Genomic DNA, 72089 nt, shown 5'->3' on the forward strand with positions numbered 1-72089 from the left:
CAATAACATGCCTCCATCTGCCTCATTAAAATTAAATAACAGAATCTATGAAAATGTAAATTTAAACTCTAAAGTTTAAAGAAAGATTAAAGACTGCTTAATGCAAGATGTCTCATTTTCAATGTTTGTGCGCTGGAGGCTTGAAATTTCCACATCACACTTGCATAAGTTGGATATTGGACGGATATTGGCTTCCAAACTAGTTATGCTGTCACAAATCCTGCTCATAAGCCCATTCCTTAAAATGTGATTTTAACAGAGATATATATGTATGTGAAAACAGCCTTTTAGTGTCAAACTCTGCATGCACATCATTCAGCAGAGTGAAGCTCAAACATCCAACTGTAGGAACAAGAAGAAACACATATTTTTGAGTGGGAGGAGACACAGTATGTGTGAAGAGTTTCATCCCAAAAATGCAATTTAGCTCATATCTACTGGTCATTTGTTTTGTGCTGTTTCTAGTTTTAAAACAATGGTCTCCTCAATCCATCTACTGCAATATGCTCAAAGGTCTGCAGTAGGCCACACCTGGTGTAAATTAGGATCTATTTCCACCAATCATAGAGGTAATTTGGATGTGGCTTCAAAGCTTTTCATGAGCTTTAATCACATTACAAACAAAGTACATTATCCTCAGCAGGTAGCAGGGGGAAGTGGAAGCACTCAGTCTGAGCGCTCTGTGAAATCAGAAGCTCACTGTGCATCATCTCTTTTTCCCCTCACAGCCAGATAGAGTTAAACCTCATCAGAGAAGATTGGTTAGATTGGTTAGGAGCCACTGATGGAGAAAGAGCCCTCAGAGCTCCTCTTTTCCCCGTCAGCACCACTTTCTAATTAACTCATGAGGACTTGTGCGTGTGTGTGTGTGTGTGTGTGTAGCATAGGAATAGCATGGTGGTCTTTGGGCCTGATTTGAGTCTGGGTCTGATTATTTGGTCTAGACATTACTGAACAATCCTTAGGGGGATAGTAAGTTCAGAAAGTGAGGTTTTGTTTGTTTGTGATTGCATGCTCATGTCCAATCCAGGAAAGACCTGTACACTGTGTGTGTGCGTGCGTGCGTGCGTGCGTGTGTGTGTGTGTGTCTACCGTGCATGTTTTGGTTGCATCTTGTGTGTCTGACAATAATCCAGACAACAATGAGCTACTTCCAGATGGTAGAAACGCATTTGGGAAAGAACTGTGGGTGTGTTCATGTGCTGCTTTAAAGCCTTAGAACGCCACTCATCAGTCTGTCCTTCTGTGTAAATACTTAAGGCAGGCAGTGGCTGATCAATCCCTTTCATGGTTTAACTGTCTCATCATCATCTCAAATACACAGTCAAGAATACGATCTAATGCCCTCTATACAACTGTTGCATCAAAGACTTGCATTAAGTAAATTAGGGAGAAGTAGTAGCACTTTAGCTGGCCTTTCATATATATGTCCAGCTATGCCCACAGGAAATGAATTATGAATCTGTCGAAACACACATACACATTTCAGTTTTGCTATGAATGCCTCTTTTAAAATATAAATAGGAGTGTGTGTTTTGTGTGGTGTGTTGCATTTGGAGAACAAGTAATGATAGAGAGGGTTTTGTGTTCACATTTAATAGCCTAAAATGGATGAAAAAGCTTTCCATTTTGCATGACACATATGCAATTATAGTCATTTTTGAAGCAGTGGGATCTTGATTTCAGATAAAATGTAGACAAATGTCAGCTTTTCATCTCTAGACAGCGACTGTCAGTGTTGACAGCTGAAACTGTAACAAGGAGATTTGATCAGCTATAGCTAGACACTTCATACACATCAAATTATTGAGTGCTGAACACTATGTCACTGGCCAACAGCTTTTAGAACAAGTACTAGTATGCAACTGATGGCTAAATACATTATATAATGCCAAAAAAAATTCAGGCTTAACTTACATGTCCCAGGTGAAAAGTGCTCATGTACTTCCAGATGATGATCTATATTATTAATTCTTGATTTTCATTGGCACCTTCAGTGACAAACACTAATGACCTTGGTTGTCGAGCACTCTGTTCAATAACATTATGTTATTTGACTTTATTTATTCCACCATCAATGTAATGACTTGGCTCAATATCTACTGTTACAATAGCAATAGTTTGGAGAGTCTTGGAGAGCTAAAAAATTAAATTGCTTACTCGGCCCAATTTAACATTATAGGATACAGGGTTATCTAATATAAATGATCATATATATATATAATGAATTTACATGAAATGCCCTACCCCTCCTCCAATTCTCGAACATAACTTCTCAGTTTAGGGTCTGAAAGGGTCTGAAAGTCACTCTTGATACCCACTGCACCTCCTCTCCAGTTATTTCCACATAATCCAAAAACCTGCATACTGTATTAACAACTATCTCCATTCTCTCGGATTTCCTTTCTGCCTTAGCGGCACAGTTAATCACCAGAAATGTGAAGAAGCTAATCTTTTCCTTACAAAAACAATATTCATTGTGTTTCTACCTGACTTATTCTCCCTCATTTCTTGAATCATTTCATTCCTAGCTGCTTCCTCATGGTTTAGCATTCTCTTGGATGTGATTTCTTATGACTTCCATCTCTTTCTATCTCTTTGGACAGTCTGCTTGCCATGCTTCTTGACTCCCCCCATACTGATTACCCTTGGGTTGTTTTTCGTTTCTGCCACTGCACTTCTCATCTCCACATTTACCACATATCCCCAAATCATGTCTTCACACAAGGGAAGCTGTGTCCAAAATTCCAACAGCGTCTGCACTGAGTGGATTTGGGAACATAAGGTCTTACTGGGTAACTGATATGATCTAAGAATACTTTGTCAGGCAGGATTTCTGTCTCAAAATTCAACACAACAGATCTTGTTGTGCACCTCATGTTTGTCAGACAGACCATATCTATCCTCGCACCCAGACTGTTTTATTCCAACCAAGTGAATTACTCTTTCAGTCTCACTATCATCACTGTAACTTCTCTTTTCTTCTTTTCCCTCTCTGATGTCTTCCTGATGTTTCATTCAAAGCCTGTCACCTTCATCTTCCTCCTTTCTCAACCCCCCTCCGATACTTAACCACACATAATTACACATGAGGGAACATAAAGTTGCTTGGCCAAACTAAATAACACAAACAAAGGGTAAACAACATGGAGACCAATTACTACTAACTGCAAAGCAACTAAACTCAAATCCTCACTATGACATGGTTTTGCTGGAGCATTTAAGAGCCCTTCAGCCACACATTTTCTCCACCAGGAAGGGACCTCCCCTAACGACAACAACAACAACAACTGTAACTCAAAGACAAAGAAACAAATGATTGATATAACAGAACATTGCCTATGTAATCCTACAGTGTTAAAATGTGTGCAATTCATATGAAACAAGGTAATGTTAAATTCAAATAGAAATTCCAAGTCAAATAAACTGTGTGATGGTAATTGTATGAGTGTGGTTGACTGCTAATGAAATGAACCTGTGTAGGTAGCAAACTAATGAGGTGAGAGAGTGTGAACTGGGTTAATATTACAATGTGTGGCTGTGACCATCACACCTGCTAACAGGATGGAGTCCTCACATCTTCTTGTTTCCGTTGGTGTCGCTTGAGTTTTGGAAAATCTATTGAAATGTAAATATATGCAAAATAATGCCAAAAAAGAAAAGCACATTTTTATGAAGGAAAACACCTGATAAGAATGCACATATTTTCCATCCTCAGTTTAAGTTCCCAAATCCAGGCCAACAATGTCTCACTGGGAGGGACCAAGAAGCTCTTAAACTGCCACCAGAGGAGGAAATATCAACTTATTTTTAGCTGTTTGAGGTCAGGTGTCCTTGGAGCTACTGCCATTGAATCACAGGTAGTATTCCTCTTTTATGAGAAGAGTTACCTGGGAGGGATGTGGCCTTTATCATCAAAGCTCACAATGCCAAGATCAGATTTAAGAGCCATGGAGAGGCATCTTGATGCCTCAAGATGAATGACCCCCTCTCATGGAAAGCCTTTATATGTCAGACTGTGTGCTGCCATGTACAGAAGAAAAAAGAGAAGAAAGAAAAGAATGGCCAGATGTTATTATGAGCAACGTTACAGCAGCTAAAAAACAAATATCTGCTTACAATGTTAAGACAAAAATCCTGAGGAGAAAAAAAGCAAAAGCAGCAAGTAAAGTCATATGTTTCAATGCAATTCCTCACCCTCAGCCTATACTTAAATTGACTGACTTTGTCTGTTTGGGCTTTTATCATTGATCATTATGTAAATTAAATCTCAACTAAATGACAGAAGCAAAGTCCCAAGTCTTGTTATACAAATGCAGGGCTCCAGCAGACAGTAAGGACTGCAGGCGGCCTCCATCAGTGAACTCTGAGGCTCTTAGTCTGTACTTCTGATCCCCCCTGATCTGAATGTCAAATCCATAATAGGGTTTACTGTCCATCATCCTCTGTCATCTGTAGTCATCAAAGTCAGGGAGATAGCAGCCAGGTAGCTCTTATCTTACTGAGCCACAGCTGGGTCCAGATTGCTTCCTCCATGGGGAAACAGAGTCCCATCAATACACACATCAGCAGTTCTGTCACTAACCAGGATATATAATCTTGACTGTCAAAACATGGATTCAAAGTTTGGATACTTTCAGCTAAATCATGAATTATTACTTTCACTTATGTCAGGATTAGTTAATATCTTAAAACTCTCAGCAAAGGCTTAAATGTGTAGTCGTAGACGTTAATAGTAGAGGTATCATTCTTCCAATGTTCAGTTGCACAGTCAGAAACAAATCAATGTCTAAACTTTATTTTTGGAGAGTGGGAGTTAAGGCTAGGTATTGATCCAGATTTCCCAAATCAATTTGATTCCGATTCATAAGGTCCCAATTAAATTTGATACCTGGTTTGATTTGGGATATTTCAGGTAACAGTACCAATGTTGCTTGGATATGAAAGAGCTTCTCAGTAATTAATGCTGTCACAAATTGGAAGTGAAGCAGGTGGACCCAAATGCAGAGAACACAACAGGGCAGAGCAAAACTGAAGAAAAATGATCTTTAATAAACAGAACAAAAACAGGCAGAAATAAACCAGAACCAAAACATGTACGAATCAGACAGGATGAGAATTAAGAGACGTAAACCAACACAGATTTCAGAGACTAAACCAAAAACCACAACCTATACACACAAGGGGTGATTACAAACAGGACACGGGTGAAACACATGAGGAAATCACCTAAGGTGGGAAAACAAAGCAACTGAAAATCTAACCACACACACCAGCAGAAAATCTTTTAAAATAAGACGGGAACAAACACAACGGAAACTACAGACAGGATGTGACAAATGCTGTAAATAGTACAAGAAACCCTTTTATCTGGTGCATTATAAAAATACTGACTCCAGAGCAGTTACAATTATGTACTTTTTATTTAACATGAGCATACTACAGCTGTTATGAGTTATGAGTGGCCAAGTAAGTGTATAGTGTATGAACAACTTGACCTTTTAAATGGAATCACCACGCAGCCAGTGTAAATATACCTACTGTAATATGAAAATCACTATTAGGAAAACATACACTGGGATTGACTCACTGATCCACCCCAAAGATATTCTTGTTTTCCATCATACCATCCCTTTAATAGTATAGGAACAAGGGCCATCCTTATGCATGATGAGTACTTTTACTCGCAGTAGATGCATATTTTTGTGGTCATTCTATCTTTTGAATGCAAAGACTTTAACATGTAAGAAGGGGTTTGCATTGTTGAACACTTCACCTACATTACTTTGACTCAGTTGGTATACCCTCCTTTTTCTCTTTCAAGGATTTCCTTGTCCCGTCGTGTATTTTCTAGTGTTAGCCCCTTTGAGAGCGACCTACTCTGATCGTCTGATGTTCACCCTCATCATTCTCATCCTAGCTTCACCCAGACCCTTTGCAGTTGGCGACGTGCTCCTGAGACACTAGCGATAATTAATCAAGTCACACAGGAATGCAGTTATTGCTGATGGAAAGTTAGCTAACGGTGAAACTGTTTGGGTCTGCATTTTCAGGCAGTCTCAATCAATCTGTCATGTTCCAAAGATGTAAGAGAGTAATGAATATGAATTGGTGTACCAGAATGAATGAGTTTTCAACCTTTATATTGGCAGAATGCCCTCAGGAGGATGTCACCTGCAATGAGCCGTTTTATAGCCCTCCACACAAGCCCTCCTGCATACCAAGCAGGGCCAATTGGCTGTTAGAGCGTGATGGATGACTGTATACATTGTTGGAGGTTTTACACCATATTGACAGCGTGGTAATCAGTCCTAATTAAAGGTGATTAAATTAGCTCTTTTACACCAGCTGAGGCATCAAGTGTTAAAGCTCAAAGACTAAGTTAGTGTTAGCAACAATGTAAGCTAGGTAGTTGTGGCATACATGACTGACGGGTTGTTGTAATGACTTCTGTTTTTTCTAAATGTTTAGGTTGCTGCATTTAATCTTAAAGGGAACATGTTAGGCCCAAGGACACAACAGTTAGGTTTAAATCACTGCAACCTAATACTAAATGACTCCACTATGAGTCATAACAAACATGATGAGTGCCTGAAGCTCCGTCAAGCTCTGATGAACACATGAAATGGGTTTCATAGCCTGGCTCTAGGGTTTAGAGGGGTCTATACACAGATATACATAAAAACCTGCACACACACACACACACACATGTCCTCATACACATTCTTTTTAAATGCGCCACGTCCAAACGTACAAGTCGAAAATGCCAAATGTCAATGTGTCCCAAGTGGTTTATTAAAGCCCTGCTGATGAAATGCAACCAGTTCAAGTTGCTTTATATCATTCATAAATCTCTCTGCCTAAATACTCATCAAATGGTAACTTCTATTCCACAGACATTTTGTAGACATTTGGCAATCCTTTGAGGAATCTAACATGTGATCATCATTGTCAACAACATGATCAGACATTCTTTCCACAAAATGATTAACTATAGTAGTAATAAATAAAAAGTATATATTGGTCATTATATAGATATTTAGCCCTGAACAAGGCAACTGTAACAGATGGCTAAACTTTAATTCTGCAGCTGTGTTGTCTAGGCATTAAACTTTGGTGCAGACTGTCACATTAACTTCTTGTCAACATCGAAATATTTGCTGCGCAGTGTTTTTAATGATTCATATTCCACAAACTCTCCACACTTTTGCTTAATACGACGTTCTAAAAGGCACGTTGCACATCAATCTGTTGCTGCAGTCTTTTTATAATGAGCTGGAGATCAGTGATGATAGGGCTAACAAAACAAACAGCTGTGACCGAGCCGCACACACACGCTGACAGAAGGCTCTTATTGAAAACAAGTGAGCGATAAGAGCTTCATTATAAAGGCTCACAATAAATAACAGGTCAGTGTTGAGAGGCAGTTAATCTACCTGAATAGATAGTACTAAAGAGGCTTTCTATTTCTAAAGTATTTCAGATATGAAGACTGATGACTACTCAGCCTTTTGACAAGTTGGAGGATCCTGTAATACAATTGTTATCCATGAGGCAAAACCATGTGTGTACTAGTTGAGTGAGAATATCTCTCTGTCTCTTAGACTTGTGGTCTCACTAAGGTGTAACTCGTGTTAACCAACACTTCATAAATGAGAGAAATGTGTTATTGTTGAGCCTGTGGAGAAAAGTTATATTTGAATGAAGCTGAATGGTCTTAATGAGTGGCTGTAGATGTTTGCATGCTCAATGGGTGTTAGGAGAATGTAGATAGTTGTAACAGCCATATTCATCTGCATATTTTATACAGGATGTTTGGAGCAAAAAGGAGACAGTGAGCGTTAAAGATGAGGCTCTCAATTCACAAGTCTATCTGTATTACAGTTGTCACCTACTGTTTGGTCACAAAGCCTGTGACCACAAGGGTAATACGATGCACATAAGAGGTCAAAATGAGTTTGAATGAGGATATATCCAGAAGGAATTCAAAATAGAGCCACTCTTCCTTGGCTTGGAAATGAGCCAGTGATGTCGCAGCATCAGATTAGGATGTGTTCTTGGATACCTTGTTTTGACACAGCAGGTTGATCGGATTGGAAGCAGCCCGCAAGGAAAACCCAGAGCATTGCATTAAATTTTGGTAATAGCTTGGAAATGTCTCGGAACCCCAGGCTGGACAAGGTGGAAGAAATAGCAACTGGGCAGCATACATAAAACTGTATGCAATGCATCAAGATAAATGATCTTGATGCACATCAGAGTCAGAAATAGATGTATTGCCCAGTAGGTTCTCATATACAAGGAATTTGCTGTGGTCTGATGATGCATAATAATAAACAGTGCAAGGACAAAGCAGGCAAGTACTGCATGATACAAGACACATAAGCAACATTATAATAGAAGACAAGAAAAAAAGTCTAGATATTTGTTCATAGTGTATATTTCTATTAAACAAAGTCTACATGAAGGTCAAAATGATAAAGTGAAAAGAAAAAAGTCAATGACCCATTGAAAAGTTTAGCTAAAGTGGTACCCTGCAGTGGTTGTCCCACTGGGGAATGGATGTTTTTTTACAAATATGAGTTTGCTGTCTTTTTAAAATATTAGTGCGGCATTAAAATGAGCCAGTGGGCCTGTTGCTGGGTTCCACAGTGTTCCATTTCCATGCATTTTCTGCTGGGTCATTAAATATAGATTTTCACTCCAGAGAGTGTCACAACTGCAGGAACTTGTGGGAGAGAGGAAAACAGGAGGGAGGAAGAAAGAGAGCAAGGGCTGTGTGCAAGAAAACTGCAGCAAGGCACAAACATTTAACTATCTGTGTACTGGAAAATGTTGGATACAGACCTTTTGTGAATTTTATTTCCCATTATCACTAGCACAGATCCTTAAAAAGTGCACAAAATGTGTTTATGATTATTTTTACTACTATTGTTGACTGACTTAATATAAAAATAGCCTCATATCCAATAAAATAACACCACAGTTTTTTTTATTTTAGCTCTTCAGGCTTTGTTTTCATTCCCTTGTCTCCATTACTGGTAACACACTAACTGTGTGTCAAATATCCAGAACCTGCCCTAAAACTACTGAAACTTAAGCAATTAATACAGTCAGTATAGATCACAGATGGCATGTGACATCTGTAGCATTCAAGGCCAAATTATGTAGGTCATGCCCCTAATGTCGTCCTACATGGCTGTAACATCACTCACCTAACTGTTCAGCATGACCTCAATTTCTAGTGAGGTTGTGGGAAAGGCAGAAACAGTGACTGCTACAACTGTGACTCAGCCTTTTTACCAGCTATTTTGGGAAAATTATTCTTTTTAAAGAATTTATTTAAAAGGTAAAATAAGGTTTTTTGGAGTTCTTCTGTGGTGAGAGTGCACAGACTAAATCAGGTGTTCCAGTTTCAGAGGTCTCCACCATTTCAATGCAGAATTCATTCAAAAAAGTGGTCTAGCTTTGCACAAAGACATGATGCAATACCAGGTTTGGGTCTTGGTCTGTTTTGCCAGTTCTCAATCTCTACAAATAAAGCGTGAATCCAAGTTTCAGCAGGTGTCTAGTGCATGTTGTATGATTGTGTGTGTATGTTTCCATTTGCCAGTTACCTGCATAATTTGAAATCACCAAAAAGAGAAACTGTATGACAATATTCTTTGTCGACATATGAACATATAATTGACTGCTTTTGTGTTATATGTTCACATAACTGCAGCAGGTTTGTTTGTTTCATCTTCAGAGACACATGGAACAAAGAACTTCCCGATATGCCATGTATCTTTCCAGGTTCCACCAAAAAGACAACTACAAAGCACATCAAAAAGATATTGGAATGAGAAAAGCTATGTGTTATCTATGTACAGTAGGTGTGTGTGTGGTGGAGATATTGGCATGGCTGATGAGGAGTAGCAGGAGTTTGTGTGAGCATGCTGTACTTTCCTGTTGCTCCCATGTGAGTTTACTCAAACTACCACCTTGCCTCATCAAAGTCAAAACACACACGACAGTCATTTAATTCAGTCGACTTCATTTGATCCATTTCCAATGCAGAGACCTATCCCACAGAGTACTCCGAGGAGCAGCTGCTAATGAGTTGGAAAAACAAGGCTTTGTCTTTGAAGCAACACTATAATGTGAGCAAAAGTCTGTGGATGTATGATACATGCAATTTGGCAAGTTTTCTGTCTTGGGAATATAAAAATACACCAGAATACAAGTCATACTCGCAGTGCCTCCAGCAATGATCAATGAACTCTGCATGAAAAGACTAATGTGTTTATTTCTTTCTTCTTATTTCTCACATTGATTTGATCCTTGTCTCCATGTGTATCTGCGTGAGAGTTGATCTGAACTATGCAATTTAATGTTATTTTACTTGCATCACCCACTATAAAACGAATACACAGCTTCATTAATGAATGTTTCAACTGAGGGTTCTGTTGAGGGTACCATTATTTTAGGTCAATGTAATGGCCAGTGTCCAATGGCTAAAGTCCACATCATCTGCTATAAACCTCAAAAATCACCATGACTCATTTAAATGCCAGCGTAAACACTGTTTATCATCAGTAGCCAATCACTGCCTTTGTCCCTAATCCGTGATTGCAGGGCATCTAACACACTGGCTAAAAACAAACTCACACAATCAGGCTTCACTTAACCACAACACGCGAAGAGAGCCTAATAAAGTTTCCAGTCAACCTTTGATCTGTCAATCATCTCATCATACAACGTGCTGCAGCAGGCGTGAATGATGGCTACATCTGCTCTTAGCATCAGCCTCGCTTCACAACACTGGGGTCTAATCAACACAGAAACAAAACAGAGCCACAACAACATGGCTACTGTGCTAAAAACAGCATTTTACCAAAGTGCGTGTGAGCAGAATTATTCAGTATTTAGTATAATGCTGAGATAACAGACAGCATACACTGTGGACAATCACTGTGCCAGTCTTCAAGGGAAGCACATTTTAATAATAAGTTATCAGGTCCACCGTTGCTTTGTGTCTTATCAGGGAGAGTGAGAGGAATACATAAGGCTGGTCTTGCAAACTGTCAGGGAGAGACTGATGAATTGTGGAAAGCAAGCCATCAGCAGCAGAGCATCAGTCCTTAGACCTGATGGAAAACAACACACTGATGACCAGCAGTAATGAGGTCCCAGGCTTACCTGCCTCACAGAGCCAAATGATTCACCTGGGTGCCAGTCTGACTATTAGCCTACTACTTAAAGACTGACTCTGATTGGATAAGTAAACATATGTGGTTGTTTGTTACTCCTGTGTGCTTCAGTGTATGAATATGAGTTCACCGCTTTCTCAAAGCTACCACAAGGCACTTAATTATCAGGCTTGTCTTTTTGCAAGCAAGCCAGGGTTACCACACATACAGTACTGGTTGGTTTGGTGTAGTTAACAGGCAGTTGAGGTTGGGCTGCATCAGTGCATATAAAAAGACAGATACCACCAGTGTTTTGATGGGGATTATTGCATTGCATTGTCGACTTTTCCTCAGGAGTGTTGTTCATGAGCTTAAAACATATAGAGTCCTTCTTCAAAACTGTATTACCATCATGAGCTTCTGTAATATCTGATCTGTTTCCATCTATATAAATCCCAAAATCAAATACATACTACAGCTAGCTACATACGGGAAGCCAAGGAGTAAACATAATTGGATGACATATGAGACACTGCCATATTATGACTGAGCAGCTGGTAAAGAACTTGTTCATAGAACCCTTCAGCAGATGAAGCTGAGATATACTTTGATCAAATACTTCAACAGTTCCACAGGGCATTTAGTTTTATCTGACTGGGTAAAGTGTCTGTAAGCTACAGGAAAAATATTGTTATTTTTCAAAAAAAAGTAGATAGACATATTTCCACATCAGCTTTTGTGACATGCTGTAGGTGGAGGTGTAAGAGCCAGTTGGTTGTTACTGTTGAAGAATGATTTTGACAGCCTTGTAGACACACATAGAAACTTGACACTGAACAGCAGTCATGGTTAACTTTACAAATGACTGATAAAAGACACAGTTTTCCATCTGTTGCCTTGCTATTTGATGTTGGCATGAAGGTAAAACTGAAGTTGATTCTGAAGAAGATTCTGCTCATTGGTAAACCTACACATCCTTGAGGAATTTATGTGAGACAAAATCCAGCTATTATGAATATAGATTTCATAGGGATCTTCACTAAGCTAACAAAAGCTTCATAAACCAGATACAATACACAATTAGTATTGAAATGATTTCTAATTGAGGCAAATGAAAACCTTCTGTGTCAGTTACAGTTACAGTATGTATTGTAAGTACGTCACTAGCCTCTTCAGACCTTCTGCTTTTTGTTATGATTTGAGTCAGTGAAATGTTACTCCAGTTGAGGATGAGATAAAAAGTTGGATGTAGAATCTTATTTTGACAACTGAATTAAACCCCACAATTCAAACTCTGTGTATTTTGGGGTATTTCTGCAAAGGTAGGCGAGGGTTTACACTCTGTTCCTTATCAAAACTCATTGTTTACACTGGACAGAAAAGCTGTTTTATCTGCACCACAGTTCATGTATGAAAAGTCATATTTGCTTTCAGCGAACTGACAAGAAACATATGAAACTGTGAGAAAATATATGTTCACTTGGCTGCTGAAGATGAACCCACCATGAACTCTGTGCAAACAGACATGAGAAGAATAAATGCTAAGCCAAAATCAAACAAGTGTAAGGCAGGCGAGTGGGTGGGTGGATAAACGGAATATGGCTGGAATATTTATTAAATTTGGCTTCCTGTGAACTGAAGGAATAAGCAAAGCGGTAAATACAAGAACGCTAATCTTTAAGCAGCTGTCCGAGCTGAATAATAAACTGTAGGCACATAATTAAACAACATCTGACAGTTGTTCCAGTTGTTTTTACTGTACACCGAAGCTAATGAAGTCCAAGTCACTGGCTGCTTCTGTTACTTCTGTATTCGTGTGTTCATGTATGTGTGTGTAACTAAGAAAGTTCATGCTAGAATGAAAAAGGCAGTACTACCTAATTAAGCTTCACAAGGCTGTAGTGTCCTCTCCAAGATAATGACTCCTTCTTATGCGCATGCACGTACACACACACACACACACACACACACACACACACACACACACACACACACACACACGCACACACACATCCTCTCACTACATCAGAAAGGAGGAAGCAATTATTGTAACTGTGGACAATAGGCTATTAGCATTGATCTTAGCATTGCTCTTTTATCAGAAAAAAGTGACAAGGTATTTTCAGCGGCAATCAATTGTGAAGTGATAAAAGACCAAAAGATACACATCAGAGAGAAGCAAAATGAGGTAATTGAAGAGATTTCAGTGCATCTCAGATTCTGACCCTCTCACTGTGAGGCTGAGGAGAAGCGATGACCCAGTGAGAAAGCCGAGTCATCTGCTGCCTTTGTCAGAAATGATACGGCACATTATAGGAGGGTAATTACTCTGAGATCAAAGAACATCTTAGCAGTAATCTGCTTGACTGCATGATCAATTCTCTGTGTGGTGAAATATTGATCTCCATGTTCAAGACACGACACGTGTGGGGTTGTCAGGTGTGTATGCTTGCATGCGTAGCTGCCTGAATACGTACAGTAATATAATGTATCCATGTGTTCATGCATTATGCACATGCATTAAACTGGTTTATTTATGTGTTTGGTGGCACAAGGTGTGGGCAGTGAAAAGAGCAGTTGGGCAGGTTTCTACCCTGGTGCCTGCTCACTGCTAGGTGAGTGTCTGCCTGCCCTCTCTGCTGAATAATGTAACAAGTGGTGAGTGGTGTGGGTGGTAGAGAGGGATGGCCTCTTCTCGAAATAGACTCGAGTGGAAAAGCAGAAGACTTCACAGAAGAGATACACTAGCACATGCTTAGTTATGAAACTGTTCTGACGGCAGTGGCATTCTGCAGTAAAATATAGAGAATGAGCCAAACGCACTGCAGTGTGGGTAGTATCTGTATAGTTGTTATAACAAGATATCTATTAAGTAAGGGTTGAAAAACAGAAAATTGCAAACACAGCACTAGCAGAACTTCACAACATGGGACTACAGTAGTTTCATTTTCATTAGGGAGATACTGAACAGCTGGGAGAGGAAAGAGGAACCTAGGAGAAGGGTGTGTGTGTCTGTGTGTGTGTGTGTGTTTGAGGTTGTCCTGGTTCATATCTGGAGTGAGCAGAGCAGGTGAAGCATATAATAAGCGTGCAAACAGCACTTCTTCGCACTCTTGTGTGCAACCTGAGCACAGAGCGTCCTCGGTTTTCAACATAGAGTGGACCAACTCCAACTTTCTGTGTGGCAGAGGCGGCGTTCAGCACTTTGTGTGCACGGAGAGCGAATAAATGGAGCAAAGACTCTTGAATCCAGATGAGTTGCATTGCAGGGGGACATCCACGCTCACATGAAAAAATTGGGCGCGTGCATTCATCAGATTTCTGTGCATGTAGTCAGCGGCAAATGCAAGTATTTTCACTCTGTGAGGTAACAGCGGCAGCCGGACTATTTTTAGAAACAATGTTGCGGTAGAGGAATCAATCAAACTGAGGCTATAACAGTGAATCCATGACAAGCTGCTGCTCTAAGTGCAGCAATCTTCTGCGATTTCCATCTGCGATTGCCGGGTCATGGGATAGGACGTTGCTTTTTTAAATTACCTATTTTATCTCAGCTGATGATGCTCTCATCTCTCATGCTCTCTAGGAAAGCACACCAGTGGACTGCAAACTTTTGCACCATGGAATTTACACTTTATGGCTGCTACGCTTTAGGGACCTCATGTAGTTTTGTGTCTTTTTGCAGTCTTAGAATTTCAAAGGAACCTGGCAGTATGGGATGTGAATGAGAATTATTCAACGATAAAGAGCTACAGCAAGGAGCCTGGGAATCGGGAGGCGCATAGTGTTTTCTGTCAGGTGTAAGCACATTTTTGCCGGCTCTTATGGGAATTAAGCACTCGTCCCGCTGCATGCTCCTCAGGAGAAAGATGGCGGAATCTGAGAGCATGGAGGTAAGTGTATTGAACACCTTGGATTTTCTTCGCTAGAATGAGAGCGCTCAGTTTTTCGGACTCTGTCAGAGCCCTAAATGCGCCCTGCAGCATGTGTGCTACCTTTTAAAAGTTGCATCTCGGACAAATACTCGGATGTTGACTGTCCGGATAGTGAGACAGCAATCTGGAGTGATAGATTGGCGTTTTGTGCAGAACAGACGCCAGACAAGTCAGTAATTCTTTTTATAAGCATCGAGCACAGTTGGTCGTATTATATGGTCTCGTTTTTAACCGTTTAGCTCCCAAGGCTGGAGTGTTCTGCAGGGATATCAATATGAGGATCAGTGAGATTTCACTTTTGTTAGAAGACAAGACAGTGATGGGATATTGCAACAAGGCTCTCTGATCTATCCTTCCTTTACAGCATAAACAGTTGTCCAAAAAAACAAAAAACAAATCAAAAAAAGAAACAAACAAACAAACAAAAAAAAAAACATTCACAGGCAATGTCTTGTAAATTATGTATTAGATGGTCTTAAATCTGTTTTTAATAAGGTATATCTGGCACTATGAGGTTGAACGGGACACACCGTATTGCTGCTCTCCTTCTTGCGCTGTCCAAGGTACTGCAGCACCTTGCAGACTGAGACTGCAGAAAGTGGAGTGAGCATAGCACACGGTGTTGTAAGGCCCAGGGGTCCTTCAGGGGTGTCTGTAATAGAATAAAATAGGGGAAACCCAAAGATGCATGCAGTAGTCCCCCACGCCCCACCCCACCCCTCAACCCACCCTCCCAAGATATTCTTACAAAGCTATTTCCCCAAATGCACAGTATGAGTTAAGTAACCCTGCATGTTATCTTCATCCTGACACATTTCTTAGAAGAATTCATCTACCCTGGCTCCTTTTTTTGCAGCTCTAAATTCCAAAACGGAGCAGCACGAGCCCAATGTTTATCTGGAAGGAATGCTTAAAAGATTAAAACCGCCCTGTGAAGTTGAAGACAGCCTCATGTTGCTTCATTATACATTATTCATCACAAAAGTTCCCTCAAAGCAAGCTAATTCACAGGAGAAGCCCTCCTCAAACTCACAGCATATCAATATGCCTACCTCTTGAAGGCAGCGGGCACCTGATACATTAGAAGAGGATGCTGGGTAGATAGATCTTTTCCTTCTATTGCTCTCTGCTGTTTTGGAATATTTGTGTTATCAGTGGCGCCTAAGTGCAGTAATGGGAGAGGACTAAAGTGGTTGCATTTCCTGACTGGTTGAGGATTTTATTTTCCATGAAAGGATGAATGAAGACACTGATTACCTGTGACTTTATCTAAGTAAAGTTACAGTAGGCCATAAATAAGTATTATAAGCAGTAAAGACACACACTTTACCAACTAATTTACATACTGACATCAGGAGGAACAGTATACAAACAGGGGTCAACTTCAATAGCTAAACAAAGTGATTCTTCATACACATGAGTAGCAAGTGAATGCCCTTCTCAAATGTCAAGCCTCACCTCAATGTAGAAATGAGGATCCAGTCGGAAATAGAACCTCAGATGTGTTTATCTGTCTCAAGGGTGAGTGGCAAGGACGTGCACACCCTGTCTTTCCTGTGTCACAGCATCTCAGTTACACTCTCTGCAGCTGCTCTCCTCTGACCGTACTGCACCCCAAGTCTACTTCAATCTGTCTCTTAATGACGGCTCGGAGTGATTTTTGTTTTTCTGCATTGCTACTTCTTAGAAAGTGCTCATCTGATTCTGTATTAAACTTGGCATCATTAATCGCCTCTTCTGTGGCCCTGTCTTGTAATTATTGACTCTGTGAGTCTTGGCTCGGAGCCAGCTGTTGATCAAGTCTTGCTTTTTTTGTGCTTTCGCTGCAGTTTTTTTTCTTTAGTTTTTTCAGCCAAGAATTAACCTACAGCCTTCACACCTTAAACTGCACAGATCTGTTAGATGGCCCTAGTTTCAGATGTTTAAAATACAACATTTTTTTTAAGTACACTATTGAGTAATTGATGACCAAAATGATGAACGTGCTGTGAGAATGTGCTGTACTGTACTAAAGTGATCCCTCTTCAGATCAACATCACGGCTTAGAAAAATTCGACAGTTGGTCTTTGCTATTTAATTACAAGCCCCTGGCAATGCATGTGATCTTTTTTATATAACAAACAATCAAAACGCTCTGAACTTTATACCAAGCAGTGGTACTGATCTTCTCATTTCCCAGAGATTGGATGATGAAAGCGTAATGCTGCTCAGCATTTGTATTTCTTTTTCAAAGACTCCATTGGTAAAGTTGTTTGTGCAGCTCAACTTCAAACCGATTTAAACCAAGAGGAAGGCAGCACTCAAATGTGATCAGTAGTTAAGTGTTGTTCTAACAGTTGAATCTTTAGAATATTTGTATAGTTTTAGTATAAAATGTTACATGACGATGGTGGTATTTCTTTTTATTCATGTTTGGATGTTGCAGGTGCAGTTAAGGACCAGCACTAAAAATGGCATGTGCAGTAGCAGCAGGCTCACTGGGCTTCCATGAAATGATCTCTATCAGTGCACCTGATATTTAACTGACCCGGGTCAGCTTTGGTGTGAATGCGTCATGTTGTGAGCAGGCATTTTCACACATCATTTTCCTGGTCACTTTGTCCGTGTTCCATTTTAAACCCAGCAGGAAAAGAGAGGACAAAGATAAATATGATGGCCATTACATACAAGTAGGAGTGGAGGGAAAAAAAGAACAGAGGGAGGATAATCGACTTTCTCAAACAAGAAAATCAATGACACTGACACAAATCTGACTTTAAGTCCACAGGATCTATGTGTCACAAAGTGATGGCGCTGTAAGTTACAACAGTATGACTTCATCTGTTATTGAGGTTATCCGCCTTATTGACTTTGTCATATGTCAGTCCCATTGGATTAAATGATTTTCACATAGGGGACGTAGAGTAAGGCTGAAAGCGTAACACTGACATGTTTGACCTGACCAAGTTGATGTGGTAAGCAAATAATAATTTATACGTCCAGCAGGCACAGAACAACATTAGCATTTCTTTAGAGATGTTTTTTTGGGAGATCTGGTGACTGGCTATTAAATGCTACAATGTTTTCATGAGCTAGTCACTAACTGTCTGAAGTTAAGTTAAATCCAGAGAGTTGTCATTAAAAACAGCTGCCTGCTGCCGCTGCTGCTGGGGAGGGTGAACCAAAAGAGTAAAGTTGCAGGCTGTAAAAAAAAAGCAAAAAAAAAAAAAAGCTGACAGATGAGAAAATGCTTAATAGTGTGGAGGGCAATACAATTATTTGATCCTTTTTTAAAGCAGCTTTAAATCAATATAACTGTCTGAAATTGTAGCATTATCATTTATTAGGGCAAATATTTTTCTGCCAGATGCTTCAGATGTATTAAATGTAGAGCTAGACTTCCCTTAAGGCTGTTGTTAAAATCTTAACACTACAACTTAAAAAAGTCTCTGCTGTCCATCGCCTCAACAATAATGATACATCACCACCATTTGAAAAGCCAGATGGAGGAGGGGGTAGGGGTGGGTTATACATGATTTGTAGCTCTAAAAGATATAATAGCAACATCTAAACATGCTGAAGCAGGTTCCTCAATATGTTGCAAAATGAAGAGGCAATAAGAGTAGTGGGAATGTCTTTAGTCCTAAAATTATAGATACAATGCCTGAAAAATATCTATTCTTCTTCCTTTGTTTATTCTCCCAGATACAATATCAAATGCACTGTTTTAATAAAAATATGATAAATAAAATACCACTTATTTTTGTCCACACTGACAATTATTTATCATTTATTTTTAGAAGCCTGAGAGTTGGAATGAGATTAAACACCAGATTGGCTTACTGGTTCAGTGCTGAGCTGCATGGCTGTCTCACCATGGTTAGACCCTCTCAGCAGGCCTCAGAGGTGATAATTAGGGCATTATGGGTGTGCCCTGTGTGCAGAGCAGAGCTTTCCTGCTTTCTGCCTTCTGTTGACAGACATGCTGACCTCATGTCAGTGAGCCGAGTTTCCTCCAGAGTCAGTGGACTCTCTGGATTCTGTGAACTCACCACATAGCTTCATGGAATAGCAAGCTGACAGATGAGCTGAGAGGCAAGAGAGCAGATCAAAATGTTAAAGGGAATGGGTGATAAGTCGAAGCCAATCACTGTCCATGAAGGCAAACTGCTCCCTCTAATACTGTTGATGTATTTGGTTGAAAGGGAAGGTGTGCTGTCAATCCTGCAAGTTTTCAGGTGTATCAACTAAGATAAATCACTCTCTTACTCGAAAGCTACCAAAAGAAAGCACATTTCTTACTCCAAAGGTAGCTTGACTTAAAAAAAAAAAAAAAAAAAAAACTCCCAGTGACCTCAGAATTAATGAGGTGTTTTTCTTCCTTATCGCTCTCTTTCTAGCAACCTCAGCCACAGCCACAGCCTGTCCGTATAATTCAATCCCAGTCGGCACAGCCCACCTCATTGCCCAAGCCTGTGCCTTCCATCCAGCATGGAACGCGGCCTCCTATCCCGCCACACACGCCACATGCTGCCAGCCTCCCCAGCTGTCCTGGCCGGGGCAAGATGTCCAAGTTCCTTAACCCGGAGGAGATGACCTCACGAGACTACTACTTCGACTCTTATGCCCACTTTGGTATCCATGAGGTACGCCTGTATGTCCTGTGACAGTCAACGATACTGTATGTACTCTGTTTCTAATTTCTGTATTTATTAGTCAGGCATACTGATACTATATCTGAGTCATGCATGATAGCTGTTTTTTTACCAAATAGTCCCAAGAAAAGAAATAATTGTCCGTAATAACTCTGAACTAAAAATAAGGTATGCACGTGTAATATAGAAGCTTCCGGACTGTGCAGTGTGCAGTGTTTGCAGTACTCAGCGCACTAATTGTCTGATCAGATTCAGCCAACAAATAATTATTATCACAGCTCTACAAACTTCAGAAATGTATTAAAATCAATTGTATTTATTTTAATGCAATTTATTTCACTTTCAGTCAACTGGCGTGTGTGCACCTATTAATCATACATTGCTTTATTAAATTGGATGTAATTGGAGCAAGAGATTAAAAGATCTAGCTAATAAATACATAGATAGGTTGGGTGAAAACGTTATTCTTGTCACTTCTCCAAAGCTGGTGTAAATGATGTCATTACATTGTGAACGTCCTGCTTAATCACTCAGGTGGTTTCTACACTTCTAAAAGAGTAGCTGTGCCCTTAAATCTCAGCAATGGGATCTGTGGATACAATGTGATTATGGTCAAAAGAAAACCAACAAAAGTGACCCAAATGAACAAAATTATGCAAACACAGCACAGACATGCAGAATTTTCAATCTTGAAAAGGCCACACTAACAGTTACCTTGATTTTCAGCTGACATTGGCCTTTTTCCTTTTGCCTATTTTCCCTCTATTTACACCCCTATTGATGTGTGACCTTTTTTCTTTGAACTCAACCTTCCTGATAGCTCATCCTCCTGCTCTGGGCAGGCCCAACTACCTCTAACTAATAAATGCTTTATGTCAGAGACGGTTAGGGCCATGGTTGGGGTTATGGTCAGCCAATCCCATTAAAGGACATAAGAAATTTCAAGCAGATGACTTTGTGTAAGCTCTACTTGAAGGGAAACTGCAGCGGACAACTTTGATTAAGTTCAAAACCGATTCAACTTTTTCCAGTCTTAATAAAGAGTCAGACCTTATTCAGCATATTAAATAACATGTCTTTCCTTCTTTATGGATGTTGTATTTCTACTATTCAGAACTACATTTGAATATTTTGGCATGCTTAGCCGTTCCCCCAGAGATCAGCTCTATTCTGAAGAGAGGACATTTTAAAGGCTGCAAAAAAAAAAAAAAACCCAGCACGTTCTGAGTGTGACCTGTGAAATTAGTTTTTCATATTTTCAGAATGTAGGTCAGGTGTGGTTTTGTCAGTTCTGAATATTTTTTCCTCACTCACACATGCACACACACAATGAGGGAGACAGGGAAGAGATGCAGACAGGCTGATCCTGCAGGATCACGAGGTGTATTCAGAAACACCCAGCTATGGATTGAATGTAAAACCATATGCCCAAGAGGAAATAGAGTAAGATTAGGTGAGGGCTGTGTGCTATTTATCACTGGTCTGTTGCAGATATTGCAGCAAATCCAGACCCCCAATGGCCAGCTTTAAGTCCTAGGGGGAAAAAAAGTCACTTTCTGCAGGGGTAAGCTTTGTCAACATCTTCCTGATATTATTTGTCATATGCTTAAAACCAGGAGATGCTGAAGGACGAAGTGAGGACGCTCACCTACAGGAACTCCATGTACCACAATAAGCACGTGTTTAAGGACAAAATAGTGTTGGACGTCGGAAGCGGGACTGGGATCTTGTCCATGTTTGCGGCCAAAGCGGGGGCAAAGCACGTGTACGGGGTAAGATGTGTTTCCTTTCAGTGGTGCATTATCAGACAGAACCATCAGGATCTAATCACTACCTGACTCAGCCTGACATCCTGCTCACACTGTGTGCATGTACTCTATGTGTATGACTGCGTCTCTGTGTATCTGTACGTACATTTTAACTGTTTTCCCCAGACTCCCTTTAATCTTCAAGGAATATCTTGTCTGACAGGTGATAAAAGTGTGTGGCCTCTCAAGCAGATTGACAGGCTGAGCCGTTTTGATTTGAGAGCTCTCTCTTATCGTGTACTGGAGGAGAGGTAATTGCTAGTCAGGGCATGTCTGAGGATACATGCTGGATGCACACCACTAGCCTGGGATAACCACCTGGAACTTATTTTTGTGCGGTGGCTCCAGATAGCATATATTTGCTTCAGGGGAGGAATGATTAACTTGGAATTGCCAAGAGACTTAGAGTCCTAAGCTACTCGTTGACATTATTTGTTTGTGTGTGTGTGTGCCTGTGTGTGATTTCGCCTCACTTCTCGTATTTGTTTACCTTTAGTCCTCTGCTGTCTCATGCAGATCGTCTCTGTCACTGTCTTTGCCATCCTCACACTCCATACTTGAAGCTTGTGCTTTATCTCATTTTTGTATTAAGGTACTGCTTCCCATCTGGCACAGTTCTTTCTGTTCCCACATAAATGGGACTAAGACTTCAGGGATTTAGTTCACCTTTGACTCAGATGCTCTTAGAGTGAGCTCTGCACCAAAGCCCCATTCCTTTATCATACCTAAACCCAATAAAGCGCCATGTGAAAGATGGGCTTGTGAGGTGGAAGGAATGGGATGTGGGCCAGCAACAACATTACTCTAAAACATGGACGTCATTAAAGCGGGAAAAATGATCACCTTGATTCAGGATACCAATAAAATATGTCCATATGTGTCAGAGCCATGTAAAACTGATATATTAAGCCCACATTTAAAGCCCCATATTCATACATCATTAAATGATTAACATAAAACTTTAATTAGTGTTTATTATAATCTGGAGAGTAAGAACTGTTTAATAAAATGCAGCAGCTAATATTTACATAGAGCATGTTTTCATCAGAGTAAGAACAGGCAGTGGTTGTGTAGACATTTGAAATGTCTGTGCCCAGCTAATAGCTTTCTGATAGGATGGAAAGGTTCTGGCTGTTGCTTATGTCTAGCCAATTTCAGGGTGGAGGTCCAAACATAATTTCCATTCACACAATGCCAAATATTCAAGATTTGCGGTGCAAATAGCTTTTTTATGCTCTGCAGTTTTCATTTTTAGAGCGTATCTAGTTCGACCAGCATGCACCACACAGCAGGGACATTTCAATATATAGACTGCACTCACTGCAGTTGATTAAAGACTAGAATTTCCACCCCATGTGTGCATGGTTGTGTAAATTCCTTTACAATCAGTGGAATTAGAGCAGTGAGCACACTGACACAAAGGCAGAAAGGGTAGATGGGAGCAAAAAAGTGTGCAGAGATTTTAAGAAATATAAATGAATGAGATGGACTTTAATGTTACATGCTCATCAGAATGAAATCAGTGGGCATTTGGAAGAGATATCCTAGTTAGGGAAAGATCACATTTTAGAATGAATCAATGTATTTTGTTTGATTGTAAAAAAGAAAAAAAAAAGAAAAAAAGAAAAAAAAGGACATTTTTTAATCTCTCCTAAACTTTTTTCTTGTTTCTTTGTTACATAATAGTTACTATTATCAGACTTGTAAACATAGCTCACATTAACATCCAAGTTGTAATCACGACTAGGATCTATTGGCTTTTAATTATATGTAATACGGGAGGTTCACCTTGCCAAAGTCCATCAATCAAAGTTATATTGTTATCTGTATAGTTTCAGTCACAGTGTTTGTGTTTGGTAGGGATGTAAAATTTCTTGTAATGACGAAGAGATGTATGAAGAGATGACAATTATGTAACATGTTGAAATATTGAATTTATGACTGAGACTCAATAAAAAAAGTTTTACAGGTATCTCTCTCAGATATACATCTAAGCTTCTTCATGTATGTTTGCATTCAAATTTGCCATAAACCAACTCAAACTAAAGTAAAAGTGAAACCCTGACAGAGGATAGTTGTTTCAAACTTATGACTCAGGTGCCTTGATACCAGGGCGAAGTTTGAAACTTGCTGTCTCTAGAGAGAAGGACTAACAGGAGCCCATAGGGATGACTACAGTGACAGTGACTCTTCCTGACACCAGTGAGAGGTGAAAGAGGCACCGGGTAAGGGGGTGTTGACTCTCAATGTGCCTCGAGGCTTTGGTACTCCCTCTGAAGAGAGACTCAGATGGACACATGGCTAATGGCTGTCTCCTCTCATAGAGATTCACAAAGAGATGAGAGATCATTGCCAATTAGAGTCCTGGCATTGGCAGATGCTAACGGCACAACAATATACACATGCACGCCTATGCCTACAAGTGTAAATATACGCCTGATGCTGCATTACTGTAGGTGTTTGATTCAAGCTGGTTTTTAATGGGCAGACAGAAGGCTGTGGGCATCACCAGCAACCTCCTGACCGTTCCTCTACTAATAGGCAGCAGAGAATGGGGTTGCTCGAGGGGGGCAGTGCTAATGTTAAGTCCATGTGGACCCGAGCTAGAAATCACAAGCCAGAGTTTTATTTCAGTATGCGTGTTATACTGGGTTGCAATAATAAAAGAGAAATATCCAAGATGATATCTGTCAATTGAGCAATGTCACAGTTGATGTGCTGCTTATAGAGCATGTCAAACCAGTTTCTGCCCCTAAAATAAAAGCCAAATAGACCTCATTGTTCCACGAGAGTCCAACGCACACCTGAGTGCTTCTATTTTCCAGCCCACTCTCTCTCCATAAGGGTCCCAGCCTGGCTTTGCCTTTTTTACGATCTAGATCACCTACAGTTCATCCATTCAAGAGTCGTCTGCTTGATGGCGACCAGATGGATCTCATGCTGCACGAATAAGTCTGCACACCTCCGACAGATCCGGTCCCTGGAATGGTGGAACACAGTGTACACACTGAGCTGAAAATCTATACTCCCAGACTCCCTGATGTAAGAGTCTGGTATTGACAAATGACTCCTGCTGAATTATGTCCTTATTTTGTTTGAGAGCTGCTTACTAGAAGTGTCCAGAGTTTCTTTTGATGAATGAAGAAGCTTTATTACTGCATGTTGTAACTCTGTTATTGCTGGCACACCCATAAATCAGCCAGAAGACCTGCATTGGTAGGTATAGGAAGGAATAGCAAAATATGTCAAGCAAGGGAGCTCAGAAGAAGAGAGGGTACGGAGGATTCATGGAAGCTGCTTAGAGAAATGATTGCAGGTTTTGGAGGAGAGGCTGAGGAAAGCAGGGAGATAAAGAGAAAAGTGTGGTGAGGAAAATTTAAAAGAATTTGAAATTACAAAAGAGTAATGAAAGTAGAAGTTCAAGGTCCAGTTGGGCTAAATGGCTGGTTGCAGTTGATCAATGACTAATCTCCACCATAATTACTTAAAGTAAGATGCTCCGGCAGTGTGTAAGTGGAAGATCTTTTGTGTAAAGAAATAATGTGGCAACAGCAAGTCAACAGCTAATACTCTGAGTTCTCTAACCAGGGGCAAACCTACAGTATTTCAATCAGGACTGGAATGAAAGCCACCCATAGAGTGAAAAGAAACAATAAAAATGACCTTGTTTTCTATCACAAACAGCAGCCTAGGAGTGGCTGCAGTATTGGACAGAAATGGTTTTACAGAAGCAGTAATTGAAAATTAAAATTTAGACTATCTTTTGCAACCACAGCTAGTCATTATAAATGTTTAATACACAAACTAACAAAAACCTAATCAATCATCAAATGTCAATGTAAGATAGTATATTATGTTTTGCAGCTGGACTCCTGTGTGATATTTATTACACAAGTACTAGTAATAAAAACTATCTGAGATGTATTCCTTCATATCAATCATCAGTGCAACAATACAATTTAAATTGTTCTCAGACTACATTATAGGCAAACTGAGGACATGTCATTATAAGTGCAGGAGACATCCCATTAAAGTATAATAGTAATTGATGTATGGTCAGCTGGTCTTTTTTTTCTTCTCTGCCAGATTGAATGTTCCAGTATATCAGAGTACTCAGAGAGGATCATCAAGTCCAACCACCTCCACAGTGGTAAGAGCTGAAAGTTTTTCCTTTTCCATTCTGATGACAATGCACTTTATTCTGAGTGGAAGACAGTGGAAACTTGGTAATGATATAGTAATTTCATATAGTAAATGAAGAGGAAGGAAGAAAGGATTGCGGATATTAACATGAGGAAATGAAGAAGACGGGTGCTCATCTGTATGCCACTGTTTGGATTTGAAATGATTGTTGGTTGAATTTTGAATCTGTATTTATAGTTTAATACTGTGCTGGATGGGCTCATTTGTATTCACTTGTACATACATATTTCCATATGATATAACTTCAAAGCATGTTTTTTATTACCATAATACCCCTGCAACTTTCAAAATGGATTTACTGATTTTGCATCTGCCAAATAATCGCTCCATAAACCACCCTGTCAGCAAATGTACCATATACCCTCATGAATATCAAGTATGTAACAGTAATTGGAAGAAGAGTTAACACTGTATTCATTTTTGGCGCAAGAAGGACAGTGAATAAGCAGAAAGCAATCACCAGTTGGAGTAAGAAGGTTCACATGTCATTCAGACAGACACTTTGTATTCACCAGGGAAACTCTTCAATAACTACTCGCCAAGGCAGAACAAACAAAGCTGAAGTCAGCTAATCTCAAGCAGGGCAAAGATCCAGTTCTACTCTGTAAACCCCAGCTGGGCTGCTGATTTCCATATGAACAATACGGCTGCCATACTAGCACATACTGTACCAACTTTTCTTTCTTTCTATCATTCCTGTTTAGGAGTTTCTAAAGACTGAAAAGATATGTCATGTGTTTCAGTGATCACCATCTTCAGAGGTAAGGTGGAGGAGGTGGAACTTCCTGTAGAGAAGGTTGATATCATCATATCGGAGTGGATGGGCTACTGCCTCTTCTATGAATCCATGCTCAACACTGTCATCTTTGCCAGGGACAAGTGGCTGGTATGCTGTGTGAGATCTATGTGTGTGTGTGTGTGTGTGTGTGTGTGTGTGTGCTACAGACACAATATTGTATGTGAGCATGTCCTGCAATAACACTAGTTACTAAGCTACCTGGGATAAACTAAGCCACAAATGCCAGGATGTATTGCATTAACAGAAACACAAACAATTTAAAAGTTGGAAAGCATTGTGGCATTAATAGATGTTTAATGTTTAATGAAACTATTGTATTATGTATTTTTATTATGTATTGTTTTATTTCGTCTTCCAGTTGTACATGATGAACAAAGTTCATGCTCCATCTGTCTGCACACAGAGGGAACAATAATACCTCAATAATTTAAAACTTGTACTTGGCTGAGAAATGAAATGTCAAAAATGCTGTAATGTAGGCCTTTTATAATGTGTTCAGAATTAACTGCTGAGTTATTCCCTCACCTCATTTATCAAACAGAAACCCGGTGGATTAATGTTTCCTGACCGTGCCTCTCTGTATGTGGTGGCCATAGAGGACAGGCAGTATAAAGACTTCAAAATACATTGTAAGTATATAAGCTGGGTGTTTGTATTACCTGAACCTGGATTTTGAAAGGCCCTGTTCCATAAAGCAGGATTACCAAATAAGCCAGGCTTCTTTTGTTAGTCTGGCTAATTTTCCAGTAGATTTGGTTCCATAAAGCAAGCTCAGTATAGTTCAAGCTCAGTTACCACGGCAACTTATGAATGAAAAGAGATGATTTAATACCATATTATATGGCCTCATTAATCACCATCATTTAAAAAGAAAATCAGTTCAGTATCTATCTATCTATCTATCTATCTATCTATCTATCTATCTATCTATCTACACACACACACACACACACACTTATACATATATATAGTCGACTTAATAATAAATATACATTCATACATATATATATATATTGAGTACATAGTCAACTTAACGTGTGTATGCAGGCTATGCAAAAATATTTGGACAAGAGATGTAATATTTAAATCCATATGCCTTTACCTGCTGTTTTCCTGGTATGAAGCGCTGTTTTAAAAAGGTATTGGTTATTGATTTGTACATTTTAAATAATTTATAAAAAGTAAACAAGACATGTTTAGTGGATGCATGTCTAGGCGTTTCCCTTTTTCTTGTAATTGATTAAGGTCCAGTCTATATAACGACCACAGCCCATGCACTGTTTGCCTGTTAGTCAAGTCGTGTCCCTTGATTGAGGAGCTTGTACATGACAGAGCTGCCATAGTACACAGGGCACTGCAATAGAGCGCACCTTCACAGACAGATCAGACTCATTCAATCGATCAGCAATTTCCTGCCAGCCTTTCTCTTGGATTTTATTTATTGTTTTTTGTGATCATATGTTTAAATTCTTCATATGTCTCCAGCTGAAGTGTGTGCTGGAGACTCTGCTGCTGCTCTGTGGCTCTTTTATGGTGGATTTTGTCATTGTGAATTAGTTTGATCTGTGTTCGACGTCACATATACACATAATTAGTCTAAATACTTGAGCGTGTCTTGAAGTAGTTTGATTGCGAGAATTTGGATCGGCCTTTATGGAACTGTTTTAGCCTGATCTAATTTGTTAGGCTCATTCAAGTCAGGTGTTCGATAAATAAGCGCCGCTTTTCTGAGCTTGCTTTATGGAACAGATCCCAGGTATACTCAAAGTAGCTGTATTTTGCCCCTTGGGCAGCTATAACAAGGATTATGTCTCTATACTGGAAACGAGCAGGGCATGCAAAACTGTCCACAACCCCACATTGCACTCATACAAATGTGGTTACATTCACATAGAACCTTTTCAATACTGGAAATGATTTTGAACTTTTCCTCAGGCATAACACCAGAGGCGATAATTGATATTACAAGTCAACAAGCCTCTCTGTCTCTGTATCATCCCAATCTAAGCCTGCAAGGAGGGCTGTGGGCAGTGTTAAGGCGGTGCAATACCCAGATGACAACAGGCACAGAACCAGAGCAATAACCCATAGGCCTCCTACTCACACTCCCCCATCTGGGAAATTATACAAGCACACCGCACAAGATAATATCTCCAGAAAGTCATATCACAGTACTTCCCTGCATTGTATAGCCTGGATACACTTTAGTCTGCCATTATTCTGTAACTGAACTGTACACATGGTGAGACTGAGGTGAGTGCTGAGACAAGTGGGCATACTATACTGACCACAGCCTTCTCTCTGCGGGGCTGAGTTAGAAGTGGCCTTCTGAAGCACTCCAGTATTCTAAGAGCATCCTGTGGTCATTAGTGCTACTCTGGCGTGCACACTGCCTTAGTTAAGTGAGTGGCAAGAAATGCAAATACAGTACGTTACAAAGTCCCCGGGGATGTGTGACCTGTTCATTATCACCAGTTCTCTGGCACACTCAAGTAGTTCTTTCCTTTTGGGTCATGATAGAGATGTTTGCTCACACTCACAGACATCTTAAGGAGCTTAATGAATAATGTATTGGATGATTTAACCTAAGTAGCAAGGATATCCAAGGAAAGACTTGGAGCCTGTGTTGAAGGAGGCTTATATTTACAAATCATCCTAGAACACAATGTGACTTTCATCTGTCAAAATGAGAACTGTTGTTCAAAATCACAAGAGGTCTGACTCTGGGGTAGTACATCAGATTATTCTGGGAAGATCTGTGATAAAACCCCCGTGTGTTGTGTTGTTGTTTAGCTGCAGACCAACTGTTTACATCTCCTTTATCTTTCACCACCCACAAAATTGAACAAAAGAAGAAATATATTTAATATGTTTGCAGTTTAGGGACCAACTGAATATGGTAAAGTAATGATACTGTATTCACAGGGTGGGAGAACGTGTATGGCTTTGACATGACCTGTATCCGCAATGTGGCCATGAAGGAACCACTGGTGGATGTTGTGGACTCCAAACAGGTGGTGACCAACTCCTGCCTGGTCAAGGTTCGTAAAATGCATAGAGTTTACAGTGGTGTATGCAATATTTTATCTTCATAATGTCACACAATACTGGCCTTCATCACCCTTGTAATAATTTGTAGGAAGCAGGTGTTTTCTATCAGTGGCATTGACCATCAGCTGATGCAGCAGCAACATCCTATCACGAGATTATCACAGCTATGGTTCAAAGTCCATTCTTGAGAACAGCAATTGACTAAAGAATCTCACCACAAGGTCCATTTAGTAACATTTGAATCTCGCTATCATATCACATGATCAGCAGATTGAGTTGGCTCAGTTACCACAGAAAAGAAGTGGTAAGATGTAGGATGTTTAAATCTCCATTTTTTCCCTCAGTACTCCAAGCACTTCAAATGCCTCAAATTACATTTTTGATCTTGAAATCAGCAGTTGACAAAAGAAACTCATCACCACATCCATTTGGTAGCTGTTGGAGCTTTCTATCATATCATATAATCTTCATCAGCAGACTGAGTTTACTCTGTTTATCAAATGTGTCAACTGTATATTTATATAGTGTGTTATAGTTACAGTTTAATGTCCATTTAGTAGATGTTGGAGATTGCTATCATATCCAATGTTCAGCAGATTGAGTTTGTTCAGTATACTGTATATACTGTGTATACTGTGTATGTATAGAGCAATTACCACTACTCAGTGTCATTGATTAATTGTATCCACCGTGTGGATTAAACTGATAAGGCTGCTGTGTCATGCATGACAATAGCAGCCTGTCTAGTTGTCCTGACTGTGCTCCTCATCAGGAGCCTTTTGGAGCCATAGTGGCCTTTTTCTTGCTGCCATTGATTAGACACCCCCTCCCATCTCACATCTGTGTGATTATACCTTGATTGGACTTTAGATTTACTTCCTTCATGCCTCTGATTGTTATGGAACTTTTTTTGTTTTGTTTTCTTTGACATCAGACAGTATTTCATTCTAATGCTGAGATATTAAAGAAAAATGGCACAGTGATCAGTCATGAGAGCTTAATAAAACGTGCTATGAAGCTGATGGGAATGCAGCCCGTCTTTGGATCTTGTGGAGAAATAAAATCCCCCTTGCAACAATGATACCCTGTTGACAAGCTTTATTGTCTTTAAATGGATTACTGAATGACCTCATTAAAGTTGTACAGGCGAGGAGTCACACATAGGACCTCGTGATATTAAGCTGCTGCTCGAAACTTTGGTAAGAATACTCAGTGAGGATCAGTACAAATATAATCCTGGAGAAAACAATTATTTTAATATTTCCAACCTGTCTGAAAGTGCTCTTAAAATGTTTTATTTGGTCTTTAATGTAATTGCGTGTAAGAATTGCAATGCATGATATTGCTGTGTTAAACCTTGAAATGTGACTTTATTCTGCATTGCCAGAGTAAATATCTGGTAAATGTGTAGGCAGCGGGGGGAATCTGACATTAATATTGCATTGTTTTTATTGCCAGCAAACATAAGGCTCATACCTCCACAGCAAATGTGACATCTGGCAGCAAAGCCAGAAAGCTAGTAGTGAATATCTATTAGCACGGATAGTACATGAAACAAGATTATCACACCTCCTGCCCACATGTTTACCCTGCAGCGTGCTCTAGGTTTCAGGTGAGCTGCAGTCCCCACTGTTACTCAGCAATCAAAGCTAACATGATATGTTGGCGCAGAGCTGTTCACATGGCAGTAAACAAGAATCGGGAACAACACGTTCTTTTCCAAACATGGCCTCGCTGGATGATATGGTATTCGATACCCTGTTAAACTGACTGGAACCAGGAAACATTTTGTTTCGTTCATTTCATTTCGGTTTGGCCTCCTAGCACCATACATGAATAACACCTGGAGCCTGACAATAGTTAGAGCTCCCAGATGACCCCCAGCCTCCCTCTCTTCGTCATACTGACACAAGGGTTCCTGGCCTCATTCTCAATGATTACTAGGATTGTGGCATAGTCTCAAAAGGGGTGGACACTATACTGTTCTGGTCTCCTTTGTATGTGAAGTGAAGTCACAAAAAGTCTGGATTTGTTTCTGTCATTTAAAGTGGAGCATATAGACCCAAATGCAAAACACTGACAAGAACCAGACAGAGGAGTCAACAAAGACTGAAGAAAAAGCCAAGACTTAAATACAAATCAAACTGATCAAACAATAGGGAACAGGTGGCACAACACAAGGGCAGGCTGGGAGCTGATTGGTTAGGGAAGATGCAAGGAGCAGAGCAGGGCAGGGCTAATGAGGAAAATGCAGAGCAGGTGTGAAGAGGAGCACACAGGGAAAACAGAGCAAACAAACAAACTTACAAAACCCAAATAAAAGTAAGAAAAACCAAATGACTGAACACACACTTGGAACCCAAAGGAACACAGAGTCAATATACATGAGGCCATGATGTTTTGTTTCGTTATTTTTAGATCATTGGTAGATTGTCAGATCCTTAATTGTTGGTTAGACTAAGTAATGGTCTGGTTGATGTTAGAATAGAAATAAATGCAACTTAAAGAAGTGGTCTGAGGAACTGGGAAATTAGCTTATTCACTTTTTTGCCAAAGTTGAGTGCTTGTATTGTATGGTAAATATGGAGCCACCTGCTAACTGGACTGAAAACAGCTAGCTTGGCTCTGTCCAAATTTGCCCACCAGCACTTCGAGATCGAGAAAGAGAGAGAGACAGAGAAATATGACCAATGACTTGCATCCATCTCTTTGCTCTAACAGGAGGTGGACATCTACACGGTAAAGACTGAGGACCTCTCATTTACCTCATCATTCTGCCTGCAGATCCAGAGGAATGACTACATTCATGCACTGGTCACTTACTTCAACATTGAGTTCACCAAGTGTCACAAGAAGACCGGTTTCTCCACTGGTAAGATGTCTCATACTTCTGTATACAGCAATATGGGGACCTATGTGTAGGTGTAGGTATATGTCTGTAGCTTTGAAGAATTAAAGCTATGGTATATTTATTTTAGTTATGGTAATGGTATTTGTTTTTTTTAAAAAGGATTACCTTCCTCCACATAGAGATTTGAGTAAAGCTTCAGCAACTGAACAGTGCCCCCCAGAGTCCAGATTTAGTATCTACTTGTACAGCAGAGTTGATGCTTTACTGACCTTGAAGGTGCTTATGGTTCCATATACTATAAAATGTCCTCCTTTAATGTCTTCAGTGAGCCAAGTACTGATAGAATAGTTGATGTTAAAGAAAGCAGCCCCTCTCTTCCTCAGCAATAGAACAAAGGGAAGCGATGGAGTGAACTGAACAACCAGTAATACATTTCCTCTGTTTGAGAGGATAAAAGCACAGATATCAGAGCAACTGAACAGAACATATGCTGAAAAGGACTCAACAAGAATGTAATTGAGAGAAATTAGCAAGAAAAACATGAGCCTAATCATTAATTTTCTTGAGAAACACTCCTGTGTAAAAAAGACTTTTGGCCTTTAGTCTGTCGAGTGTAACAAGTAAACTGTTAATGATAGTAGGTTTACATTGCAAATTAAATTACATTTTTTTGGCAGCCTTCCTTGCCAAGAAGCCATCTTGAGTGTCCAAAATCATGTTGCAATAAATTATGGGATACTGGCAGCAAGCACTTAACAGTATATACTACTGAAAGGCATGGAAAGAAACAAGAGAGTAAAGACAAACTTCTCTTGGAACTGTATTTGACTTTATTTGGCAGAAGAAACCACCCAGAATCAAGAGTTTATGTGGGAGCTAGTATTGCCAGCCAGGTATCTGTAATCAGTTGCAGAGCAGTCTCACTATGGCACCCGCAGTACTATTTTAGCTGAACTAAAACGGGAGTAACACCCATGCGTCAAAACATCTCAGGTTATACAGTAGTCCATTCCTCAAGCTCATTGTGTGTCATGCCAATGACTAACCTTAGTAGTTGCTTTGCGTAGATGTGAAAGCTAAGAAGTCTAGCAGGCTCTTGGCAGGTCATGGGGGAAGTTTTGTGTGTGTACTCACTGCCATCCTTCCTTATGGTGCTTAGATGTACCTCTAATTATAGATCAAAGGCCATTTTCTGGCAAGTTGTGTGATGAGGCTTTAACCATGGATCACTGCAGTGGATGTCATTGTACGTTAGACCACTTCAGATCAGGCTGATGATCATGAGCTGAATTTTTATGACCGGTCTAAGTTATGCTGTGTCAGACTCGGTGTGTGACTGACCTCTAGTTGTGATTGAGTGGAAGACATCTTACTCAGAGAAAACAAGACAAACCCAGGATTTACGACTGTAAAGGTTTGTTTGTGCAATAGATCTGAATAAAAATGTGCAACCATCGATCATCTTTTATTCATTAAAATCAATGCATAATCAGGACCTTTAATCTCCTCCATATAAAATGATTTGCTAACTCAAGCTTTTTTTGCCCATCCCAACTCACTTCATTTCCCATTCTATGGATTTTTTGTAATTTTGTCTGTTTTCCAACATCAGACCTGAAGGCTCTTTGCCTACCTAAACTTTAAGACTCACATCTAAACTTACACACACACACACACACACACACACACACAGCCAAAGAGTGCCATTGATTCCCCATACAGTCCTGAAGGACAGTTATATCAGACACATGCACACTCTCAGCCAATGAAAAAAGGGCAAGCAGGGGTCAAAGATTAGAATTCATGCTTGTCAGTAAAAATGCCATCTCATCTAAAGAATTAGCATAAGAAATACAGCATGCTTGTCAGTGTCTCTTGTGAACTATGCCCAAAAACCTACTGCCAGGCCTGTGCTGCCGCCGTGCTGATTGGCAGGGCCTTTTATCTATGGACTCAAAGAGCTCGTCTATAAAGGCGGAATTACCAAGTTGCCCCAGGACAGCTGGCAGAAATTCGATTTAAGTGCAGCTGACCTTTTTGAATCTCGGCCAGGCGATCAGTAACGGCCAGGGCACTGGGGAATACATTGCTCACATATATTTTTGGGCTGGGGTGTTCGATTTTAACCGTCTAATTCCTTGCACGCAAACAGGAAACACACACACTTTACTGCACTTAAGGTAGCACAATAGATACAACGTGAAACAGTGTTGAAAGATGATTGTTGTGAGCAACAGTGGAGAGGTCAGGAATCCAGTCACGCATTTTTGACCTTTAATTTTAGAGCTGTCATCTTGGACTCAAGAGGGAAAGATAGAATCAGTTCCCTGCCTCTGCTCTTTCTCTGTGCATGTTGTGCTTTTGTCCTCCTGACATGCACATTGGGTGGACAAGAGACTGTAGGTATCACCATGAGACCATGATGGACTGACAACCTCTACAGGGTGTCTCTCCACCTTCTGCTCAGTGTATATTTTGGCATAGATAGCAGATTCTTGGCAGCATTAAAGAGGATTAACTGGGTAGAGAAATTAACGAATGCATCATTTACAAGGACTTTTGCCTTGTGCCTGAAACACTACAACTTTGGTCTGTTGCCAAAGTAAAACACTTGGCTTAACATTTGTGTTTTGCTGATATTGATATCATGCCTCTTCATATTTAAAAATTATGATGATAATCATTGAAAAAAATAACCAAATTTCCCCGCTTTTAAATGTGTTTTTCTGTTGACGTTATGAAGACATGATTTGTAGAAAAGTATTGAAACATAACCTTTCCCACAAACTGGGCTCCCACAAACATTCAATGCAATTGACAACATACAGAAATGACCATAAAGCATTGTTATTATAAGGAAGTACAATAAGGAAGTAGTGTGTGAAAATGATGTCTCATGCTCCCTGAACCACTCTTTCATAATTTGAGCCCGATGAATCATGGCATTGTCATCTTGGAATGTACCCGTGCCATCAGGGAAGAAAAAATTGATCATTGATGGAAAAACCTGGTCATTCAGTATATTCAGGTAGTTAGCTGACCTCATTCTTTGGGCACATAATGTCGCTCAACCTAGACCTGACCAACTGCAGCAACCCCAGATCATAGCACTGCCCTCACAGGCTTGTACAGTAGACACTAGGCATGATGGGTGCATCACTTCATCTGCCTCTCTTCTTACCCTGATGCGCCCATCACTCTGGAACAGGGTAAATCTGGACTCATCAGACCACATGACCTTCTTCCATTGCTCCAGAGTCCAATCTTTATGCTCCCTAGGAAATTGAAGCCTTTTTTCTGATTAGCCTTACTGATTAGTGGTTTTCTTAAGGCTACACAGCTGTTCAGTCCCAATCACTTGAGTTCCCTTTGCATTGTGTGCGTGGAAATGCTCTTACTTTCACTATTAAACATAGCCGTGAGTTCTATTACGATTTGATTTCACCAATCATTTAAGTTTTGAACGTTTGGTGAAATCAAATCATAGAAAAACAACAGTAGAAGTCAGGGCTATGTTTAATATGGGCATGCATATTCCAAGATGACAATGCCAGGATTCATGTGTGTAACCTTTTTTTTTTTGGTGTCGACTTTGTTTTTGGCCAGGCAGTGTATATTAAGCTGTTAAATAGGGTAGGACCTCAAACAGAACAGAATTGGGGTCAAAAGATTAAAATGACTGTATTGTGTGTGTGTGTAAAGTGCCTGTGTGTGCTTGTTCCAGCTCCTGATGCTCCATACACCCACTGGAAGCAGACAGTGTTTTACCTGGAGGACTATTTGACAGTGCGAAGAGGAGAGGAGATCACTGGCAGTATTGCTATGAAGCCCAATGAGAAAAACATTGTGAGTACTGCACAATCTAATGTTTACTGAGTAGGTGATATGGTACATGTAAAGATAGATATAAAATCTGAATAAATACATGTATAAAAACACAGTAAATATAATATGAATAATGCTTATTAAGTGGTCTCTTGTCTATATATCCAAGCTAAGATGTGACTCATTTCCTGTGCTGCCTGCCCACGGCAGATTGTTTTTTCCTCAGTGTTGGGTAGCGGTCAAGCATACAGCAGCGCACTGACTTCCAGACAAATAATAGATTTTATTGTTGACATTGTCAGTGTCCTCTCCTCCCCCTTTGGGAAGGAAATGGCTTCTCTTGTTGTCTGACACAAACAGTCTGTGCTTATTTAACACTATGTCCTGCTGTCATGGCAAAATTGAAAATCTGATCTGAGAGTACCCTCTTGTCTTTTTTTCCTCACTCACTTTCTGACACATATTTGCTCAGTGTCTGTCTCGCAGTCTTGTTTCTCTGACTTCTCTCTGAAAAAACAATCTGTCTTCTCTTTTTCTGTCAACTGGCAGCGTGACTTGGACTTTACCTTCGAGCTGGATTTCAAAGGACAGTTGTGTGAAGCAGCCATATCCCACGACTACAAGATGCGTTAAGTTTGAGCAGGGACCTTAGTGCCCCACTGAGTACAACACCTGAGCACCAGAAGGAGACAGAGACTTCCTTTAATCCACACACAGTGTGATACAATGGGGGCAAAGAGTAAGAGGGAACACCAGGGTAGAACCCAGGCAGAGTTGGCCCCATTGACAATATCACTATTGTCACCACAGTTTCTCATGAAGACAGAAAGTTATTGATGCTGACTGTTAAACAACTCTGAATGTAACATAAAATGAGGTCAGGAATATTTTATGGTCTTGATGAGTGATACTGATTATTGATGTATGTATATGTGAGATGGAGTGATGTATCTGTGTGTTTTGTTCAGTATTTGTTTACCACCATAAACTTGGACCTCATGGAGGGATAGAGAGGCATTTTTAAAATACAGTAGAGCTCATAAACAAAGTACTGTATTTTCCACATTCTGTCAAAGCTGTAGGTAGAAAATAAATTTAATATTTATGTCATTTTATGTACTGTAGGGAATGGTTATCAGAGAAAACAATTAAGTTTATAGCTGTATGAGTTTAGTATAAATCAGCAATGTTAGAAAACTAAAAGGAACTGAACACCACAGCCAAGGAAAAAGCTGCGTAGGTGCGTACAGTGTATGTGTAATGTGAAAGGTAACGTGTGTTTGAATAGTCGCTGTGCTAGTAGCTTGTGTAATAGAAGGTGTCACACTGTTGCACAGTTTGGACTAACAATGTGCCCTGTGTTATCAGAGAGGTGACGTTGACATGCCAATAACATACCTTCCTCCATCCTAAATGCCTTGACAAGTGCCGAAGTGTACCTGGTTCTTTTTCTGCACTGCTGCATTTAGTTTTTTTTCTACATATAGATACTAGCCACTCTCATTTTACACTGTATCTGTCCGAGATTTGTTGTTTCTTAAAACACAAGCTCAAGCACCACAATTACATGTGGACATGATACGTGTCAAGCAACCTAACCCTTAATATCCTATAAATTCATTTGTAAGCAGGTATGAAATCTGTGATTTTTCAGATGGGATGCTTGTAAGTTTTAGTTAGCCTGCTACACATTACAGTGAAGTATTCTTAGGAGATAAAATCTGAAGACCTGTGCTAATATACTGGCTTGAACCTAAATCATTGAGAATCATGCTTCTTGTACCATTTACCATCACAATATGATACTGGAGTTTACGACTTAGTCCTGATCCACTGCATTGCACACAATAAGGACTTCCCACTTCAACGGTGCTCTTACTGTACTAAGGTCATTGCCAAGGTACCCAATGAAGGGTTGTCTTTAGTAAAGATGTTTATCTGAAGAGATTTTAAATGCTTTTAAAAGCTAACATTAATGTTCCTATGAGCCTCAAACATTAAGGAAAACAGTATCAAATATAATTATCTTTGAAAAGAATCTGGTAATTGTGTGTTCTATGATATTGCTGTGTCCAGAGATAAGAACCAGCATTGATCCCCATGTCTTCTTTGTGTGCCAGAGGGCCAACTGAATCTTTTCAGGGCAGTATGAGCACCTTGGAGCAATAGATGAAACTAGTTTATTTATAAAGTATGCATTTTATGCTAGTAACAGGATCAAACTTAATGCTGCCTTCTGGGAGCACACAATTTCTTTGATCCTGGTATTTGACAAGGCATTGACTGGTACAAATAAGCAATACATCTTTATGAGTTATTACTCAATGCTTACAATCAATTATACATATTAAATCATCTTATTTATCTAGAATAATATTTAAATAGAAAGAGCACCTTAGGAATCTGTCCACAGTAGCACACCTAAGTATTGTGAAGATTTGGCTGCTCAAATTACACAAAACCTTGCTGGTCATATCAGTTCTTAGCCATAAAAAACTCTAAGAAATTGGCATGTTAATTCACATGTATTACTATCTTTAAAAAAAATAAACCTGAATATGTTGTTTCTCATATTGTCATGTCTACTTAAAAAAATGAAATAAACAGCAATGTGCAACCTCATCCACTGGGTGATGCTGTATAACTTATTTTCATTTTCAGCGTACAAGGAAGAAATGACTCAGTCACCAGGCGTTTTACAAATTATGTTAACTGACATATTTATTAATTTGTCTTATGCTATTTACATTTCTACATATACATTAAAGTGAGGTGCAAGACACTGACAGTAGTGAATCACTATAAGTGACTATAGTGCAATACCAAACAGTAAAACTCCTGGTAACATCCAGATTACATAATTTACTGAACATGTTACATGTTGCTGTGGCATTTAAAAAAGAATACTTGGCAGGCAGATTAAGGTGAAGAGAAATAAATATGTTGTGCACTAAATCTCATTCAGTTCCTGGGAGATAAATCATTTTTTCTATTATTTTCTGCCTCTTAAAAAAGTACAACACAACTAAAAAGAACCCAACAAAATGCTCAGGTACCCTATGAACCTTCAGTGTTGTCATAACAACAACAACAACAACAACAACAACACATAATTGAAAGTCAAATTACAATATACAAAAGAGTGGACAAAAAAACATGAACACCTGTAAAATAACATACCCTGCAACAAATACTACATTAAAGCTAATGATGTTCAGTAGTGTGTCTGAGGCGTATTGATTTGACTGAAAGATCAACAGGTGCAGAAACTGAAACATTAGTGCCATATACCACTAATTGTTTCCCCAATAGATACCACAGAGATGTATCAACACCTCATTAAAAAAATCTCTGAACACCGAAAGGTTTTACAGCAAGACTGCACAAGACTGGATTGAAATTTTGAGGTTTTGATGTTATTTTGCCCCAAACTAAGTGTGTACTACCAAAGTTGAAAAAGCAAAACAGCTAAAAAGAATTACTCATAACACTGAATGAATATATCAATACACACAGTAAAAAGTCCACGTGACAGATAAAAGGGCTTTTGGAAGCCACATAAATATTTAGAAGTTACAGTCAGAGTTTGAAAGAATATCCAACATTAAAAAAAATAATAAAAGTCTTAGTTTGATTAGAGTAGAACACACTTTTTCTCCCTGTAAGGAAATATTTGAATTTTTATTACTTTAAAGGTTGAATATGTAGAATATTTATAAAAAGATATATATTTTTTTAAATAATACAGCCACGGGGCGTTTTGAGGGGTACAGAATGAAAGTATTGCTTTTCCATTAAAAAAAATATTTAGTCTGAATTAATATTTTTAAATTTTTTTGACGGTTTCGACAATGACGTTCTGACACGTTCTGTGTACATTGTACCAGCCAATTAGCGGCCGGAATTGCGGGTTGCCAGGGTTGTCTGTTGTTCCGGTGCAGCTACTGTAGGCTAGCACTGGGTGAAATGGAGTTGTAAACAAACACGGCCGTGTTGGACTCACTAAAACCAGCGTTTTTTGCTCTCAAGTACAACTTTTCATCACAAAACTTCGAAGGTAAGAATATCTGTTAGTCACTGTAAATAAGTGGTTGTTTACCTTTGTATGCTGCTGGTTCACTGAGTTTTTAGCGCAATAATAGTGGTACTGTTGAACTCGCCAGGGTCTTAGCTTTCATATGAGGTGCTATTTGTTTGTGTACCATGAAGTATCAAAACGGTAGCAATGGAAATGTGGAGAGTGGGTTGACTTTCTGACGCTATTCGGATTTTGATATTTGATCATTAACCTCTTAACGCACGCTGTTCCGTTCACGGGACGGGACGGATGTTAGGAGGTAGCCACATGCTCTTCTGAATGTTTTAAACACCAACCCTTAAACATATATACTCATGCCGTACATTGTTGGAAAGCTTAGATTGTTCTGATTCATTCAAGACCACTCACGAATTATATGGTTGCTCACAGCCGTAATAGTATTACCGATTAGCTCGGCTAGCCACTCAGCTAAGTGAGAAAAGCTATTATGCCTACATACCTTCAAAGTCTTCCCTTTATCCACAACGATCATCTTATGACTCAGGACTTTCTGTACAGCTCGCCAAGTATCAATTCTTGTGAAATATGAAATCCGTTTTCATAAAACCGGAATATTTTCCTCAATATGTCCATGTATTTAGTCCAACACGTAATGTAATAACACAAATAACAAACCATATACGGTCCGTTTACGTCATTTCCTGACCTGCGCGTCCATCTCAGACTACACGTGACTAGATGTTTACTACCGTGAGCCTTTTCTGCTTCTGACGACACCACACACAAGCCAATCGGTGTTTAGGATTAGGCAGTACATGCAGAAACATTGCTGCTACTCCCACTGGCGTTACAATGTAATGTACCTCGGTGGTTTCAAGTCAGTTACAGCTAATGACTCTGGTTACAGCGAGGGTATGTTCGCTTCCTGTTTTCAAAATAAAAGCACCAACTCTATCGTTATGGTTTTCTTAATAATAAAAGGCAACGGGTGTTTTATTTTGTGAAAATTACCGGAAGTGCGTTACTCGCTACGGCTAACTTGAGTGGCTCCGAATTCGCAGGAACAAAACTTTAAGCAGATGTTATTTGGACAAATTAGCGTCACATTGTGGATCTAAAGGGATACTTTCTCGCCTAAAAAGGTTAGACATGTAAAGTGGTATATTTACAGAGTTAGAGCTAAAATAAAATCCGGCACCGGACCTGGCAACCCGACTGCTGGAATTACTTTTTGGTTGTTGCGACTACGATCTCGAGACATTAGATGGCGTTGTTCTGCTCATTCTACATATTCTACCTTTAAGAATTCCATTTCAACTTATTTGGAAAATAATACACAGCAGATTATTCATAATAGTGCAATAACATCTGTGATACATGACAGTATTCACTCTGGCTTTACCCTGGATGCTACGAAGTGCAGACTGGGTCAGAAGTTGTGCTGACAGTCAGAACAATGTGGTCACACTACGACATTGTGTTATCTTAGTAAAAGGTAGCGCTACTATGTGTTTGTGTGTGTGTGTGTTTTTTATCCGTTAGCAGCAGGATCTCTTCTTCTCTGACGGGCTGTTGACCAGCTGGACAGTCTTCTCTTTCTCTCGGTCTTCTTGCTCCTTCAGAATTCTGAGAAACATAATGAGACACAAACAAATGAACCGGTTCTGGCACAACACCTGAGAGTACTGCAGATGCTGATTTATTGTGTATTTGTATCTGGCTGCTTTGAAAAATAATGTTTTGCGGCTGTCACTGCATCCCAGCCTGCACCTGCTTCAGTTCTGCTCCATCTGCATCGGGTCTGTAAACCCTGAATGGTCTTCATTTCCCAGCAGGGGATTGTAATGCTCCCTGCAGCTATTTGTCATGTTGCTATGTATTAAATCCCATTTTACTCTATCATCACAGCATGGACAACCTGAGAACCATAATGTCAAGTGAAACTGTAGTGCTTCCTGTATTTGTGACAGTGCAGCACGGTTATTTTGTGCAAATGTCAATAATAATAGATTACTTACAGTTAGAGCATAGAAATGGACTATACCTGTCTAACTGAAGTAAAGAAAGTCACATGTATATTGCACAGAAAAGGGAGACAAAATATGGTTTAAACAGTAACATGAAGGTTTGATTGTATCGCAGGACTTTTCACTTGAAAGTCACTTCTCTCTGTTTGCTTTCACTAACCTGCTGATAAGTCATTTACGCCTCCAACGCAGAACAAATCAAACATTTGGCTCTGTATGAATTACCTTATTTCATTACAAACAAAAGAAAAACACAAATCCCACTTTGAAAGCACACAAACACACACAAAAGAACATTACTTTTGCTCACCTGGCCAAATGAACCATGGACTCCATCACATTGTGTCCAGAGCATGCACTGCACTCATAGAAAGTCATTTGGCAATCCTGAAAAAGAGCCAAAATGATGATGATGATGATAATGATGATGATGATGATGGTGGCTTGGCTGTTAGAAACCCTGCTGTGTCTGAAACAAGCAGTATATCTGAGCTATTTCAACTTTTATAACACACAATGGGCCAAACGAGAACCATATTCTGTAATAATATTCGAAAGAGCAGAGAAATGTATCTGTCACGTGGTAATTTCTCATCTCCATAGCAACTATACTACACACCAGAGACCAGAGGAATAAAACACTAAGAAAAGAAAGAGAAAGAGAAAACACAATCATAGAGGAGTTGCCTCTGTATACTGTATAAAACTCCCTCAACTCAATAATCAGCATGTTTCTTAAATTTATTGAAGCTAAAAACAAACAGTCACCTTGGCAAGCCTTTCGCCCACTCCTTTCTCAACTTGTCTCTCAATATCCTTGTCCGTTTTGTTACCCAAGAGCATAATGGTTATATCCTCCCCTGCGCCCTCCTGTACAGGAAGAGGAGAGAATGCAGTTTAAAAGACATAAAAGCGTCTATTGCAGTTAAAAGACTGAGCCTGTGTTGCTCTCAGCTCCCCAGTGTTAGCAGCTAATCTGTACAGTATTAGCCAGATATTTTTTACATTAACATACTGTGAAAATGCTAGTAGTCCATTACATACTACCAAATTAAAACAGCACAACTGCACGCATGTGAAACAAACACCTTTCCCTGATATTTCTTTTGTTGATTAAATGAAATAATAATAGTAAATGAATATTTTGTGGTATTCCTGTGAAACGTGTGTGAAGCAGTGACTGGGTTACTTTCTTACCTTCACACTTGTCAGCCACTGTCTGACTGCTGTGAAGCTCTGCTCAGCTGTGATGTCATACATCACAACCACACCGTCAGCCTTGCGAAAGAATTGTTTGGTGATACTTCGATATCTGAGGGAGGAGAAGGAGGAAGTAAACATAAAGAGGATTTAAAAAAAAATCTTCACTAGTACTTAAAAACTCCCTCTGTTCTTTGGATCTATTCAACTTATAAAATGGAGGAATTATGCTTGAGAGAGCTTGCTGCAGTGTTTCAAGTTCAAAACACAATGTTACTGAATGATCTCGCATATAGAAAGAAAGAAAAATTGTGTGGTGTGTTAAAATGTTTACTACTGTAGAGCCAAGGAAACTATTTGATTTCATGAAACTTCTTGGCATTCTACAGGTATACTCCACCTAATTAAAATTAGAGTAACAATATAAAACTACAGTAAAGTATAAAATGTACTCATTGTAAATTAGATCATGTCTTCACCTCATAAATTGATTTCTCACCTTTCCTGTCCTGCTGTATCCCACATCTGCAGCGCCACCTGGCTGTTGTCCACAGTTATTGTCTTCACACTGTAATCTATACCTGCACTTACAAACATCAAACTGTTAGCACAAGCTGTTGTAATGGGGCACGGCAAGTTTATTTACAGACTCTCAATCAAATCACTAACCTAGTTACTGTTACCATGCCAGCAACACATAACCATTTACTTGTTATGTTTGAACAACAGATAAAGTAAGATTTCTTACTTTATTAACAGATAAAGTAAGAAAGGAACTTAAGAAACTGAAAATAGATTGTTTTAATTGAGAAAAACAATGCAAGGAATATGGTGCTACTTCTCAATTATTAACAGAATAGGATTTCAAAGGCTTAACTGAAGCATTTTGTCAGTATACCTTAGCACATTCCTTTTAATGCTGTGTCTCACATACAAACAAAACAGCTGTGTTTAAGAACCAGTGTGTACAATTTTGTGGCATCTAGCTGTGAGTTAGCATTGTAACTACCTGAATACAAGTGCGCATTAGAACCTACAGTGGCTGCAAACCTCATGAAAAGTGTGAAAGGGGCTGGGCTACTGTAGAACCATGGTGGTTTAACATGTTGTGAAAGAGGACCTGCTCACTAATTAAAACATAAAATAACTGATGAATATTATATTACATTTCTGCTAGATGCCACTATCTTACTCTACCACCAATCAACTTTTTCAGATTGGCCTTGACAGTGTGTCATGCCTCTTTAGAAAAAAAAATCATGTTCAGCATGCAGGCTAATGAGAAAATTCAGCACTAATGTTTAGCCACAGCTGAAGTCCATATACTGTATTTCATCCTTATAGTTTTACCTTTAACTGCTGTGCTTTCAGTGTTAAAACCAACTAGCACCTTCAAGTGCTTTGTAGGCTAACACATGCCTGAGGTTAACCACAGCATGGGTGTTTCGATTGCTTTACTTACAGGAAATGACAAGGGACATATTTTTGTGTTTGCACTGTACTCACCCACAGTGGCAGAAGTGCCTGGGCGGAAGCAGTCATCACAAAATCGTTGAAGGAGGGAGGTCTTTCCTACACTAGAGTTCCCTACCAGAACAATCTTGAAGAGGCGGTCAGGTGGTGATGGACCAATTTCCTCCTAAATAAAGAGAGAGATTATTGGGGAGAGATTAGAGGGATGTGCTGGGAACAATCAGTCAAGTTGCTGACTCCCCTGACTCCTCTTCCTCCTCTTTCTCACTGAGAAATTGAACACCTGTGCCAAACATACCTCAGAGGAAAGTGAGAGCTTTCTGCAACTCAAGAATAAATCATAGAAACACTGAAGGTAATTGAATCACTTAAGCTCTTAACTGCTGATTTATTAATTAGAAGTAAAGAAACACACATTCCTTACATACAGCCTATCACTTGATATTGACATGCTTACATTTATGCTGGTCTCTTTGCCAACAGGCTGACCCCTTGGTGAGGTGGGAGTTTCCCTTTTTTCCACATTTCCCTTTGACTGCTGTTGTTGTGCGGAAGATGCAGATGGGTAAATATCGCTCATCACCAAGTCTATATTCTCCTCAATGTCTGACGTATCCTCCCCTTCACTACACTCCTTAAGTGGGCTTTGAGCCTGACAGTTATTCTGGAGCAAGTGTGGGAGGTGGTCCTCCTCAATGGAGATGATCCTCTGGAGGTGCCCTCTTTTCGTCTCCGGGTAAGATTGCTGGCATGGCCCATTGGAGTTCTGCCTCACAGAGCTGGTGGTCAGGTCCTCCTCACTGCAGATAAAACATAGTAAGAACAGGGCAAGTCCACTTTTGATGATACCAAACACATATTGTATATACTGTGGCCTGTACTCCATTTGACACATTCTTAACAAACAATGATTCAATGTGTATTTATGATATCACCTGATGACAGTTTACCTTTTGAAGATGCTTGTTTGTTTCCCAGCATTCATGAAAGGCATCTGCTGGTGGCAAACTGGTGTTTTCTTATAATTTTTTGGTTTCTGCAAAGTCAAAACATGAAGCTTTTGGTCAGACTGCAGCATGAGATTCAAAATTCAATCTAAATTTTGGGGTGACTGTTATGGACTTTCATCGCCTTCTATTCCTTCAAAAATGACAACCTTCAAAAAGAAGATACATGAGGTTCAGACAGGGGAAATTTCTACAGTAGAGAGAATGTATTCCATCACATACCTGATAGATGATGTCTTTTTCATCCCGTAAATGTTTGTTCATTTCCCTAAATAAATAAAAGAAATAGAGATATTAAAGACAGAATGAGAACATCAAGTCTTTTTATAATACTGAGTGATTTTGCCAGTTTCAGCATGGTGCAACTGGTAGAATTCATTATGAAACTGAATGCCTAGCCGTGTGTGATACAATTTTCTAGCTATAATGGCCCTATAATGGCCCTATAATGGCCCTATGGAAAAGTTAGAGAAGCAGGTTCTATCCTAACAGTCACTGAACCAGCAATTTATAAAGTAGAAGGCTGTAGAATGAGCAGCTTCCAAAAATAACAGAAAAAAAGAAACAAACAAAATTTAGTCCGAAAATGTTGTGAAGCTAAGAAACAAATCCGTCTTGCTTTCCACTGTAACCACTGCAGTAGGAAGAGGTCAAATACCAACTGAGGTGCTGACACTAAACCAATGAGCAGTAGTTGTAAACTTTATTATCACCCAAGTGAAACATCTGGCGTGCATACAGAGAAGCTAATAAACAAAACAAACTTTTTCCACTAGACTTTTTAAAGTGTGGGTCTGACTTTACAGCTCATTTAATGTGCAGTACAAAAGCAACAGAAACAAAGCATCATATCCAACATTCACATGGCATTCCTGGTGGTTATACTCTTAGCTGTTTTTCTCCTGATCCATACCTCAACAGGTCCAGTTGCTTGAGAAGGCTCGCTCGCTCACGCTGCAGTCCCTCACTCAGTCTGTATATTTCCCTGTGTTGAACAACAATACACCCATTATAACTAATGCTCTATGACTCAGTAAACAGTTTGTTCTGTGGGTACACTTTATTGAAAACTGAAATAATATAACCCTGAGCAAAAGAATGCAAAATGAGTTATTAGACTACAGTGAATATATGACACATTGTCACAATCTCTTTTCTTCTTTACTCTCCTCGAGATAGAGTGTCACACCATTTGAAAACCGAAACGAAGGACTTCTCTTTCAAATAGAATGAAGGTAAATGTTCAGTATACCAGTTAATCATGCTGGTGTGTTTTACTGCTTCTCTAAGTGTTTGAAGCAAAAACATATAATTGTATCCTAAACAAGGTGTAATAATGATACCTGGCGTTATAAAGAAGCCTGAAAAAGACTTGCTACAACTCACATCTCCTTCTCCTCATGAAGCCGTGAGGCCTGTTCCTGCAGCAGACTCAGCTGTTCCTGTGCTAATACCAGCTCTTGGTTCGTGTGGTCCAGCTCTCGTGCTAGCTCATTATTTGTCTGCTTGAGCTTCACATTCTCCACCTTGGTCACATGTTGTTCACTGTGAAGCTCCTGGCACTGATGTTCCAACTAGAGACAGATCAGTGATCAAAAAAAGGGAAAAATACTGGATATTATATGTATTATTCACTAATCAGGAGGTCCACACAGAAGCTGTTTGCAGAATTCCAATGACACTTCTGCAGATGATGAAAATGCTACTTGTAAAACTCAAAATGAACTCGAAATGAAAATGACTTTTTTCCACTTTTAATCCTGTGTCCCTGTGTTAATTGCTTATTTATCTCTTATTATATGCTGAATATGTCATAAAATCAGTATTTTTTACATTATTATGTCTTTTCCTGTAAAATAGTTTCAAATGTTTGCTCAAAATGTGTTCAGAGTCATTTACAAAAGTTCACCCAATGAAATGTGACCACATGTAAGTAGCCGGCCACACAGGACATATAAAACCGCACGTCACTATTTGTGAGTCATAGTTGCTAACAGATAAATATGAACAAAGACAGGAAGAGATTTATATTTTTATATCAGTGGGCAAAAACTTTCCCAGAATAATGTGGCTGAGCTGTAATTTACTAAAAAAACAATCTCTCTTATCTTAATATTATCTATCATATTACAAGCAAAAAAAAACATTCTGCAGAACACAGATTTCCATTCTGGATCATTGCTGAAAACTCTAAAAAAGAGTGCACAGATTCCGTTTGGGCCTGCTAATCAATCAGCCAATGCGCACCTGATCATATTGACATAAAATCTGTAACAGCTGAAATGTATTTATCAAAGTAAAGTCTCTGTGTTTAGGAAGATAAAAACTGAACCCATAGTAATAGACAACACTCTACTGGGTTGGCCTCTAAACATAAACCAATAAGCTGCATACTCATTCATTTTAAAATGAATCCAGTTAACAAGAGATAATAGTAAGCATAGCCATACTAAATGCTTTCAGCACTGTGCCAGCCTGTACTGTATACCTGTGTATGGATAATTCTTCCCCCCCACACAGCAACTTGGTAAACAACTCATATATTAATTAGAGGTGTTAAAGAGCTGTTAAGGAAAAGAAGCATCCTTGTTGGTGTGACTAGAATTAATTTCAGCTCACTCATTGGCCTTAAAAGCCTGAGTGCAAGGCTGTAAATGGAGGTGTGACAGAACATATTAACATCTATAAGTATCGATAAACACAAGCCGTAGGTGCTACTGCAGAAGAAGCTCACTAGAGAAGTGGTATATAGACTATATTTGCTAAAACTGTAACATAAGGTTCACAATTGTTAGACTTTGGTAATGAGTAGCCTATGTGTTGGTATCTATACTGCATATCTCTGCCTCTACACATCAAGTGTGCCAGTACTAAGAAATAAACCCAGTCATCCACTGGGCAAGTAGTCAATATCATGTGATGTGTCTAAATCACTATATTGGCTTTTTTACAGCATCTGTTATCAGTCATTTGTGTCTCACATGAATTGCTCCTCTGACAGATGAACTTCCTTATGGAATTACAAAGTGTGAGTGCTTTCATCTAATAGGCTGTATAATATACACATTAAGTGGAATACAACGGTGTACTCTCACCCCCCTCTGTTTCTGAAAGAGTTGTTCCAGCTCTTTCTCTTTACTGGATAGCTGTAACTCCATGTCTTGTCTCCGAGACAGAAACTGCTCATAGTCCTTAAGTGAAGGGATTAAAAAAAACAAAAAACAGGGAAGCACAGGAATGAAGCACAAGGGTGAGATGGAAGAATGAGATCTATTTAATAGATTTAGTAATAAAGAGGAAATGTGTTCAACATTCCTAAAAAGTTTGTACCTGCAGCACAATTCTGTCTTTTTCATTTTTTATTTGCTGCTCCATTTCTTCATACAGGCGCTTGATCTCATCATCATGTGTTGCTGCTTTCCTGTATGAGTCAGATTATTCACTAAATTAACACTCATATCTTTAAAAGTCATCATTTGAGAGTGCACAGCATAAAGATAAATATTAGTATGAGATATCAACATTGAGTCATCTTTAAATTATGGGCCCAAATGAATTAAGGAGCCACTTCAGAGTTCATCTTTTGTCAACCAAATGCTCCATAAGTAGAGACCTGAGAATGGAACAAACCTTCCATGTTGACTGATAATCAAATATACAAAGATGATTTCCCCTGACCTTTTAAGAGCACTCTCCATCTCCCTCTTCTCCTGGTTTGCCTCTATGATCTGGGATGTCACTCTGGCCAGGAAGTCCTCAAAATTGGATAGGAGGTGTGGTTCATCCCGCCGTAGCTGGGCCCACAAACTGCGCACCTCAGCAGGTCTGATGGGATAGATTAAAGGAAATGTAACAAAGCACAGCATCACAGAGAATGTGTTAGTTTTCATTCTTTGGCATGAGGTTTCACTAAACTAGGAAGTTGCTTTGCTTAGACAAAGAGAAAAGAGGTGGTGAGGATACTGAAAGAAATGGGTGGAGATTTGAGCTGTGTATCAATCCAGCACAATGATATACATTTAGGCAGCCATTAAGGAATCAATTTATATTGGTGTACTCGCTGAAACCCAGATGTTCTTGGCCTTGAAAAATGAATTTATTATTACGGACAAATCTGACACTATTCTCATAACTTCTTGTTTAAACTTGTGTGTTCTGAAGTACAGCACCAGTCAAAAGTTTGGTAACACCTTCCCATAATATATGGGTACTGTATGTAGGCCATATACTGACAAAAAAACTGAAAATTAACGGTGATTGGCGTATTGAAATGTTTATTAAAATCAGTTTTGAGTTTTGAAAAACATGAAAGTGATGAATGTGATTGAGGAAATCTAATAATTATGTAATTTATGTTTCCACAAGAGGTATTACGTGCCTCTGAGTTATGGTAAGTTAAGGAAAGACAAACAAATCCGTGGAAGACTTTTCAACAGTTACAAATACTTATCCTTAAACTCTGGCCAAGATCGATGTAAGTTAGTGCTGCTCAAACTGATGCGATCTAAAATGTCATCTTTCTTCTTCAGCTGTAACCTGGTAGGCGGGCGCCAATAGGATGTGTAAATCTGGCATCCACCTCTGCTACTGTTCACTTTTTATTGAGTTGGAGTTGTTTGCTAAAGGTGAGTCTAGTCATGCATTTCATAAGATCCTGTCATCAGACATCTTTCAGACAAAGCATTGTCTATTGCATCTATTGCACATCAGTTTCCCTGGAAGAGGGATCCCTCCTGTGTTTTTCCCTCAAGTTTCTTAATTTGTTTCCCCGGTAATGAGGTCTTAATTTAAATTGAGGGTCTAAGGAGAGATGATGTTGTATTGCAGTACATATTGTAGAGCTCCCTGAGGAATATGTGTGGCTTACATAGATAAAAACTGACTTGACTTAGGGTTAGGGTTAGACCTCAACTATGGTTACTAATTAATATTGTGTGAAGTAGCAATGCAAAGAAAGTTAAAGATAATGTCTTCTGAAAGTGAAGCCTCTTCATAAATAATAATATTTAGTACTTAATTTCAATGTTTCAAATGCAAATCTGTTAAATAGAGTTGAAAGCAGTCACACTCAGAGAGGGAGTATAGGAGCAGCTTTGCTTGAGAGTGGAAACTTCTTTTAGTTTGCTTTAGTTTGCACAACTGATTATAGTCTCAGATAATTGTTACTGTGTAGACTTAAAGGAGACAAAATGTTCAATGAAGTTGACATAAGAGCACGGGCTGTAATCATAAGCAATCTCTCTCTTTCTCTCTCTCTCTCACACACACACACACACTCACACATACAGTACTCACTCTTCAAAGACACTGTTGGCTCCGAGGCTCTCCATAAGCATGCAAAAATGTTTCTCTTCTTCATCCTCTGCAGCTGCCAGGCTCTCCTCCCACTGGGACTGATACAGGACCTCTGGTGGGTTTTCACAGTAGTTTTTCTCCTCCATCTTTTCTTCTACAGAAATCTTCCGACCAAATAAAAACTCACCTGGACAAATCAAGAGCTTAGATATAAAATCGAAACACCACACCACCCATACTGTTAATACTTGCAGCAATTTTTAAAAGGAGGGACGGACGGAAAACGTACTAAAGCCGGAGGAGAATTCATCGAGGGTGAGATATCCATTGCTGTCAGAATCAAGGGTATCAAATACGTTCTCCAACTCCTCCGCACTGAGAGGGAGCTCGCCGTTCAGCCTCTATTTAAAAGACACAACACAGCTGCTATTGGCAAGAGCAAAGCATCAAGGACATTAACTACACTGTAGCTATAACAACTGCTACTTGAGACCTATAAGGACAGTCATTTGTTCACTGGCCATTATGAGCAAGGGGAACAGTTGGTGGTTCTTTCCTCTACAATTTGAAACCTCTTTATATTTGACTAAATTACACTAAATCTGTTTAGTGGATGCAAGTTACACTAAAAGCAAGCTCTTTCTCATTCTTAATTTAACCAGAAAACATTTGAGGCACATGGATACTCTTCATAGTTGAACACATTAACACCTGGGATCTTCCCAGTGTAGCTACAGCATTCAATGATTGACCACTGAGCAGCCCCACTAGAACAGATAGTGGCTCAGGATATTATTGAACACCCTTTAACTGAATATTTTAAGTTGGCTGAGACACTATTTGAGAGGGGAGGAGTGACCACTGCTCCTTACGCACGGGGTTAATCCTAAAGTACATGCCAGCAAGAGCCTTCCAAAGAAACCTTGTGACCATGACAGTAAGTATTGGACCATTTTCAAGCCAGCACAGCCACACCTCTGCAAACCAAGCAGCTTGGTTTTGTGCTGTGTTTACATTGCTCCAAATGTTGACTGAGGCCAACCATACAATCCTGGGGAGGCGACAGGGAAAGGATAGCATCTCTGTAAGATGAGCTGCTCTTGTAAAGTGTTATCTGGAGAGAACACATCCCTTTTACGTCAGCAAACTGAACAGTTGTAAAGGCTTCCCTGTTAGTGGTCATGGTGCGAAATGTACTTTTAAAGCTGGAAATAGTGTGTCAAGAGTGCAAATAAACCTAAGCTGTGCCACTATTTAGCTTGTTACGTAATCTACAAACTTTGAAGAATGAATGTGGAGAGTAAAACAAATAAAAGTGCTGCTTTTTAGGTCATCGTCAGCACAGGCTGTCGTATGAATACAGGACTGGACCATGTCCTGCTGGCCAGCTAATTTCCAATCCATTACAATAAACACCAGATCAAAGCTTATCCTCTATGTATTTATGCTCCTCTGAGTGAGGGCCTACAAGTGCTTCATCAAAGGATAAGCTACGGCACGGATGAATATCTGAGGGGCAAGTGAATCTGCACAATAATGTGTGTGGGAGAGTCGTATGACAAAGCTTCCACATGGCTCTCTATGTTCAGCTCTCACTACGTCCCCCTTTCTCCCACCCCTCTTTTATGTTGCTTTGAATAAGGTGCACATGTGCTATTCTTGTCCTGCTCGACATCATTAATGAGTGCACAGACCCACCTTGCACTGCCTGTTCTGTATGAATAAGATAAAAATGCTAAAAATTGGTGATACAATGCTAGTAAATCTTTGATAATGTGTACACTGGTATTTAAAGTTAGTAATACATGTCTCTATATTTTTAATTAGATTATTTAATACTGTATGTAAAAGATTATTGTAACAAATTTTAGTTGTTTGTCCGAACTGCTTATGCAAAAAAAGTGAACAAATTTGATTGTTCCCTTCAAACTTTGCTTTTGAAATTAACATATTTTCAAGAACATACCAGATAGATTCAGTGCTGGGTAAAAAAAAAAAAGACAAAAAAACCCCAACCCATACTAGCCCAACGACTTAATCAGATATCCTCGTCTCCTGTCATCCAGTGCCGAGCTTTTGACATTTAGGCTCAACCAGTGGAACTTGTTGGATGAAAGTGTGCAGGTCACAGATGAGAGGAAATGTCACCTAACTTTATTCCAGCTTCTTCACCTGTCAAGGTGAGCTCTGCTTCTGCCACTTTTGTATAACTTTAGGGTAAATGCAGTGTTAATTTTGATTATTATTTTGATGATTCTTTTAGAATATCATTGTCCAGGTCCCATAAGAAAAGTCTGAAAGAAATAACAGCCATTTTCTGTACTTTTTAAGGAGTTAGCAATTAGGAAATAACGCTTACAACCCAGGAACAAAAAATGTGTTACATAGTGTTATCTAAGCCCTCTCATTTTGATATGCAACAAAGATCAGTCTCCATATTTCATTAAGACACTGAGGATCAGTCATCCATGTCCCAGCAACCTCACCTGCATGTCACGTCGGGTGATAAAGCCCTTGTTCTCGATGTCACCAAGCTGGAAAAACTCGTGGGTTTTCTCCAGGATAGTGTTTTGTCGCACGTCCCCATTCTCAGTTTTCCTCCAGTCACTCTCACATTTTGCTGCCTCTTCACTGCTTCCTTGCCTTCGCCGAGCAGTTTGGGACAATGTGGTGGTCGTAGTACTGGTGACGGCACAGGTAGCAGTGAAGGCTGCCATGGTGTTTGTGAGTCCGACGGTTTGAGAGCTCTTCCCCCCGCACGCTTCACATGAGCCAGGTTCAGAGAGAGGTGTGGAGGGAAGAGATCCTGGAGAAGTCGAGCTTCAGGCTGCTGTGCATCCGAGGTTTTCACCAATGTCACTGATTGTCATCTCTTAGCAACCACCTCTTTAATTAGTCGATGAAACCTAGGAGAGAGACAGGACGAGAGTCTTCAGTTTAAATAGGTGCAGCCCATTTCCCAAAGAAAAGAGTTATTAACAATAATCTTTTAAATGTATGGATTGCATGACAAAATTATGCTTAACATTACGTCTATAAAAAGGAGGCACACTTTGAACCTGGTAAAATATATACATTACCACAGTCTCTGGCACAATAACTCACATTAAAAGGACACCCCAAAGAGAATTTGATTACTGCATTTATGCTCAAGAAGGCTACCTTAATTCAGTTTTTAATTATGAGGTCATTATTCAGTCACAGTACAGAAACAATAAGTGAACTAATCTTTGTCTTTCATATTACATTAAGCAATCCTGTATGTTTATTATTGTCTTTCTCTTTCTTTTTGCCACTGCCTCTCTCATCAGTCTGCTTTACATATTAGTGTTCAATGCTAAACACGGCCTGCTGTGTGATGCGTGTACACCCAGCACAACAGCTGCTCTTCTCCTTTCAGGGGTGAAGGGATGACGTCCTTGCTGAGACTGATGTAATTTGACAAGTATGCCCAAAACTAATAAGAAAGTTGTGGTATGATGAGGAGGGTCCTGTCTGCCTGGAAATATTGACTGATAGAACTCACTTAGTGGTGGGGTACATGTAGGCTGCAGGTCTTTGTGCACTGGTTTGGAAGACTGACTATTTCCAAACCTGGGCCGTTGTGCATCATGAGTCGGTGTAGTCGATTCATGAGCAGAGCGTCAGTGTGTGTCAGTGTGTGTGTGTGTGTGTGTGTGTGTGTGTGTGTTTTGAACCATGCAAATGTAGATGTGGGACTGGTACAAGACATACTGTCTACAACTCAGACATATGTCAGCAGGTACTGTAGAAGTGCAGGCTCAGGGACAAAGTGCACACACACACACACACACAGACACACAGACACACACACACACACACACACACCTTTAAATTCTGGCTCCTATTAGTTATTTTAATTATTCTCACCATTAAAAGCAAGAAATGTAATTTTACACAGATTTAGAGGAAATGTTTATCTCTTAATTACATAAAACTATTGAACCTAAACTCATTAAATATTTCTTATTATTTAATTATTCATGAATATGTCACGCTTCATAGTTTGAGCCTAAACATTGAGCAACATCTTGCAAGTATGACAACTGTCACGAGGAAAGTCACAAAGCCACAGCAGGCAACAGACAAGACTTGTGAGAGCATGAGATAGGAAATAAGAAAGGGAACTAATGTGAAATTGCAGTTTAGAAGGAGTGATGTAGTGTTTTTGTCCTCCGGTACACAATGATACATAGTATTGTCCAATCTCCACCTTTATACAGTCTATGATCTCCACAGACTATCCTATTGACTAAAAGCCAGAGCCGGTTTTATGGTTACTTTGTTTAAACTCTGTCAGTGTGTTGAGACAGGTGGCCAATGACCTAACGCTAGATTTGGATATCAAAAAAGAAATAAAACACACAGATGGATTATGCCAGGACTTTCCGATGACTGTCAAGTCATAGATTTGCACAGGTATTTGTTAATCCCAAAGATCACATCTGGAACTATGTCTGGCAGACGATTTAAGACTGGAGTTTTGCTGCTGAAGTAGCAAGATGATCATGATATTCATCCATCTATTTTGTCTCATTTCACTAAATTCTAGTCAATCAGTCATCATGTTTAGGGAATATTCTATGAAATGGGTTAAAAAACATAAATTAATTAAAAAAAAAATTAATCTTAATTATTTAGATTTGCTTTTTATTTAGCAACAGGAGAAAGAGTGAAGCTAAACTACTTCCCGTTTTCTAGATGATCCGTCGTTGAATAAAACTGCTTTGCATGCAGTTACCTTATCTGTTTTAGTGTTTGACATGAAACAGCTGTTAGAGCTACACCAGGTAATGACTGCGGAGCCAAATGAGTTCAAACAAATACTAAAGCAACTTAAAGCAACAAAAATGAAATTAAAAAAGCATTCAATTAGCAGAAGCACATAGGCTTTATCTGCTTAAATAATTATTGGGCTGACAGGTGTCAGACATTGTGTATCTATAAGTCTGATGAGTGACTACATGTAACAAGCTTTACATAAGAGGTGCACTGAGTTTTGTTTTGTCTGTCTTTGTACAGATGCTGCACACTCATAAAGTGCATTGTAAATCGACAGTAACTCTGTGGTCAGGACTACAGATAGACACATTGTCATGTTGTGGTCAGGCATATGGTCCTGACCACAACATGTTTCTGCACAAGAAACCCCTTTAGTATCGTTTGCAGAACTTTTGCAGCCAGCATTCATAACAGCCATATGATATAGAGATGCAACACTTAACAATTTCAATATTCTACGACATAATGAAGCTGAACACAGGAGATATGAAGCTGAACACAACAGACATAGTGTGTACGATGAGGCCCAAATCAAAATAAAGTTGGCTGTGTCCATGATGACAGAAGGCTACTGAGAAGGAATCCAGTGTCCCCTCCCACTACATTATTTAACCAAAGGAGTTGTCATTTATGTTTAAAAAATGCAAGAGAAAAAAAAGAAAATCTCATATAACTTTCTATCACACTATTTTACTGTTTTGCAATCAGACCATCACAGCCTCTCATCTTCTCATTTAGTATCAACAGCTCTTCAGGTAGTAAAGTAAAACACGTCCAGCACAGCACATGAAATCTGGTATGAGATGATGATGATGAGGATGAGATGACATCTGTGTGTAACACTGAAGGTATTTCAGGTTTATCTACATTTCCTGGAGAGGGGTCACGGCCATTACCACAACAACTGACACTACGTTTTGCCACATACGTTGAATATCACTTAACTGTCCACTTGACAAGCACTTAACTTTGTTCAATCACCTTAAAAATAAGATGATAGTTTAATGTCACACAGTTTAATGACGTGCTCATACTGGCAAGGAAAATGGTTGTTAAGCACAAACAGGTTAAACATACAACACGTGTAAAAACAAAAAGATGAACCTCACTTCCTTGTTGATAAATACACTTTCCTCTATTGTGAAACTTCCTGTGACAGATAAAGGCTCCTTGACATCGTAGTATTGACTTTAACACACACTAAGCGTCTAATAAGACTTCCATTCAGGAGCATTCAGCAGGTAACGCTATCCAGTTGTAGCTAGGCGATAACAGCAAATAGCAGCAAAGTGCCAGGTTAATTAAGCTAAAGTGCATCCTAGTGTAATTAGTAAGCGGACTGTAAGGAGGATAAAAGATAAGGATACGTACCCGGTGAATGAAAACCGACAGTTCAGTTTGGATGAATTCATTGACTTCCTCAGTGTCAGCCTTATCCGTTGTTAACCTCACTGTTTAGAAGAGTCGACCTGTTGCGTGAGTGAAGGAATTTGACTGACAGAGAAACTTAAAGGGCGGGGCTTCAACGAATTCATCGTCGGTCACCATGGCAACACTAACAAGGAAGTCGGTCAAAAATATCTTTTCACTTTAGTTTTTTTTTCTTTTCTTCCTTCTTTGACTGTATTTACTTTTTGTAAATAAAAGCAGGAAACTCCTCAAACTTGAATGGAAGTCAATTGGAAAAAAGGTAACACTCTTTGTAAAATTAAATGTGTTTCATTATTTTCTCCATTAAAAGCACATGATTCGTATGCAGATGCATAAGGGAGGTTGAAGAATTCTACTGAATACAGCCTACAACTCTGGCCTTGAACAGTACAAATAAATACATCTCGTGAAATATTTATTTTGTTCTATGTTGGTTGTATGAATATTGTTGGTTGGTTGGTTGGTTGGAAGAAAGCCTATTTCACGCAAAATATGAATTATGAATGAAAGAATGGTGCCTACTTAATACTGTACATGACTGTTAAAGAAAGAAAGAAAAGCCTAGTTGTATTGATTTAAAAGCATTTTTATTGTTTCTGTTCTGTTTGTTTAAGTCAGTCATTATGAGTAGTACATGTGAACAGCCATTGTCATCTATGGGTCTAACATTTGGTCATTCGATTTTCTTTCAGGGATGAGTAGGCTATTATTAGATTTTCGTTTTAAAATCGGCTACAAAAGATGAATTGAAATACGAGCTGTTGTTCTTTTTTCTTGGAATTTTATTTTCATATTTAGAATAATAAAAAATAAAATCACTGGCAAACAGAATTTAAAAATCCTGTTTTCTCATATAAGAGCACAATAAAGATAAAAACACAATTCAAAAATAAAATTCTGTCAGTGATGGGGAAAAGTAGTTTAACTAACCTGACAGACACACATCCATCAAAGAGAAGGGCTGCAGGTGGCGCCAAATCATGAACACACAAAACAAAACAGGCTTCCTAACCCAACAGATCCCCACTGACTCACTACAGCTGAAAAAACAGCTGAGATAAAGGAAATAAAGGCCCCTATCTTACCTGTCAAAATAAAACATATTCTGACTAGAGAGTCATATTACTGTGCGATGTCGAAATATTGAGTTTATGAAAATAACAAAGTAAACCTACAGTATATACAGGAGGGATTCCTGATGACTGTACTTTTTGAACTGGCTTTCTTATTTTGCCCAAATTGTCCTTGTGATTTCAGTCGGTGCTCAAGAGCCAAAGCAACATGTGGACTCAGCAAGACTGCACACAATCGCTGATCTGTGGCTAACGGACTTGGAAAAGTTAAGTAGTTATGCACTTTATAATAATAATAAAGTAAGAAAGTGTGTGTTCACAATCACATAGTTCACTTTGGACATATCAGGTGGAGAAATAAAAAAGTATTTCCTGTCCTTCATCTATCAGACAAGTTATTTATAAGTTGCTAATTATACTACATGTTGATCAACTGCAGAACTGGAACCATTTCACAACCACATCTTCATGTACACTGAGGTCTGAATTATAACCATCATGTTCACAGGCCAGCAATGAAAAACAGGGATTTGCTATTGCTATTTTACTGTATGTTAAACTTAATTACCTTACTAAACCACTGATTAACATGTATCTATAATTACAATTACAAATAGAAGTAGACTACAAAAATTAAAAATGTTATCATATACAGATTGTTGTATTTTATTTTTTTTTCTTTTCTTTAGGTAAGTATGAAACAAAGAGTTTGGGAGATGGCGCTTATATGTTGTTGCATTTCCAAAGGATGACACGAGCCAGATGGCTGGCTGATGAGAGGGGAAGCCCAGAAACAGAGCAATGCATCCCTCAGACAAACGTTAGCTCAAGTTAGTTTCTGGAGTTCCAGCCCTGACCACAGACCAGCTCCTGGAGCATCATTTATAGCGTATGCTAAAGTCAGCAGGAGACTTGGAACAGGTAAACTTACATATTTTACTGCAGCAACAAACCAGCAGGGCACCTACACCAGACTCTCGGTGCTGTACTGTGATAAACACGTTCAATTTTACCAGATGGATAAAAGATTTCCTTCATGAAGAAAACAGCAACTATCCAATAAACCTGGCAAATGAAACGGTAATCTTGAGATGGGCACTACTTTAACATGTTATTTTAAAGTTTGACATATTATTTGTCATGGTTGTGGTTAGTAACTCTTTCAAGAGCTGACATTTAGATGTAATTATCGCTATAATAAGTAATAAAACAAAGTTTTATTGCATCTTGTCTGTCATGCTTTTGGATTTATATGTATGGCTTTGGTAATGTTATGACACACAGTTACAAGTTCTAAACAGCACAATGTGATACAAACCAGTTCAATGTTAAACAGTTTTTAAAGCTTTAAGGCTCCAGCTGCTGCTGTGACCCAGTGAGAACTCATGATTCAGCTCTGGGTTATTTTAACGGTGATGTAACATTGTTTCAGACTGCAGTCCCTTTTTCAATTGTGCCAGAACTGTCTTCTTGGACACCTACTTCCCCTAGCTCTTCTTTGTTCCCTTCTCAGGGTTTATACCTAAAATGTAATAACAGAGAAGCATGTAAGTGTGGTAAGTAAAGATTACTCATACTTATTAAAGAACACCAACTCTAGGATGTTTTCTTGTAATAGTGAACTCTGAGTAAATATGGTTAAAACAGACCAGTTGTTTCAATTATGATAGTATCTGAGTCATCCTTATTTCAACACGTTAGGAGTGTTGGTATATTTGTACTTCGGAACAAAACAGCAATAAGCAGATTTTAAGAACAAACTTCAAGATTTTAAAAAAGCAATTATACTATCCTTGATGATTTCAGTATTTTAAAAGTTAAATAAATTTTACTATAATGAATCTGATGTCACCTAACAATTTGTTCATGACTTGTACATCATCAGTTTATATATTTATTTCTCTTAGCTGATTAAAACTTGATGATAATATTTCATAATTTAATCTTTGTTAATTACAAGAAATATATGAGGAAACAACCAAAACTAAAATAATATGTAGACTATTGGTAATGGATAGAGCAGTTGCTGTTCTTGATAAGTCAGTGAGAAACAGGTTTTACTGCAATAAAATCAATTGGATACAGAGAAGGACCCACAGTATCCTAACAGTGTACTATAGCATGAAATAATGTTTTCTCAAACACTATAGAAGCTGTATGGAACTATGGAAGAAATATTCAGAATGATTCATTGATCATTGCAGCAGACATTGTGACAGGAAAAGCACAGGTGAAACTAATTTAACAATCCCTTTGTTCAATTTAGGTGAGACAGCACATCATGCCAGTAGGCTTGGCTTGAGCAATAGTGTGCCCCAAAACACATGTAGTTAAATCAGATGCAGCCACAGTTAATTAGGTGCACCTGTACTTTTTCTGCTATGACATGTCATAATGTCTGCTATGACATGACACGACAATGCTCCATTGCAAGTAGAGGTCCAAGGTCCAAAAAAGTTACAGATGGTTATCACAAAATTGTACCAAATGTACCAAAAAGCACCCATTATGCAGGCAGAATGATCCCTGCTGTTATATGACTATAAGTATTTAGTATATTATCCTATTATTGCTATTACTGATACGCAGCATTTTAATGCTGTAGCTTGAGTTCAAGTTTTGTCATGCCATGGGATAATTTACTTTAAACTTATGCATATTGTTTATAGAATTATGTAAAGATGTTGTGTGTAAAATATTAATTTGCAAAATAACTTAACATGTCATATTAAGGTAGTAAACACTATTTGCTTCTGAAATGTAATAAAGTGAAGGTTGCATGAAATACAAATACTTAAGTAAAGTACAAGTTCTCCAAAATTACACCCACGCACAGGTGTTGAGTGAGTGTAAATGCAGTTACTTATATATATTTTGACGGTTCGTACTAATTAAATTGTTCCCACATAGGCACTGAGGATGTAGAATCATTCAGAAGATTAGAAAAGTGCTACCATGTGGTGCAGTCATTATGACACAAAAGAATAATTCAGCTAAATTGTTGTCAACACAAAGCTTGACAAATATGCTGCATCACCAGTCCAAGTGCAAAGGCATTTTTATCAAGAGTCAGGCAAAAGAATAAGGAACTCAAATAAAACACCTTTAATCTCAAGTATCTCTGTGTTAACTATTGCCTTCTTTAGAGTAACAATGGAAAAAAACTGCTTTGACTTAGTGTCAAATACTGTAAAACAACATTGTAAAGCAACATATATCTGAAAGGCAGTTGTAATACTGATGAGCGTCAGATGAGGGCAGTAAAGGACAATTAAGTGAAAAGAATTCTAATACACCAGTTTTTTTCCATCATAGAACAGGAAATTACCTTTTATCAGCTGCTTTAAATTAACATTGTATTTATTTACTTGACAATATACTATTGCAGGTTTTATACTCTCCATCTGGGCAGATATAGTCTAATAAATGCTACAGATGAGCTGCACCTAGTCTTATAACAAGTGGATCTAATCTACAGGGGGAACAGCCTCATACTGTACCATAAAAATGTGCCTTTGCACAGCAGCCAACCAGGTGTAAAAACACTCTCCCAGCCCACGGATGTCACTGTTTCCCACTTTGTGGACGGAAACTTCATGGATGTTCCACATGTGTGGTGGTGATGGGCTCTTGAGGTTTGCACTGTATCCTCTTCAAGTTGTTTTTGAAAGCCTGATTTGCAGCAAACAGATGCATGCAAGGCGATGGTCCAGATGAGATTTCAGAGCCAGATGTGTTTACACCAGGGGACACTGAGTGATGATCATTATGTTGTTTGTCATAATCCTTTATTTGATCTCACTGGGTTAAAATTCCATATTCAGTCATTGTGATGTTTCTTATATATTTTTGTTATCTGTAGACAACACAGAAAACTTTATGGTTGGATATCTGTTTTAATCCCTAATGAGTGCTTCCAAAAGTCTTCCAACCCCATCAAACATGTAGCTCACAGGGGGATAAGAAACTACAGCCAGGCACTGAAGCCAAGCAGAGATACACTACTACAGGACCTCTGAGAGCCATTTCCACCAGCGGAGAGGAGGACCAGAGTAGAGTGGCAAGAAGCTGAGAGGAGGGAAAGACATTGAGAGTGCATGCTGCTAGTGTTGCCACACTGCTCTGGTCGGAGGCCTTGGAAGGACTGACATCACACTTGGAGAGTTTCATTCAGCTCTGCATTCCTGAGTACGGGAGGGTGTGTGGTTGGGGGCTCAGAGTCATCTGTGCCACTGCTTTAGTGGTCTTTCAATGCCTTTGGGATCACGCTATGTGGCTATGATCAGAGATATGCCAGTGGCTATGCATGTAGACAGTTCTTCCGTTCAAAGTTGTGGACTTTACTGTATCATTGTGTGTCTTTGTGGCTATGGGTCTGGGTTGTCTGTAGACATGCTCTTTTGTTCTTTCAGTCTCATAATGACAAAAGGATGTGGTGCCAGGGAAAACTGAAGGCCTCATTCAACATTTTCATGCTGCAGCAGAAAGACTGGAAAACCTACTGAAGACTACCTGATCTTTTGCCATTGCCCCTTTGCAGTCTGAGCAAACAACTGAAAACTTTCATGTAGGTCAGACCTACTTTGAAGTGTTGTTGTCACCTACAAGGCCTCCAAATTTAGACCATTTCTGACAGCTATGATACAGTATGTTTGCTGTTATTTTCACCTAGAACTTCCCAAGTGACTATCATGTTTCATTTAACTGCAATGTCCCTTTTCTTAAGGTTCACTGGCAATGTTCTCCCAGCCCCCAGCCTTATGATAACTTTAGTGTAGTTGTTTTGGCTTCAAGTTCAATGCAAAATGTCTTTCATGCAAATCGCCGTATGTTTGTAAATGCATCAATTATTTAGTCATTTAAATTGAAACTTGAAACAAAATTGATCTGATGAGGATATTCTGTAATCTGTGATTACATTCTATCATTTCTATAAATGATAATTGTCTTGAATGGGGGCATTCACTAGACTTGCACTTTCTCACTATAACCTATAGGTGGCACTATAATGTAGGTTAACAGTGAAAGAATCCAGCTCAGCACCTGCAGACTCAATTTGCAGCCAAAATACCCTCACTAATGAGCTCTGGATATGGAGATAGAGTATGCCATGGTTAATTTATCGCTGCTGAGTAGTAAAAGCTATTATATGAATGGATTTGTTATTCACACATTTCTGCAAGTCAAGGAAAGGATAAATGTGTTGTTTATTTATGGTACCTTGTGAGAAAAAGAATGACCTTCTAGAGAGAGATGCATATGCTTTACACATAGATTTACTTGGAGAATAAATACAGTATGAAGTGGAAAATTAATTATTTTTAAGTTGATCGTTGTATTGGAGGTACTATATGGTTTATTTGCTGTAACAGCAAATTACCACAAGCGGCCAACCTCTAAGTCACAAAGATCTGACCATGTGGTGATGGTTGGTGTGCAGTCACGTGACATCCTGGCTCCTCATTTTTGCCAAGTTGGACGCACGGTAGGGTTCGTGCAAAGCAAGAGTGCTGCTGCTATTGCTTGTTATCACACAAAGGGTTATTGTGCAAGACAATCTATTACATGCTCCATTTACAGTGTGGCTGCTGATATACTGAGGGCCAGACTCTTTAGCCTGATGTGTGATATAATGGAAGCTTCCAAAGCTGCCATTTTTGTGTCACCAATCCAACCCATTAATTCTCTATGGATTCCAATATTATGAAGTTACCTCCAATTCATTAGTCAAGCTCTTGTGGTGACCCACACTGAATACCTGCACTCAACCATACTGTACATTTGCATCAGGATTTCCATTCCCTCTTGAAACTGGATTGCTTCCATTATGATTGCATGTAAGTAACACTTGCCATAGGCCCCTCCCTGAGGGACTATGGGAACATGTGTTTCCCATTGTTCCGTTGGTTTCTTCGTATGTTCACACTGACCACACTGACTTTCCCATTATATCACCGGGCTGTGTATACCCACAAACCCTCTTATCATCTTTGCCTTCAGATTAAATCACCTAAAGGAGCTCCACTAGTGAAGTAACGTGTAAATGAGTTTTAAAGTAACCGTGTAGCTGGGGTTGAATGCTTATATACCCCAGGGGCACCATAAGGGGGTGAAAAGTTAGGAATATTCTAAGAGTCCATAACTAACAGGGCTACTAAAAAAATATTAGAACATATACATTTAACATATCATCGTTAATAGATATTAATAGAATATTTAATTTACAATTAAACTAACACAGTAAACTTTGTTGTATGCAGAATGTTGCATGCATGTCTACACATTGTTATATTTTCACAGCTCAGTGTCAGTATATATTGTACAGTTAGTTTTGGACTTCTAGAGAGTTGCAAGCCTTCGCAGTTAGAGAAGTGGCTACAGAAACTGTGCATGGTTGAACTAACCTGTGAGTGGTGGTGGGGCCCAATGTGATATCTTTTCATGGGGCCCAAAATCCCTGGCGGCCCCCTTGATATAGCCCCTAAAAAGATTTTAAAGGAATACTTTGATATTGATTTATGCTTTAATTTCTAACCCAGTTTGATGACATAAATTCCACTCTCATTTCTGAATAGCATTAAAGAGTTGAAGCAGGATTTTAAAAAAGCAAGCCGTTTCAATTTTTGAACTAATTAAATGGATGATATATACAGTGTTATCTAGACAAATGTAATGATGCTGGTAGGCCGATTTTGATTTGGTATTGATCTTCTCATCTAACTCTTGGCGAGAAAGTGTATCCCATTACCCAAAATGTCAAATTATTCCTTTGAGCTCTATCTTTTCACGTTCTGTCCCGTAACTGAAGCCCTCACTCACAAAGCTGACTCCAGCCTGATGAACTGTAATCTAATGGAGTAAATTGACCTTTAGACTTACCATAAAATACTTTTCATTTCATAAAAGAACACTTAAGCCTTACAGGCACATTTTCCCAGTTACCCACCAAATGTGGTGCTTGAAACATGTGTTCTAGTTCCATAAAGTTGCTTCATTTTCAGTCACTTTCATAACCTGTGCAAGTGAGAACATTATCTTTTTATCTTGTGTTTGGCTCAGGCTTTCACAAGTCCCTTTTTACAACCCACAAGAGTTATATTCTGTACTCAAAGGAAGAAAAAGACCAATTGTCTGGCCTGCACAGCTTCAGGATCAATGTTGCTTGCAGAAATGAATTGCTGGCATTATTTCAATCATACCTTACCTCATTTAAGGATAAATAGTAATAATAATTTTTGTGAGGGTGAACCAAATTAAGACTTTTTGGTTAAAAAAAGGAGATCATGAAAGCAGAATTTCCATTCCTCATGCAGTTATGTGTCACACTGTAGTGGCGATAGTGTTAATGAGTTGGAATTTCACAGTTTTTGCATAGAATGAGCTGGATTTGCTATTTCTTTATTTGTTAGTTATGATTTTGCTAAGCTTGTTTGCTTTTAGAGATTTCTTTGACACAACAGTATACAGAGCCTCTTGATTGTTTCAGTTGGGCAGAACACAAAAGATTTCATGTTACATCATCACAGACTGACTCTTCTGCTACAATCACTGACAGTATAACCTATGTACCATGTTTTCAACCATCCTCTTCCCCTCTCATCTCTGGACAATTGGTCCGTTACCTAGTTGTATGTGGAAAGGTGATGGTTTGGGGCTATGCTGTGAGATTACATCACCGCTTCTTCTTTTGTCAAATGGATATCTGATCAGTCCTCCCACAGTAGTTTATTAGATCTGGTGACTTATGAAAGAGAACAGACATGGCTGTAGGTGGATAAGTGAAATGAAACATGCTTTGGCAGAACTAGCTGGCAACACACCACATGTTACAACATAATCACAATGCAATGTTGTTATGAAGCAATTAAGTCTCTATCAAAACGGCTGATCGTGTTTTTACAAATGTAATGACTTTTGGGTGTGTCTGGTAATAAAACTGAATTCTGTGTCTTGCAGCTTTTTAACAGCGGCTTACTTTTTACTTTCTTTCTTCTTTTTTTTATCGATCTAACCTCAGCTGTTCACCTCTTTCAATAGCTGACCTCCCCAGTGTCTCTTAAAGTTTTAAAACCAGCTTATATCAGTGTTCTACACTACAATATGAAAGGTGGTACAGATGTAAAAATGAACGTCCCACGCTGTCAAATCTTTTACAGGCCTGACCATAAATACATGATTGATAGCTAGGCAGATGAAAATAATCTGTTTCTGTCTTTAAATTTCTACAGGTTTCCAAGTCTATTTTTTCTAGTGAATACACTGAAATACATTTGTTTGGGCAAACTTCTTAATTCAGCATAATATGTATTATCTCAGGGTGTATCAAAGACAAATAGTCAAAGAATTTGATCGGGTCTTGAGGGTAAAGGGATCAAAAACACACTGGTGATTGGAGATAAATAACGTGTTAAAAGGAAACACTTTAAGAGGTGAATAAGACAAAGTTAAGTACATGTCAATATAGCATGCATGGTATCCCTCAGACAGCACTGCACATCTTGAAATGGTTGTGAAGTTCCCTTATAGTCAGCAGTATGTCAGTGTGTGTCTGTGTGCAGCAGCACGTTATTTGGTCAACAAACCCAGGATGTGACAGCCCTCTCTTTAAAATTGAGTGTCGGTGAGTATAGTGTTAAAATTCTACCATTTTTCTATGTTCAAGAAAGAAAAATGAAAGTGACTGACTATTCTGAAGTCTGTGTTTGGACCAGGCTTTTTTCTTCCTTTGGAGAAGGGTAATTTGCTTGGCAACTTTTAGCCAAAATAAATAGCTTAAATGCTGCGCCGGCACTGGAAGTGAAAGAACAAACTCAGCCGGTGGGGTTTGCCTCACCATTGCTGCAGTAAAGAGCATAAAGCACTTGCAGGAATTAGTGATGACAAACAAATTAAATGATTTTACAAGACATAATACTGAATAAAAAGGAATGTGTTGGACATGTCAGAATTTTACAAGTCTTACAATCTTAGAAACTTACAAATCTGTAAGACATTTCCTTTGTCAATCACTTGATGCTATTTGGTTCTTTGTTGAACAAAACTCTGCCTTTCAGTATCATTTCTGAAAGGCAGTGTTTTGATTGTCTAGATTGCAGCTGGCTATTTTGAACAATTTACACAAGACACACGAGGATTTGCTGATATAATATTTTGATATTTTGTGTTTGGGTTTGGCTGTAAACTCACAAGGAAATCTGCGTAAAGCTTTGTCTTTTGTGGTCAGAGGCTGTAAACATTGTTTTCTCTCTTTCCACTCGGGTTTGAATTTGTTTTATATTATGTAAAAAATCATATCATAGCAATTGTCTTTCTTTGTGGAAGGGTAAATACTTTTTCTTATGGCCAAAGCCAACATTGGTTCCCCAATTCTAAAATGAAAAAGCCTGTTTGTGTCCAGAGGAATAAAAATAAAATAAAAATAAAAATGCTGTGGAAACGGCTATAAAAGAGCTACAAACAAAATGTAATATAAGCCTGCATGTCCTTTAGCATTGACATTGATTGATTTAATAACCTCTTATTTTTGTCACACTAAACAAATAAAGTAGTAATCTTTTTATTGAGTGGGGACAATCATTATTTAACTGTTATCCACATTTTTAGATTACACTTAAGACACGGAATGGTAAAGAAACCCTTATTTCCTGGTTTACTTTGAGCACAGATATATAAGTGTGGATTGAAAAATAGTTGTACTGGATTGTTCACTTACATTTACCAGTTAATTTCATACTAGGATTGTATTCAATTCAGTCTATTTCCACTTATAGCTACAGAAAAAACATCTGATTCATTTTCTCCTGTGTGAAATGCCAGAATGTAACTGGTGTCAAAGCCCTCTCAATAAGTTTAATATCACCCTGAAGCTCCACAGAATAAGACCATGGTGAGAACTGTATCTTGCTTAAGGGATCAAGGGCCTTCAGATTAGAGCTACAGCTTCTTTTCCACAGCCCAGCTCCTACTGATACTTTCCATCCAGGCTCTCTGTCAGCGCTCCTGCCAAAATACAATCTTTTCACATAGTGAGAGTCTGTAAACTGGAGAGCAGAGCGCACATAGCTCAGCAGCCCCAGAGAGTTTCAGCTGTCCACAGGGGGGTAAAACTCTCGCTATGACTTCTAAAAGTCGGGAGTGGTTTTAGGGTGAGTTATTGAGTGCACAGGTTTATGGTTACACCTGATCTGAAGACTTTTAGACTCAGTGCTGTTATTATGTCTTGAATTTTTTCACATAGAGCCACGAGGAATGTATCCTTAGACACTGTCAGATAAGGCATCCAATGAGAGAGACAGAAAGACAGACAGAGAGGGGGAGACTGGACCTCCCACTGATAATCACTGTGCTAAATGGGCACTGCCTTCTCACTGGGTGGCACATCTTGTAAATGTCTGCTCTGACCAGAAGGCAAATACCACAGCAGTACCAGCCCTGTGTTTGGCTGGGCCCCTTGCAGGCCTCGGCATCAGTCTTCTCTCTTAGACCAGAGAGGGAAGGTTTCACAACCTCACCCAAGGCCGAGCTGAGTGGCTGATGTACAGCAGGTTGTTATTTTAACCATCCCGAGGGAGGGATGAATACTTGGCTTTCTGGGTGCAGGATGATTTTCATTGGTCTCTCAGACGTGAATTAACACAAGTATTGCACTATAATATATTATATGTTGCTATGTAAGAGATAAAAATGGTTTCTTCCAAATTTAAATGCATGGATATGAGTTGAAATAGTGAATATCATCAACGCTATCCATAATATGTCCCATTCCTGTACTTGATTTGATAGATTTCACAACTCATATATCTATCATGCATTGCAGCAAGGCATTCTGTGAAGTCAGCCCTCTTTCCAGAGAGCTCTTTTTCACCCGAAACATTCTGTTATTCGTGCAAGTCATGATTTAGGATATGTGTCCAACTGAGAACCTAAAAGATAATTTAAAACAATTGGATAGATTAACTTTTGGCTTGAGATGATAACTGTAAAAAAGTCAAGCAGTGAACTGTAACTCAAAGATGTTTTCTGGATGAGCTTAGCAGTTATGGTATGTACAGTATTTTATAGATGAGAGGGCGTTGCTATTAATCCAGGTTAAGGTCTCTACTTTCTTGTCGCTATCAGAAGCAACAAAGAGGTCTTGTTCTTGTCCTATTGAATCTTTATGGAGCCAGTCTACTGCCAGCTCTTTAAAATGCTACCAAGCAGCTTCAGGGTTAGCTGATGTGGTACACTTTTTATTAGATTAAAGTGGGTTCCCTGATTTAGCTACGACTGGAATCAAATGATATGTTTCAGAATCTTTTATCTTTCATTTAAAAAATGACAAAAAAGTTATGCAAATGTGTTAACTCTTTATTCGTCATGTCAATTAACTTCTTAAGAAACTGTGTAAATATCCTCCTTATTCTTTACAGCTGGCTGCTAACTAGACTGACATAATGTAAGTAATTTTTTGTGGAGGTGTTGAATAGCTGCTGTTGGTTTTGGAGAAGCGTGGTTGGCAGAACAAAATATTCTGAGAATAAAAATGTCTAGATTCACGCCATGAAAGACACTTATACAAGCACTGCTGCAGTGTGGAATTTGGTGCTTCATGAGTGGCTTGTTTACTTTAGTTAAAGCAATATTCAACACATAATGATTATATGATTTGACCTCTCAGCCTCCAGGGGTCTGGACACTTATATATTCAAAGTTGAAAGTGATATATTTTGAAGAATATACTGTAATTCTTGGTCAACACTATAGCCTACAGTGTTTTGTTGGGCTGCAACAAAAGCTGACGTTTGATGTGTTTTTACGCCTGTCAAAGTGTGAAGTGAAATGGGAGATGTCACAATTCTGCATCTCAAACCAAAGCCACTTAGCTGCAATTCCAGTCTGCCCTGAAATAAATCTAACTTTCTTAAGCTCACATCCCAGAGCTGTTGCAGATGTTCCTATGAATAGATTGTGTGTGAAGTATTCTGGTACTTGTTATGGATTATTTGAATAGATTGCCATGTTGGCATCCACACGGATTTACAGAGCTGCAGGTTTTACATGGGTTTCTGCTCGGTTCTTATGGTTCTCTCATGGGAATGTCAATTTTAGGCCGTGTTGTATGAGCCACGAATGTGAACTCATTTGTCCTACAGGGAAATACTAGACAAAGAAATGCTCTGTGCACAATTACTGAGCCATTCTCAAAACAATAACAAAGCACCCATGACCATGATATAATATGAAGACAAATGCACCCACCTTCCAATTAATGAGCCTTTCAGAGACTTTTTTCAATTGGAAAGTTACAGAGGTTGTTTTTCCTACATTGCGGAGGACCTCATGCAATGAGCCCTCCAGCCAAGAGAAAAAATAATTAGGTAGTTCTGTATTACGGGTTTGTTTATCATAGATAATATATCTTGCATATGGATGTAATGTAAAGCTAGAGCAGAGAATGGGTCCTTGATTTCATTTGCTTTCTTGTGAAACTACCCTTCAATTTGCAAAATGATCTACAGAAACTCTGAACAAAATAATGGCTATCCAGCAACAGTCAATAGTAATAATCCCATTTATAAGTATATTCATGTGACATGGTAACGTTGAAAGAATGACTTTTCTATGTGTGTGCCAGTCCTTGTTACTCTGGCAAGTGTGCTTCTAGATCACAGTGAATGAATCCAGTTGAAGTGTATAAGTGTATAACAGAAATCGCCTGTTGCTAATTTGACGTTCAAGATTTTTCCACGCTAGGGTTTCACCCTTATGAAACCTGCTACATTCTTTTACTCATACTTCCACACTGGTCCAAAATATCAAATGACATATTCTAAACATGCTGTACATCTGACCTTGAAATAAAACAATTGAAATGAATGTAATGAATGTCTGTGGGAGAGAAATATGTCCAGCCATGCAGAGTACACACACACACACACACACACACACACACACACACACACAGGCACACACACACTCCCACCCACCCACATAACACCCCTCCAAGTAAATCACCTCAAATGAAGTCATTTTTAATCCATGATGGATGACATGTTCTTGACTTCAGTTTCTGCTGCTTAAGTTTTGTTAATGGCAACGTTGTGCTGGCCACTCTCAACATATTAATCATTTTTGAGTGTTGCTAGTACAGAGAACACTTTGGAACTGCCTTTAAACAAGCTCTAGTTTTGGCAGAGGAAGTGCAAACTCTGTGAGGAAATAAACTGCGAGGAATTATAATCTGATGGTGGTTGAGGAGTTTGTTTTGACTTTAATCAGCAAAAATCTTCTGTTTCATCCGAATCTGGCAATGCCAAGGGATCCCCTATGATTCCCTCCCAGCAGGCCCAGATGCGTAGCCATCTCTGGTTTAATGTGAAATTGGTGAGCTAGCTGTGACTTGCCATTAATCCATATCTTCAGAGTTGTCTCTGGACTATTTAATTGTATTGCATAATGAGAATATTATTGTTCAACAGATTG

At 39.1% G+C, this 72089-nt stretch overlaps 2 protein-coding genes across 5 annotated transcripts; one reads left to right on the forward strand and one right to left on the reverse strand.

Moving 5' to 3' along the window:
• Positions 1 to 14995: 14995 nt before the first annotated feature.
• On the forward strand, positions 14996 to 36910 carry LOC128358462 (protein arginine N-methyltransferase 8). 4 transcript variants are annotated; one of them, XM_053318755.1, is made up of 11 exons: positions 14996 to 15070; positions 15804 to 15844; positions 19584 to 19731; positions 21357 to 21512; positions 25635 to 25698; positions 26495 to 26637; positions 27092 to 27179; positions 29476 to 29591; positions 32323 to 32473; positions 36177 to 36298; positions 36827 to 36910. In XM_053318755.1, the coding sequence occupies exons 1-11, from the start codon at positions 14996 to 14998 to the stop codon at positions 36908 to 36910; spliced, it is 1188 nt and encodes a 395-aa protein (XP_053174730.1). The 4 variants fall into 4 exon arrangements, with proteins under 4 accessions (XP_053174730.1, XP_053174727.1, XP_053174728.1 ...); XM_053318752.1 differs by lacking the exon at positions 15804 to 15844 and having other exon boundaries at positions 14996 to 15064; positions 19486 to 19731; XM_053318753.1 differs by lacking the exon at positions 15804 to 15844 and having other exon boundaries at positions 14996 to 15064; positions 19495 to 19731.
• Positions 36911 to 41715: 4805 nt separating this feature from the next.
• cracr2aa (calcium release activated channel regulator 2Aa) lies at positions 41716 to 54035 on the reverse strand. The gene is made up of 17 exons (XM_053319955.1): positions 53805 to 54035; positions 51608 to 51719; positions 51319 to 51505; positions 49702 to 49848; positions 49354 to 49444; positions 49119 to 49214; positions 47410 to 47597; positions 46937 to 47008; positions 46246 to 46291; positions 45967 to 46052; positions 45474 to 45816; positions 45050 to 45182; positions 44043 to 44124; positions 43541 to 43655; positions 43112 to 43213; positions 42654 to 42730; positions 41716 to 41942 (listed from the first exon to the last, which is right to left on the reverse strand). Exons 1-17 carry the CDS (start codon positions 54033 to 54035, stop codon positions 41855 to 41857), a joined length of 2196 nt encoding a protein of 731 aa, XP_053175930.1. The 3' UTR covers positions 41716 to 41854.
• Positions 54036 to 72089: the final 18054 nt, after the last annotated feature.

This window comes from Scomber japonicus, chromosome 5 (assembly GCF_027409825.1).
Source record: "Scomber japonicus isolate fScoJap1 chromosome 5, fScoJap1.pri, whole genome shotgun sequence".
NCBI classification, from domain to species: Eukaryota; Metazoa; Chordata; class Actinopteri; order Scombriformes; family Scombridae; genus Scomber; species Scomber japonicus.

What these genes read in the sequence shown, in the direction of transcription:
- LOC128358462 (XM_053318752.1), top strand. Translation starts at nt 14,996, where the DNA reads ATGGGAATTAAGCACTCGTCCCGCTGCATGCTCCTCAGGAGAAAGATG. An exon ending in CCAACTCCTGCCTGGTCAAG is followed by an intron (nt 29,592 to 32,322) that starts GTTCGTAAAATG and finishes TTGCTCTAACAG; the next exon opens with GAGGTGGACATCTACACGGT. An exon ending in GAAGACCGGTTTCTCCACTG is followed by an intron (nt 32,474 to 36,176) that starts GTAAGATGTCTC and finishes TGCTTGTTCCAG; the next exon opens with CTCCTGATGCTCCATACACC.
- cracr2aa (XM_053319955.1), bottom strand. Translation starts at nt 54,035, where the DNA reads ATGGCAGCCTTCACTGCTACCTGTGCCGTCACCAGTACTACGACCACC. An exon ending in GCCAACAGTGTCTTTGAAGA is followed by an intron (nt 49,849 to 51,318) that starts GTGAGTACTGTA and finishes CTATCCCATCAG; the next exon opens with ACCTGCTGAGGTGCGCAGTT. An exon ending in ATGGAGAGTGCTCTTAAAAG is followed by an intron (nt 49,445 to 49,701) that starts GTCAGGGGAAAT and finishes TGACTCATACAG; the next exon opens with GAAAGCAGCAACACATGATG.